Genomic DNA, 70,889 nt, shown 5'->3' with positions numbered 1-70,889 from the left:
ATTTCGTCCGCAACTTTTAATAGATCTCTTTTTACCTTTTTTCTCTCTAAATGCTCTCAAGCTCTAGGATAACAGTCAGCAAACACAAGTAAATGAAGTAAATAGAAAGAAAGATTCAAAGGCAAAACAAAACAAAAAGAGAAGATGAGAAAGGAAGAAACTTAAGATGAGAAATGAAGAAACTTACTCTAAGAGCGAGGTCGGTGATGCTTTTGGACATGGAGTTGCCATTCAGATTGTCGAGAGTCTTGTGCTTGGCGTCAGAGGAGAAGGAACCGAAAGCATGAATAACATCCTCGGTATCTTTGAGAAGATCATGGTTCACCGGGATCATAATGGTCCTCGATCCCCCTTCTACCCTAAATTCGACATCTGTAGCCTTGCTATCGATCATCTCAAGGTCTTCAGGGTAGAGGACATGTGTAGTCCCGCTATCCCATCATCATACTTACCGAACACCTTGCTTTTTCCCTTGTCGGCAGGAGAAGCCTCTTGAGCCGGTTCAGAAGACGAGGCTTCCCCGCTCCCAAGGAGCGCAAAACCGTCACCGAAGGCATCCATAACGGCCACCTCCTCTTCAGGTCGTGAAGGTGCGATAGCACACCTCTTCTAAACTAGGCATCTCAGGCTCCGCCCCAATGCCCTCCTTGATAGATATTGTCGCAATTTCTCACACCACGATCTCGTCCTTTGATAAGTCGACGGTCGCGGGTATACATTCTCCCGCGTCTATGGATTCCTCTTGCAAGGCCTCAAGTCCGCGTCATACAAAGAAACCTCCTTGTCCTCAACATGGGACGGAGCCGAAGAAGCGATGGGCGCAGCAATCGAGACGAAAACAAAAGGGTAAAGGAAGCTCCAACTCTTCTTCTTCTGAAGGAAGGTGTCGACGCCACGTTCCTTCTTGCAACCCCCTTGACATAACTTAGTGAAAGCGTAAAAAGATGAGCACGATAAAGTAGGTGAGTACACTGCAACTTATTCTAAAAGAAGATATTACCTTCCGAGCCGGGAACATACTCATAGGTAGGCGGATCCACCGGTGTCTTGTCTCCGGACGACTGTGAAGAAGAAGTTTTCTCCTTCTGAGGTACGATTTTTGAAGTTTTGGCCATTTATATAAGAGAAAGAAAGGCAAAGGAAGATGGAAAATTGATACAGATGGCTCTACAAGTGGCGGAACAAAGAGAAATGGTAAGGAAATTTGGAAAAATGAAAGATGTAAAAGTGATGAATATCAGATGGAGGGGTTATTTATAGACTTGCATCGTGATGGTTCAATATCAGAGGTGGCCGATCACCGACTGACACACATTAAATACCTTGAAAAAACTAAATCGATGGGACAACTATCACATGCGTCATGATCTAGCCCTGTAAAAACGTCAGCTCAACCCGATCGAACCGTCAAAGCTCATATAGATTCTCATCACATTCTTCCTGAGAAACGAGGGGACTTTCTGTATACGGTCGAAATAGATTTCGGCCTTCCTACGTTCGATCGAGTTCGAATGGTAATCAACCTGAGTGGGATTTTGGAATGAGTTCTGAAGGCAGTACAATCGAGCCTCGAGTCTGAAGGCTGATCGAGGACTCGGCTCGATACCTTTCTCGAGCCTGTGACCAAATCGATCCGCAAAGCATTGCTTCGAGGTCAGAAATGCGCTACGCCCACCCCAGAGGTCGAACTCGAGCCAGAACCGAGAGCTCGACCCAATAACGAGTCTGAGCCGGTGTCGAGCTCACAGACAAGAGTTGTTATAATCGCACTAAGAAAGGGAATCTTGGCGGAAATCAAGGAAGAGACAATTTATCATAGGTCCTCCGCTGTATGCTTTATTTTATTATAAATGAAGTAAGATCCCTCTATGATAAAAGCATGGGGGATCCTTGTAAGAAAGGGGCATAATACACTGTAACAAAAGATCACTTCATATATTCATTCCTTGGTTCACTATTTTCGTTCTCATAGCCAAGAACATCCATATCTCTATTTTTCTATACGATTTGTGTCGAATTATATCGAATATCCTTAGAACCATACACAAATTTAACGTTATCTGATTTTTCGGATAAACACATATAATTTTTAAAACAAGCAAGAGTAAGCATTAATTTTAAAGTTTCGAGTCATCTAGAGAGCAGAAATAGAGAGCTTTAGGGAAGGTGCAGCAATAGAAAAATTGTCACTGTACCTCGCGACTTTACCCTTGTGAGATTGGCACCGGTTAGGTGGTTAACACTTAAAACCATGTCTCTCGTACGCAACAATTCGTATCTTTAGTCATTAATTCTGATGCATACGCCTTTCGTCAATGGCGACGTACATGTGTGTCAAAGTTACTACTTAACATATCGACAAAACTGGTCCCAACACTCAAGTCGTCACCGCTTACGCTACTTTTGCTAGATCCTACTTAGCAAAAATGTATCAGTCTCACCTTTTTCTTCTTGGATTAGATGTTGAAGTAGATCGTTTTATTTGTTGTCAACGAAAGAGGTCGATTATTTTATTCCGCTTACTGGGAACTTTCAAATAATAATGTAAGATTAGAAAGATAAAAATAAGAATCTGACAAAAGAATATCAAATAAAAATTAAAATAATACGGATCTAATTATTTTCTCTCAATGGATTAATCTTAGTTTGAATTTTTGAAAGAATAGCGTGGCAAATAATGGGCAAAATGGGTTAATATTAGTTTGTATATTATAATGCTCCCAATTTTTTCTCTCAATGGATTATTATCAGTTTGTATACTAGTTTCTCTCATAATTTATTAGTAGCTTTTTATTCTCACTGAAAGGAATCAAGTTTTATTAATTAGAGAAACGTCTCTTGATTCTCACAGAAAAGTATCTACGACCTTTGACACTTTATTAGCTGCTCTCCTTTTTCAATTGGGATGCGAGATTCAAGACAAAGTATTTTCAGATCACGTGTGTAATTAGGACAATGATTCGCTTGTCGAACAGTGTGTAAGAACAAGGGCCGTGAACGTCGTTCTCATCACCAACCAGAATTATGGTAGATTGCTAAATTATTTTTTTATTAACGAAAAGTTTTGGTTGGAGTTTCGTATGTAATCGTCTGTTTTTTCGCCGTGTGATATTTTTCAAGGATAGTCAATTGAACAAAATTTATCTAAAAATTATATTATGTTATAAATAAAATATTATTTTATATACATATATATATATCAAAATCTTGAATACATTTAGATATCATTAACGAAATTCAATGATGTCACATAATAAATTTGGTTGTAAACAAAGGTTAATAGAATGGGAAAGGGAGTGACACATTAGTAAAAGTTTTAAGAACGATTGCTTCTTTAATTATTAAAAAGTTTGATATTCCCTAGTCTAACTCTAACCCTCTCTCCCTATAAACTGGGGTCCTGCCGTTTTCGCTAAGGGTTGTTTAGTCGGTACGGTATATTATTTAAATATTTTAGTTCGGTATTTTTGGTATTCATTTTTTTAAAATTCTATACAAATATTTTATCTAATTAAATTCGGTATGATTCGATTTTTCTCCTTTCGGTTTCAGTTTATTCGGTTCAGTAACTTCAGTTTATTCAGATTGAATACTAACTAGTGCATAGAGTCATAAACGGTAATTTTCTTAATTAAAGTACTCGAAAGTACAAAACTAAAAACGTTTGTTGACAATAATTTGTCCAAAACCAGCAAATACCAACCCAGAGAAAGAAAACTGTACATAAAAGAATAAATTTAATCATTAGAAATGTCTTGTTACTTGCTTAGAGTTAATTGATGAATTTAGAGAATAAATGAACGAAAAATTTTAGATTACTTATATTAATGTTATAACTAATAATATGTGTATTATGTAATATAATATATATATTTCGATACGATATCAGTATCTCGATATTTTATTTTAAAATACCAAATACTATATCTAATACCAATTTTTTCTAAAACTTAAACCAAATATCATAGTGAATATCAAAATATCGAATATCAAATACTAAAATTTTTGAGTTTCGATACGATAATTTGATATTTACCAAATCAAAATATACACGGCATTAGTTCTCCTTGTTAATTTCTGCAACAGTCGTAAAAGTTGTTGGCCGTATTAGACTGTCAAATGTGAAGATTGTGTGGATGGTGTCCACAATTTGCCTTCTCTTTGTGGGGTATAAAGTTGGACAAAGGTATACGAAACTTAATTGAAAATGACCGGTAAAGTGACGAACTCATCTTTCCCCCTTTTAATTTTCTTTATAAATTGGAAGACTAGGTAAACTATGAAGAAGACGTGAATAGTTTGGTGATGGTTGAATATTGACTTGTACGTAGGAGTATAATTCAACAACTCTATTAATGACCTAGCTTCTACTGATCTATTTTTCCACGTTCTCTTCATTCTTTGATCAAATTTATACAACACTAATAAATTAAAGGTGCCGGATCAATTGGTTTTTAAATTTTATGTCAAATCTCTTAAATGATTTTTATTTTTCACGTAAGGAGTTTTTTCTAAAAGAGAGATCTTTACAAGATCATTTTCTTCAAATTAAATTGTAAAGATTATATTGAACCATTCCCCGTAAGTAAAAATACTATGCTTGAGATTAAGTGGTCGTTTGGACATAAGAATTGTAAAATTTCAAAATAGGGGAAAGAAATTTCAAGTGAAAATGGTATTTAAAATTTATTGTTGTGTTTGAACATAAATATAATTTTGGGTTGTTTTTAAAGTTTTGTGAGTGATTTGAGTTAAAATTTTGAAAAATAACTTTTTGGAGTTTTTTAAATTTTCGAAAATTTTCAAAATACATCTTCAAGTGAAAATTAAAATTTTTATGAACAAACGCTGATTTCGAAAAAAGTATTTTTTTTTTTTGGAAAAAAAGAAAAAAAATTTGTTATGTCCAAACGGGCTCTAAAAGTGTACAATATAATGATTTGGATTAGCATGAACCAGGTGGGAATTAAAATGAAATAAGTAGGGAAATATTTGGCGTTTGTCCATGGAAATTTGTTTGGAAATTTTCCAAAAGGTATCTTCGACATACCAGTCAAGTAATTTTATAAAGCGCAATTCAGTATCTATTTTTAAAAATTATTAACTGCATATCTAGTCAGGAGCCATACCTGAAAATTAATTAACCTTTGTCGTACTACTAATTTGGTTCCCAATTGTTAGTCCACATACAATATCTTGGTATCCCAAAATATTGTCCAGATTTGACAATCCGAGCATTAAAGTATAAAACCTTTCCAACAACCCTGCATACGCAAATGATTGAGGATAGAATGAAAGAAAAAGCAGTAGCATAAAGCTTCAAATTTGTTTTAAAAAATTTAATTTTGTTATAAAAATAATTATATTATGGATGTTGATTTATTACTCCGCTATAGATAATTTTCCTGAAGAAGATTATCCATTTAATACTATGTTGAAGTTTATCTACAAGCATCTGATGCAGGCAGGTTGCAAGCAGCTCAATGAAATGATTTGCAGCAACTTCTTATTAAACACGCAGGTTGCAAGCAGCTCATGCAGACAACTTACAAGCAGCTAAAGAAAAGCCTTGCAGCTGCTTCCTTTCTTCTATAAATAGAGGAGTTTTCAGTTCATTATGTACATAAGTTTGAAGTTTGAATAATATATTAGTTTCTCTCTATACTTGTCTTTACTTTACAGTTTTTATTTTATAACACGTTATCAGCACGAGACTCTGCCATCTCGAGAAAATACTTTGAAAGTATCAGAGGTACGAACTTTATTTTTCTAAATAATGTCAAATCTTTCTAAACTTGAGTTTGTAGCCCTGGATATATCGGGCAAAAACTACATGTCTTGGGTGCTTGATGCCGAAATTCATCTTGATGCGATGGGTCTGGCAGACACCATCAACGATAAAAATCAGGCATCAAACCAAGACCGTGCCAAAGCAATGATATTCCTACGCCATCACCTTGATGAGGGCCTGAAAATGGAATATCTTACTGTTAAAGATCCAGTCATACTGTGGAATAATTTGAAAGATAGATATGACCACCTGAAGATGGTCGTTCTTCCACGGGCACGTTATGATTGGACTCATCTAAGGCTACAAGATTTTAAGTCTATCAGTGAGTATAATTCTGCTATGTTCAGAATTATTTCCCAATTGAAACTATGTGGTGATAATATTACTGATCATGATATGTTGGAGAAAACTTTCACCACTTTTCATGCCTCGAATATGCTCCTGCAGCAGCAATATCGAGAGATGGGATTTAAAAAGTATTCTTAACTTATTTCACATCTTCTTGTAGCCGAACAACATAATGGGCTATTAATGAAAAATCATGAAAGCCGACCTACTGGTTCTTGTCCATTCCCTGAAGTGAATGAGACGAACTTCCACCAAGCTAAACGTGGAAGAGGACATGGCCCCAGCCGTGGTTATGGCCGTGGTCGGGGAGGAAACTCTAATCGTGGTAATAACAATGCACCAAAGAACCCTCCTCACCACTAGCAATGGAAAAGGAAGGAACAAAAGCATGAAGCGGTGCAAGCAACAAGCCAGAAAATGCATGCTATAGATGTGGAGGAAAAGGGCACTGGTCACGTACATGTCGTATGCCAAAGCACCCGGTTGTGCTGTATCAAGCCTCCCTGAAGAAGACAGAGAAAAATGCTGAAGCAAATTTTATTTCTGAAGATAATTTAGACTTCATGCATTTGGATGTAGCTGATATTTTGCACTCCCAGAAGGAGAAACAAGTCATGCGATCGGTAGTGAATATGTAAAAATATAAATATTTTAATTTTTGTTGTTTGTAGTAGATAGTATGGTTATGTAATTATTGTACATAAATAAAAGTTATGCTTTGATAATAATGTTTACTATCATATTTATTTTGTTTATGTCATTTTGAAGAATATGGATAATCTTCAAAATATTTTTGGATCAAAGACCAATCATGAAGATATTTGTGTAATTGATAGTTGAACAACTCATGCCATATTCAAAGATCAGAAATACTTTTCTTATTTGCATAAGGAAAAAGCAAATGTTTCTACAATTTCTGGTAATATAAGTTTGATTGAAGGCTCCGGAAGAGCTATTGTATTTCTGTCTAAGGGAACAAAACTTATTATAGACAATGCATTATTCTCCTCCAGGTCCCGAAGAAACTTGTTGAGTTTTATAGATATCTGCCGAAATGGGTATCATGTTGAGACAATAAATGAAATGAACGTGGAATGTCTTTGTATTACAAAGAATATTTCTGGCCAGAAATGCATTGTTGAAAAGTTACCAACTTTATCTTATGGCTTATACTATTCAAAGATTAGTACAGTTGAAGCACACTCTATCGTAAACCAGAAGTTTACTGATTCAAATACTTTTGTGCTTTGGCATGGCCGTTTGGGCCATCCTGGATCAATAATGATGAGACGAATTACTGAAAATTCGAGTGGGCATCCATTAAAGAAGCTGAGATTCTTACAAATGATGAATTTTCTTGTGATGCTTGTTATCAAGGCAAAATGATCACTAGACCATCACCAATGAAGGTTGGTATTGAGTCCCCTACCTTTTTAGAACGTATACATGGGGATATATGTGGACCTATTGACCCACCAAGTGGGTTGTTTAGATATTTTATGGTCCTAATAGATGCATCTTCAAGATGGTCTCATGTTTGCCTACTATCATCTCGCAACCTGGCGTTTGCAAAGTTATTAGCCCAAATAATTTAATTAAGGGCACAATTTTCAGATTATCCTATAAAGGCTATTAGCTTTGATAATGCTGGAGAATTCTCATCTCAAACTTCTTATAATTACTGTCTATCAGTTGGAATAAAAGTTGAACATCCTGTAACTTATGTTCATACTCAAAATGGCCTTGCAGAGTCATTTATTAAAACGGCTGCAATTGATAGCAAGACTACTACTTATGAAAACAAAATTGCCCACTACTGTTTGGGACCATGCTATCTTGCACGCAACATCACTTATCTGTCTCAGACCAACACATTATAATAAATATTCTCCATCATAATTAGTTTTTGGTCATGAACCAAATATTGCCTATCTACGAATTTTTGGATGTGCTGTATATGTGCCAGTAGCACCATCACAACGCAGTAAGATGGGCCCCCAAAGAAGGTTAGGAATATATATTGGGTTTGAATCACCCTCTATTATTCGCTATCTTGAACCATTGACGGGAGATTTATTTACTGCTCGATTTGCAGATTATCGATTTGATGAAATAAATTTTCCACAATTAGGGGAAGAGAAAACGGAAATCAAAAGATAAATTGTGTGGAAAGTTTCATCATTATCTCATTTTGATCCACGTACCCCTATATGTAATCAGGAGGTCCAGAAGATCATCCATTTACAAAATATAGCAAATCAAATGCCAGACGCGTTTACTGATTTGAAAATGATAACTAAGCTACATATCCCTGCAGAGAATGTGCCTATACAAATTGATGTCCAGCAGGACCATCTACTAGCATAAGAACTAGTGAACGTAAAGCACGCCTGAAGTGTGGTAGGCCTTTGGGTTCTAAGGATCGAAATTCTAGAAAAAGAAAATGGACAAATGATCAAAATGATATTATGAAGGGATCTCCTGAAGAGACCCAAGATCTGATTAGTTCTGAGATTCCTGAAGAAATCAATGAACCTCAGACTGAAGTGAGTGAGGTACTTTTAATAAATTCTACTGGTGATGGATTAATTTAAATCGATCTGAAATAGTGGTAGATAATATTTTTGCATATAATGTTGCACTTAACATTATGCAAGATAGTGAGGACTGTGAACCACGATCTGTCGAAGAATGTCAACAAAGATCTGATTGGCCAAAATGGCAAGGGGCAATTCAATCAGAATTGAACGCACTTGCTAAAAGAGAGGTCTTTGGACTAGTAGTCCAAACACCTGCTGGTGTAAAACCAGTTGGTCATAAATAGGTTTTTGTGCGAAAAAAGAATGACCAAAATGAAGTTGAAAGATACAAGGCTCGCCTTGTCGTACAAGGATTCTCACAACGACCTGGAGTCGATTATGAAGAAACATATTCACCAGTTATGGATGCCATGACATTTCGATATCTCATCAGTTTAGCCTTACGTGAAAGACTTGAAATACATATGATGGATGTGGTTACAGCTTATATGTACGGGTCACTTGATAATGAGATTTACATGAAAATCCCTGAAGGATTTAAAATGCCTGAAGCATATTCGAAATCTCGGGAAATGTATTCAATCAGATTACAAAGATCTTTGTACGGTTTAAAGCAATCTGGACACATGTGGTATAATCGCCTTAGTGAATATTTACTGAAAGAGGGTTACATAAATGATGTTATTTGTCCATGTATTTTTATAAAGAAAATGACATCAGAATTTGTTATACTTGTTGTTTATGTTGATGACATAAATCTTGTTGGAACTCCAGAAGAGCTCCAAAAGGCAATTGAATATCTTAAGAAAGAATTTGAGATGAAAGATCTTGGAAAAACAAAACTGTGTCTTGGATTGCAAATTGAACATTTAGCAAACGGGATCATTATGCATCAATCTGCCTATACAGAAAGGGTCTTAAAACGTTTTTACATGGACAAAGCGCACCCATTGAGTACACCAATGGTTGTTCGATCACTTGAAGTGAATAAGGACCTGTTCCGACCTCCAAAAGAGGATGAGGAACTCCTTGGTCCTAAAACACCCTATCTACGTTCAATTGGTGCACTTATGTATCTTGCTAATGCTACAAGGTCTGACATAGCATTTTCTGTTAATTTATTAGCAAGATATATCTCTTCTCCTACTCGGATATATTGGAATGGGATTAAGCATATTTTGTGATATTTAAAGGGAACTCTTGATATGAGTTTGTTTTATGCTAACAAAGGTAGTGCAAATCTTGTTGGTTATGCAAATGCGGGTTATTTATCTGATCCCCATAAAGCTCGATCTCAAACCGGGTACGTGTTTACATGTGGAGGTACTGTCATATCATGAAGCTTCACAAAGCTGTTAATTGTTGCTACTTCTTCAAATCATGCTGAGATAATAGCTATTCATGAAGCAAGTAGGGAATGCGTATGGTTGAGATCAATGATTAATTTTATGTAAGAAAAATATGTTTTGGAGTGTGATAAAAGATCCATAATTTTATACGAAGACAATGCTGCATGCATAGCCCAATTGAAGGGAGGATTTATAAAAGGAGATAGAGCGAAGCACATTTCACCAAAATTATTCTACACACACGATCTTCAGAAAAATGGTGACATTGATGTGCAACAAATCCGTTCAAGTGACAATCCGGCAGATTTATTCACTAAATCTTTGCCAACTTCAACTTTTGAGAAGATGGTATACAAGATTGGAATGCGTAGACTCAAATATTTGAAACAAGATTTTCATTAGGATAGTAAAATACGCGATCCTTACTAAGATTTTTTCCCACAGGGTTTTCCTTATGAAGGTTTTTAATAAGGCAGCTAGAAATGTGTATTACTAAATATGTGTACTCTTTTTCCTTCACTAAGATTTTTCTCACTAGGTTTTTCCTAGTAAAGTTTTAACGAGGCACAATACCTTTTAATGAACATCTAAGGGGGAGTGTTATGAAAATAATTATATTGTGGATGTTCATTTATTACTCCGCTATAGATAATCTTCCTGAAAAAGATTATCCATTTAGTACCCTGTTGAAGTTTATCTACAAGCAGCTGATGCAGGCAAGTTGCAAGCAGCTCAATGAAATAATTTGCAGCAGCTTATTATTAAACAGGCGGGTTGCAAGCAGCTCATGCAGACAGCTTACAAGCAGCTAAAGAAAAGCCTTGCAGCTGCTTCCTTTCTTCTATAAATAGAGGAGTTTTCAGTTCATTATGTACATAAGTTTGAAGTTTGAACAATATATCAGTTTCTCTCTATACTTGTCTTTACTTTACAGTTTTTATTTTATAACAAATTTGAGTAAAGTTTGGTTTGAAAATGAAAATCTATTTGAATATAATTTTTCAAAACATATTTCACTTTAAAAAAAAAAAAAAACATGAAATGTGATTTATATTATCAAAAATACCTAACAATACCAAACAAACAAGGCAAAATACATAAGTTACCTCCTAAATTATAGACCAAATCCCTATTACACACGTTTTGCGGTCGAAAATTATATTACACACTCAACATTTTTAAAGTGTATCTAGTACACACTACTTTTTCTTTGACTAGTTTTTCAAAACATGTGTAATGTCACGCACCAATCAAACAGTGACATGTGTCATTTAAAAAATAAAATAACTAAAATTACAATTATACCTCTCATCTTCCCCATCTAAACTACCATGGTTGTCTTCCTCCTCTCTTCACCGTCAAACACCATAGCCTCTTCATCTACTTTTTACTTAATAACAAAGCCACCATTAACTAACAAAAATCACCAGAAAACACACCCAAAACTCCATCTTTTTCGCTGAAATTGAATCAAAAATTTTGAGCCCAGATCCAACTCATTTTCCATTTCACTTCTGTAAATATTCGACCGCCATTAACTGTCATCACCACAATTCAGCTATTTAAAAAATAATCCATTAATAAAATTAAATAATGTGCAAGAGCTTGAGCTAAGCTTTAATGGTTGGAAAAAATTTCGAAAAATTCTTGCTTCCGGAAAATTCGACTTCGCCATGGGTAAAGCTCAAGTTAAGCTTCTCTGCAAAAAAAAAAAAAACTTCTATGCAAAAGGTTGAGGCAAGCTTTTGGCGGGGCTACAAAAAACTTTAACTGTTGAATCTAATCTAAATTTCTCGCCAAAAGATATGGAAACAAAAAACTAAAAACTAATCAATGAGAAGAGATATGAGAAATTGTGGTATGTCTATTTGAGAAGAAGGAGATCGGGTGGTGGAGATCAAGAAGTAGCCATGGCAGAATTTTTTAAAAGGAAGAAGATGACTCAATTTAAAATTTTAAAAAACTAAAAAAATTTGACATCTGACACAAAATTCTTCTCTTCACGCGACTCATTCATTGGGAAAAACACGCACTGTCCACATGGGCAAAGTAGTGTGTATTAGATACACTTTGAAAATATTGAATGTGTAATGCGATTTTTGTCCGCATAAAGTGTATAATAAGGATTTGGTCTATAGTTTAGGGGGTAACTTATGTATTTTGCCAACAAACAAACTTGTTAATCATGTATATATAGAACCTTCATCGACGCCATTCATTATCATTATCACAAATCATAGTCCGAACATATATAAATTTGACATAAAATTATCATTTTTATAATGAACTACATAATGCACTATCCTAAAATAATAACATGATATTTTAATATCAACTGCTAATAACATAATTACTAGTCAGTAGCCACTATAATTCGTCAAATTGCAATAATATTACAAGATTCAGCAGTACAAAAGAAAATGATAGTAATTAGCCGGTGGTTAGTTGGGTCATAATAGATTGTGTTTTTTTTTTTAATAAAATACAAAAGTTTGAGGTAATTTTTAAAATTGTTAAAAGATCAAACGGTGATATTTTGGGCCAAAGACAGGTCTAGAACTAGTTTTGTGATTGAAAATTTTATTTACAAAATCTGCTAAAAACATGGATAAAATCTAGGCGTGATACATACGGAGACACCTAAAGTTGGCACTATTTTTCATTTAGACACTTAAACTAGGCCTCTTTCCATCTGAGCACATTTCGTAGGCATATAATATACCAATTAGACACGTTTTATGCAGGTTTATGAATTCACCAAGCGAGTGTCTGCAATCTCCGTCTACGTAGAATAAATAACCATTAAACTCGTGCCACATCATTTAATTGCCCACTTCATCTATATAGTCTGATTTCCAATCAAATACACAAATAAACAAAAGACCTAAACAAAATTATCTCTGTTCCTTTTCCATCGATGGAATCAAAGAAACCACATTTACTTAACAAACTTCTTCTACTTTCCGTCAATGGTGTTGGTATCTACTGTCCTCTACTGATCTCTTATGGTATTCAATGCTTAAAGGTCCAATCTCTCCTTTATTTATTTTCTATTGCTGCAGTTAGGGCTTCTTTTTTGAAGTTTTTGATAAATCTAGGGTATTTTTGGGGGTTTTATTTGTGATGGTCCTTTGGCATTTTATCTAAGGGAATATTATGTATGACTATATTTTAACTCGTTTTCACCATGGGGTACATTTATTGAATAACCAGTCCCAATATACAAAGGGGAATTAGATGCCTTTTTTGTTGCTATCGATAAAGACCATTTCAGTCTTGTTGAGTTGTCCACTTATGCTGAAGACCTTGGGTATACAGTTGTCGAAGGGTTTTTTCATCAAAAGAAAAAAATGGTGCATTTATCCAAGTCGTATATGATTTTCAATTATTTAAATTTGTGAAAGATTTACAACATGGTGATATTTTGGATGTTTATTTGCATCATGTGGTGAGTCAGTTTGAAGTACTCGAAAACTTAGTTGGTCTTTTATGTGGGACAGAAGTAGGCGTGGGTGGTAATGAACAATTTAAAGTTAGGGCAACACCTAAGAGTAATATAAATACTGAAGAACCTATTGAGCCACCCAAGGAAGAGTTAGAAAACATCTTAGATCTCAATGATGCTCAATCAAATTTGAATGGTGCTGAACCAACTCATAATGGTGATGAACCAGATCATAATATTGATGAAAATGGAGTGCAATCAGATGTTGACAGTAGTGACTCACAAGCAGATGTTCTTCCTAAAGAAGATGATTCAGAGGTTGTTGATGAATTGAGATTTTTAAGGGCTGAAAGAAGGAGCAAGAGGCAAGGTAGGTAGAGGAAAAAACCATTCGCAACAGAGGAAATACCACTAGGAGAAGCAGGTATTGATAGAGGAATTGAAGATATTGGAAGAAACAAGGCTTCCAGATATGTAGGTAATTTAGGTGGGGATGAGCATGTTTATTGTTAGTTCAGAGGCTGATAGTGAAGATAGCACAAAAGAGTTAGATCCTGAAGCTATTCCTGGTGTTGATATACCAGCAAGAAGGAGGAGTACAAACGTCAGGTATGATCCTAATTGTGAACTTGCTATATTTGAACTTGGGATAATTTTTGAGAATGCTATAGAGTTTCGGAAAGCATTAGCAAATTATGCAATTGAGTACAAGGTGCAGATTAAATTGAGATCAAATGAACCACATATGGTGAGGGCTAAGTGTAAATCAAAGAGATGCGAGTAGGTATGCTATGCTTGTATTGATAGAGATTCTAGTAATTTTAAAGTAAAGAACTACTACCCAGTACACAAATGTGATACTTCAAACAAGAATAAGTTGTGTACTTATCAGTATGTTGCAAAGAAATTCAAAGATAAAATAACTAAGCAGCCTCGCATAAGGATATGTGAAATACAGGAGTTGTGCAGGGACAAACTAGGATTGTATGTTGGCAAGACAATTTGTTATAGGGCTAAACTGCGTATTCTCCTAGAGTCCATGGGTGATTGGAATATGGAGTTTGCAAGGTTATGTGATAATGTTGATATGATAAAACAAACCAATCCTGGTAGCTCATGTTGGGTAAGGATGGACAATGAAACTAAGCCAGGAGAAAATCTCTTTGTTTACTTTTATGTGTACTTTGATGCATTGAAAAAAGGTTGGTTAGAAGGATGTAGGAGAATCATATGTTTTGATGGTTGTTTCTTAAAGGGTGCTTGTAAAGGTGAGTTTCTAGTTGTTGTTGGAAAGAATGGAAATCAACAAATATTTCATATAGCATTGGTAGTTGTGGACCAAGAGATAAAGCATAGCTGAAGTTTTTCATCAACTACTTGAAAGATGATTTGCACTTATGAACTGGAAAAAGATTGACTGTGATGGCAGATATGTAAAAGGCAATATTTCTCTGTCTTGTTTAGTATTTATTTTTTAAATTGCATTAGTTAATTAAATTAATTATTGTGTAGGGTTTTGCTGCAGCTTTAAAAGAAATTTTACCCAATGCTAAATTTAGAATGTGTGCCCGACATATATGGTCTAATTGGCATAAAATACGGAAAGGAGAGGAAAGGAGAAAATAGTTTTGGAGGTGCTCTAAAGCTAGTTATGAAGTTAAGTTTAAGGAGGAGCTTCACAAAATGGACAAACTTGGTTAGGATATTTGTAGGATTGGAGAATTTTTTGAAGTGAATTCCAAGTGTGATGTTGTTGAAAATAATATGTGTGAGACCTTTAATTCATGGATTTTAGCTTCTAGGCATAAATCAATTATAACTATGTTGGAGGATATTATGAGAAAAATAATGACTAGACAGGTGGATATGTTAAAATTTGCTGATACTTGAATATCTGATATATCACCTATGGCTAGACTTCTGTTAGAGGATAGCAAAGAGCTTGCTAGAAAATGTACTGTCCTTTGAAATGCTGATGTTGGCTTTGAGATTGGAGAAGGAATACATAAACATGTAGTTAATCTGACTGATAAGGTATGCACTTGTAGAGCTTGGCAGTTGAGAGGTATTCCATGCCAACATGTTGTTCTTGCATACTATCATATACATGAAGAACCTGAACATGCAGTGGAGCATTGGTATAAGAGGGGTACTTTCTTAAAAGCATACAAGTATTTCATCCAACCTATGACAAATATGAAGATGTAGCATGAAACCAACAATCCAAAAAATGATCCTCCCAAACCTAAACCCGTGCCTGTAGACCTCAGAGAAATAGAAGAAAAGGCAAAGATAAACCAAAAAGGAAATATGAAATGTTGTCCAAGTGTAGAGTGAAAATGACATGTTCTAAGTGTCATCAACAAGGACGTAACAAAAGATATTGTAAGGTAAAATATTTTGTATCATTTTAACTATTTATGAATGTAAATTGGTGCCGCATTTTTGTTAACAATTGCTACAGATTGGTGCCACCTTTTTGTTGTTTCAAACTAGAAATTATTTCTGTAATTTGCCACCTTTTTCCAATTACGTATATGTCATTTGCACCTTTGTCATTGTCAAAGTAAATGAATGACAAAAGATTGGACTTAAGATATTGTAAGGAAAGATGAATTTAACTCTGTTGCTCTTTATAACTGGTTCTCGTACAAAGTATTCCGGTAATTGTTATTATCCTCCATGCTCTTCATCCTTGAAGTTTTCTATGCTACTGTAAAACATATTTTGTTCAAGAATCAATATCATAGTGTAAACTCGTTGCTCATGATGATATACAGGCTGAAAATTGGATGCCTTCACAGCAAGGTAGCCAAATATCACAAGGAGGAAGCCAACCTGTTGTAGTAAGAAGCTCAAGCCAAACTGCAACCTCAAACTCTATTTGTGATGATACTGCAAGAGTTAGAAGGGTTCATGAAGCTAGAAGCTCAATTCAACCACCACCAATTTCTACAGATTCGTGCAAGCATGCTAGAAGAAGATTAGCTAGTCAACTTCCTCCAAAGGGTAAAGGAACTACTATCCAAAAGAGAGGAAGGGGTGCATGTAAAGGAGTTGCTGAAAAAGGAGGAGAAAAAAGGTCTAAAAATGTTAGATTTGGCATCTACACAACTGCAAGTGGAACTCAAATACTAAATGTATATATTCATACATATTTCATCTATAATATGACTTGGAATAACTTACTAATTGTACTTCATTATTTGACAAATTGCAGCCCGGAACATCAAGCCAAATAATTCTATCAGGTGGTTCAACTTATAAGAGTGCAGCTCCAACAGGAATAGAGCTTGGTTTTAAGGCTAGAGGCTTGAGGTGGAAGGGTCATGATGTTGTCACAACTTCCCAATTGAAGCAGATGAAGGCAAATATGAGCAAGAAGTAGTATTTTAGGAACTTATTTTTTGACTATATGATTATGTAGCAACAATCAATTATCTATAGTCAAGGTCTATTCTTGACTCTAAGGTAGCAGCAAACTATTATATTTTGGGATCTAGTTTTTGAAGAACTAAACTATTATGGTTCCATTATGTTGTGTAATCTTTATGTTCTTATTAAAAGAATGATCATTTCTTTGTGGAAATATTAGCAAGTATTTCTATCTAACTCCATAACAACTAAAATAACTTTAGTGCATCAACAACAACTAAAATAACTCTTTATTACTTTCAAAATACAACATTACATAGCAATACTAAGATTACAAAAGTGCAGCAGCAACAATACCTAAAACAACCAAACTAATCTGCAAACCACATCAAAATACAAGAATGCACCAACATCTAAAGACATCAACAACAACACCTAAAGATCACGGCCGGACATCAGCCCTACAGTTTCCATAAAACGAACAACAATACAACAACAACAGTCAAAGGGATCAGTCTTTTTTTTGCTCGAACCTTCTCCTCTTCAAAAGCTTTGATTCTCTTTAATAAACCCCAAATTATTTTCTTTGCTTGAGTAGGCATCTCATCATCATACCAACAGAAATAATCACATCCACCCTTTTTCTACAAAAATAACAAACACATTTGATCAATTATCATCAAAGAAAATAATTAATAAAACAGGGTACAATTAAGAACAAAAAATTTATCTTTTCGATTTTGCAAGTAAAAAACCTACGACATGGGTTTAGTTGGGTCCATGAAGTATTCAATTTTGGAGAAATACCACACTTACAAATTCGAGCAGCAGCGCAAGGTCACATTAACAAGTTCGTTGATTCCGATAAATTCGACATTAATGGATATTAACTAAGTTTCAACCTTCACTTAAATGAACCCGGCTACAACAGAAATGAGAGAAAAAAGAGAAGAAAAGAAGAGAATGAGAAGTGTTGGAGCAAAAAAATTAAATTTTTTACAATAGGGAAAGGAATTAGGGTTTAAATAGAGAGATATAAAGAATTATCGTTACTTCACAAATGTTACCATTACTAAACATATATCATCTGAAAAGTTTCTTCTTACGCGTTTAAATAGGATGTAATTCACGCTATATACCACCTGCGGTGCTGTCAAACCCAGTAACTTAAAACAATTTAAATTTCAAGCTCACAAAACTTAAAATCTTGGCTCCTTTTTTCGATGCTCCTTAATAAAGGATATCTCCGACGTTCTAACTAATCTATTGTACAATATAGAGGGTGCTTATTGATGTTGCAAACATTGATCTGCTCTTTAAAAAAAAGAAGCTAAATGCAAGAACACAAAGATTCGGGACCGTTAGTATTACTTATTGGGGGGTATATTGGAAAATCATGGCACTATAATTATCATGCGTCCCATTCAATGATTCAATATTATTCTCTTTAGTATCCTGACTTTTCAAACATGGAGCACAACTTTAGGACTGCGGAATACTTTTTTCTGTTCTACAAATGAAGGTCATAATTAAGGCAAACACACAAACAAAACATTAAAAAAAACATAGAAGTACAACCTTAGGACGGAATAATTGTTCTCTATTGAATAAAAGATACTAACATGGCCTACAAATCTTGAAAGTTAAAAAGGGAATATCAAGATTTCATCTTTGCGTGAAAGCAAAGATATCTACAGGAAAGAAAGAGAAGCCAAATGCAAATGATATTTAGAATTTCCAAGGGAAACATGTATGGAAATCTCTGTTTGTCAACATCTAAAGTCACTCAAAAATCTAACTGGAGAAAATACTTCTGTAATTTGAGCATTTAAAATATTCAAGGAGAAAAAGTGAATGTTTTCTGAGTAGCACTAAAATGCAATCTCACGAATCTGAGTAGAAAAATCGGTTGAATTAGTTATACATACATCTTAACTAAAAACTCACGAATTAGTGATATTGTGGTTCAACGTGTGTCCCAGGCCTTTTCTCTTTTCTTTCAATCTCTCATGCTATTTGATTAATTTTTTTCTTAATTCTATTTAATTGATTTTCTAACCAAATAAAGGAAACACAATTGTCAATAGGGAGAATTACGCGACACATCAAATATTTACACTGTATTTACCATTCATAGCTATTTCAGTAAATTTACCATTCGTTGCACGTTTGAATACAATTGACACATGTTGTATTCGTTGCGCATTTGAATACAAGTGATACAAGTTAGTAACAATTGAACAATAACTACAAATGGTAATTAGATAAATTATAGTTATTAAACTTTAAGTCGTAGTGGTTTATGAAAATTCCTTATTGTCAAATGTAACTTGCCCAACAAAATTTCAATGCGGCAAATTAGAACGGGCTACATGGGCTAAATGGCCACACTGTCAACTATCTTTTGGGCCATAATATAGAGGGAGAATGAGGCCCGTCATGGAAGAATTGCAGGCCTCATAACGAAGAATTGCGGGCCTCAACTATCGTGGTTTATTTTCGTTATTGATGGACTATTTTTTTTCTAAACTATTTTATTTTGCATAAATTCTCTTATTTTTACTTTTATTACTTGTGGTGTACTAATATTACTTGTAATGCTGAAATTGGAGAAATAAAAATATTGAGAAAGAAAATCTATTTTAGCAACATAAAAAACACGTGATAGTTCTATTAGTTAATGGTCCATTTAAATGTTTGGTCAGTTGAATTAAAAGTGCTATTTGAAAAAGTAACTAGAAGTGGTAAATTGATGAAAACTTAAATCAGAAAAATAAATTTTTGAAAAAACATATGCTCACAAGATAATAGAATATGAGAAAAATAAACCTACCCTAAAACTTGAGGAATCATTTGATATTAAAAGAAATCAAGATAATTGGAAAGACTTTGGGAAGTGAGCTCACGCCTTGAACTACCACTTAAGTAGTTAAGTGTGGTATTTGCAGCTGTGCCGCTTCACTTTGTTTTTAGGGTTTTTCAGAGTCTCTCTTTCTTTTTACCTTTCTCATCGCCTCAGCCGAGACACAGAATTCAAATATGAGGTAATTTATCTCTTCATTTTCCATTACGATTCCTACTGTATTCTACCATTTTTCTTTACTTTTTTAAGATCTCAGCTTATTACCTTATTTGTTTACGAGATTATTGATTCATATCTGTACTTTAATGTCTTCGGTTCTAGAATTTGGGGTTTTCTTCTTCTTTTTGCTGCTTTAACAATTATAATATCTTTTTTACTTTAATTTGTTGTTTGGACTGGGAACTCTTATATCTCGTGAATGTAATACTAGTAATCAGAGGCGGCTCCAGGAATTAAATTTTATGTGTTCAACTTTTAAAGTTTTCAGCATTGAACGAATTATATGTTTAAAGTTATTGGTTCATATCTACTATTTATATAATTTTAATAATTTTTTACACATAAATTTTTACTCCGCGTTTATAGTTATGGTTTCAATTGAATCCGTCAATTGGACACTACATCCGCCCCTGCTAGTAATGGCAGCTGCAGATATGGAAGTCTTCGTTTCTTGTGGTTTATGCTTAATTTTTTTCCTACATAAGCAGTATTATTTAATTTTAAAAAATGTTACTTATGATGAAAAAAAAGAAAAAGAAGTTAATCCTTCTTTCACCTGTATCCCAGAAGAAAAAGGAAGAAATAAATATTTTACTCTTAAAGAGCGCTGCGAAGTGGTATCAGTAATAAAATAATACCCTGCTGATTTAGAATTAGTCTGATTCACTCGGACGTGCTTGTGGCTTAGAAGAAGATTCACATTCTCACTTACAGTGTTTGAGCTAAAGCTACTATAGTTTGGATGAAACCATAACTCTAACACTACATCCGCCCCTAGTCATGACTCATGAGAAACTTATACACTACACTTACTGAGATAGACTATGTTAAATAGTTTTCAGTGATCAAGTTTCCTTTGCTTAGTAGCTAGTTAGAGTAATATATTTTCTTCTCTATCCAAACATTAAAATGATAGAACAGATTCCTATTTTAGTATGTAAGTGAGTTTGGTGATGCCAAAAAGTTTTGGCTGCTTAGATAATTTCTTTTGTTATCCCCTATATGTGAATATATTATGACTCTTCTAATATGCACAAAACCCTTCATTCATATTTTTTTTTTGGTTGGCAGCCTCCATCCCCAAGTCAAGTGGGCCCAGAGACCTGATGTGGTGTATCTCACAGTGCTATTACCAGATGCTAAAGATCCGAAAGTAAACCTGGATCCAGAAGGAATTTTTACCTTCAGTGCTACTGCTGGGGCAGGAGATCGTCACTATGAGCTGAAGCTTGAGCTCCAGGATAAAGTTAATGTTGAGGTAGGAGGCATTTGTTTGATTTGGTTACGTCATTAGATTGATTTGGATTTTCTAGTTACTCATATATGTGTCCAATAGGGACAGGTTAGATAGAGCTAGCGTGACAGAAATGCTGTAAATCATGCTTATAAAAGGCAAATCACTAGAGTAATTGAATCAATCAGAAAGGCTAATTTTATAATTTAGTTATGATAAGATATAACAAGGGGATGTCAGTTTATGTGATTTAGCAATCATAAAATAGTGACAAGATGGTGGCAGTTTGTGTGGTTTAGCTATCGTAATATAGTATCTAGTGGTGAAGAGGAACTGAGTTACTGAAGACACAAATTTTAACCTGCCTTTGATTTAATTGCTATACTTGTCTATCCCCGGTACTTAGAATTGCATTCTAATTTGCAATTTCATTCTGAAGGAGAGCAAAATTAGTATTGGCGTGAGAAGTATAGTCTGCGTTTTGCAAAAGGCAGAGCCAAAATGGTGGAACAAATTATTGCGTGGAGATGCGAAAGCACCACACTATGTGAAAGTAGATTGGGATAAGTGGGTGGATGAAGATGATGAAGCTGATGCTGGTATCATCTCTATCATGTTCTGACAATCTCTTACCATAGTTGTTATAACACATGCAGAAACTGACTTACTGCTTCATATGTTTTTTAGGTCCTGGCGATATGGATATGAACTCAATGGATTTCTCGGTAAAAATTTAATGTGTTACTCTATATATATGCTGCATGTTTAGTTTGGAGTATCTTCTGATCTTTCTCTTCACTGGTGTAATTTGCAGAAATTCGGTGATATGGGTGGAATGGGAGGTGATATGGCTGGAATGATGGGTGGAATGGGTGGCATGATGGGCGGGATGGGTGGCATGATGGGCGGAATGGGCGGAATGGGTGGCATGATGGGTGGAATGGGAGGTGATATGGCTGGAATGATGGGTGGAATGGGAGGTGATATGGGGGATGACCTTGATGACAGTGATGATGAAGGTAATTTGATAGCTCTGAAGCATGTATAGATTGCCTGATTTTTCGTTATGTTGATGTTTCGTTGGATTTGTATCCTCATTGAATCAGTGATAACATATTTTGCACAACTTTGTTTGGCCTTCTTTGTCTTTTCCTATCCTCTGGAATGCACAGGTGGAGAAGAATTGGAGCAAACCTATTCAAGCATGTTGCTTTTAAAGACATAACTACTAAAATTTTACAAATGATTGAGGAATTTATGCATTCTGTGTTATAACGTCATGCCTAGTATCGTACGTGATTCTTCAAAATTGATATGGTGGAAATGGCGGAACTTAGCAAAATCTTGTACTAACCGTTTCTGGTTTTTCTACAGCATTTGTCATAAATGAGATACTACAAGTTGTTAAATTTCTTTTAGAAGAATCTTGTAATGGCCATTCAGCAACCTTTTAATGTCAATGAATTCCAGTGGTCTCGAAGTGTTCTAATTTCTTAAAGTCATGTTCACTTGAGCTGCACATAAAGTGGTATACAAATAGTAACAATTGTATTGCTTTAGTTGACAATATTAAGGTACTTGATGAGATGTTAAAGGTTTCGTTGATCGGATGACACTTGAAAGACTTGTATGATGAGAAATCAAGAATTAGAAAGATTCTAAAACTTGAGAAGTAGATACTAGTGGATGTCTCCTTTGGTGTGTTTCAGGATAAAGCTTGACCCCCAGTGTTACCTCTTTCCTAAAGTTGATGGTTGCGGATAAATTTGGAATATATGTTGTAAATATGCTAATCAGGATATTTCCTAAAGAAATTATTTGCATACATTACCTTAGGCTATTTGTTATTTAAAGGAGTGTATATTGTTTAGATGCTTATGTTCTGAGATTTCCCTTCCTTCTACCTTGAGGTTTATTGTGGCCTTTTCTACTTGTCATAGGGTACTGTATATAAAAGCTCGATTTAATTCTCTTTTGCAGAGCAAGAAGTGACAAAGCCTTCAGCTAAAGCTGATGAGAAGGTAGATGAGGAGCCTAAGGGAGAAGGCAGCAAGGTAGCTGATGAGGCTAAATAGGGAAAAAGTGGGTGCTCCGCCAGGCTCTTGAGTGCATAAATAGAGGTTGTTGCAGAGATTGTTGGCTTTGCTTTCAGCAATGCACTAGAGTGGCATGGTTATTAGTAGTCCCTTTCAGTTCATGAAAGTAGAGAAGCTTGTTGAACTTGGGAGTTAGCTATGAGGGACATTATCATTTTCATCCACCTGAGCTGGAAAACATACCTCTATGCTCTATAATTTGGGTTTTTGTAATATTGTTTAAGTTCGACTGAAAATGGTGTTTTTGAATGACTTGGATCAAATCTCTGTATCTTTCTGAAGTGCCATCTCTCTTTTTCGTGCTACTGCTTTAATGTGTGGTAGTTAAGAATATAGTTTCGATTTGCTTGATACCAGGTTGAGGGGTTTTCATCCCTGTTGTTACTAGTAGTTTGGAAATGATTTTAACAAGAAAGAGGGTACGTGTACCTTTTGATGGATTTTTCCTGCTTAAATAATTAAATAATGTTTACAACCATTAATTAATTTATGCAAAAGAATAGTCTCAAGTTCACGTAGAGGAGGAGGAAGGTCACAAATGTAATTATGAGAAGAAGTTTTATCAACTGATTTGAATTTAAGGTACAATTGAATGAAATAATCAGCCGAGCGAGGAAGCCATCTACTCGGTCCTCTCTTCTCTGTTAGCAATTAACAACAAATTCGTTAGGCTTATCGTTCAGTGCTATTATTGGTTCTCTCTTTTTCTTTGGTACAACTATCCGAAACTTATGTGTGCACTATTCTGTGATCTCCATTTCCGTTGTTTTGATTGTGATAATTTTCTTTATCTATATGATATCTCACCACACTACTCGTGATTACATTATACTCTACAAGTTGGTCAATTTTGTTTTTTGTATAACCGTCAAACACTTGCTAATATTGGAGCTTATTCAGTCCAACCCTAAAATCTAAATCTAACTTAAGAAGAAAAAAAAAGTCCAACCCTAAACCCTTGTGTCCGAGCCGGAGCTTTGGTTCTTCGCTGTTACACAGAGAAAGAGAAGTAGAGTAGGAGCAACAAAGAAAATGGATGGCGCAGAAGAGATGGACATAGAACAACAATCGCTCTCTCTCCCTATTCCCAACACTTCTTCTAAGCGTTTTGGTATCAAAAACTCTATTCAGACTAACTTCGGCGACGATTACGTTTTCCAAATCGTTCCCAAGTATTATTTTCCTTGCACCTTCTCCCTTCTTATTATGTAGTAGTAGTATTAATTTTTGTTTCCCATCATAAAATAAAATTCTCACTGAACAGGAATGACTGGACATCAATGGCGGTATCACTCTCAACTAATGCAATTAAATTGTACTCAGCCGTAACAGGACAGTACATTGGGGAATGTAATGGTCATTCCTCGACCATTAATCAAATTGCCTTTTCAGGTCCTTCATCGCCACATGTACTACACTCTTGCTCTTCCGATGGTACTCTCAGAGCTTGGGATACTAGGTCTTTTCAGCAGGTTCCACTTTTTTTTTAAAACTATTTATATGCATTTGTAATGTGTACTTTCACACTTTTTTGTTATTTTATTTTTGATATCAAATAGATGGAATGCAGGTGTTTTCAGTAAGTGGTGGCTCTTCTCAAGAGATATTTAGTTTCTCCTTCGGTGGAGCCAATCACAATCTGCTTGCTGCTGGCTGTAATTCTCAGGTACTACGCCTTCTATCCGAAATTAGCAGTGGTTTATTTTAGTAGAATTTTAAGTTAGTGGGTGCAAAGAACCACTGCAAAATATTAGTGTTTGTGTATCTATGTAATTAAGAAAAAAACTATTTTAACTATATATGTGATTCAAATTATTTAGTTTGGTCCGTCATAAGCTATTGACTGCTTGCTTCAGCCTCCAAACGAGGAATTCAAATTGTTTGAAGCTACAAAAATAATTCTTCTTTGCCAGAAATAATTCCAAAGATCTTTTTATTATATGAGAGATGTGATTTGGCTTATTCTTTTGACTGAGGCACATGGATACTCAGCTCTATTCATTAGTATGAGATCTGTGGCAATTGACATTGGATTGTGGTTATTTTTGTACAGCTACACTTCTGGGAATGGAGAACCAAGCGCCAGGTTGCTTGCTTGGAGGATTCTCATACGGAAGATGTTACGCAGGTGTGTTACTATACTAGTTTATTGACTCATTTCCCGCTGCACATTTGGTCAGTAGGCAGTGGAGTATATTTTGATCTTCTTACAATTAATGTTCTATAAGTTAATGATAGTTTCTCATCAGAGCTAGAACAATTCACACCCATGTTAGTACAGCATTGCAAATTGTATTTCTTAGAGCTGAATAATCTGAAATTTCCTTTGTATTCTAATTGCATCACAAGAAAGATAAGATATAGCTATACTAGGTATTTGTCTTACTGTAAGTCATTAGCATGTTTTTGAAGTTAGTATGTTTGATAATATCATTGAAATGTTGACTGATTTGGAAGTTGCACTGCTCCACAATAGGCAGATATGATTGTGACATTCGTTGCATGTTCCCCTAACTATCTAAGACAGAGAGCAGAGAAAATTAATGACTGACCTAGCTGGGATGCAGAGTTATTTATGCTTCTGATTATACTAAATGCATGATCTTTTGGAGTCTTTTATCTTTTCTTTTTTTTGTATCTTGAAGTCTATTTTGTTGCTTGTGGTCACTTTTAGGTGCACTTCATTCCAGGCTATGATGATAGACTCATTTCGGCATCTGTTGATGGATTGATGTGTCTATTTGATACTGGTGGAGATATCAACGATGATGATCACTTGGTATCGGTATGTTAAAAATTAACTTTTTGCAGTCCTTTATATTTTCTCCTTGTTTATTTAATTTAATAATTATAAGTACCTCATCAAAAATTTAATAATTGTAACTACAACTACTTTGAGATGGTGCAGTCCCTGAAAACTTTAGGTGGAAAAGTCTACACTAGCTGTAAATCAATAGTATGTCTTATGTCTTGCCATATTATGAAGTTTTTTCTGAAATCCATGCTTTTGTCTCTATAGAGATATGCCAGATTGCTATTGAAAACTTTCATGAGCTTGGTTAACTAGTACTCAAAAGGAAAATAAGTAGTTACTGTATATTCTAGGTATAAAATTTTCAGGCATCTCTTGTTATGAGAACTCGACCTCCATCCACGCTCAGGATAATGACACATTGTCTTCTTCTCATGATGCTATTGATTTTATTTATTCTTCACTTTTGAAATTGCTAGTTTAATGTCAGTACAGTGTAGACATTTAGCTAACTTTGAAGCAAAACCTGGGATATTGTAGTTTTGTTGATTCATAAGCTCTGCCAGTGTTTTCATGTTTCTATCTTCTTTTAAGTAGATTTCAGTTCCTTTTTTATCACTGTCTGCTACTTATACACAAGATGCAATTACAGGTACTCAATGTGGGAACCTCTATTGGAAAAGTGGGATTTCTTGGGGAGAAGAATCAGAAGCTTTGGTGTTTAACACATATTGAAACTTTAAGGTATTATAGTTTCCATATTATCCTAATATGCTTCATTTGGCTCCTTGCCTGTTGTCTTTTATGCTAAACTTTTGGTCCCTTGACATAGTTGGTGTCTTTTGCATGTTATTGTGCATCTCTCCTGGTTGTAGATATCTCTGACGATGATCTAGCCGTTTTTACTCTTTGGAGGAAAAATCTGACATTCTCACCCTCATTGTTTTGTTTTTATTTCTTTTTCTGTGCAGTTTCTGGGACTGGAAAGATGAAAGAATTGAAGCCAGTTTTGAGGATGCTAGAGCTTTAGCCTCTAAGAGCTGGATCACAGACCATGTATGTGACTTGTACACTTATTCATTTCTCTATTCTTGTTAAAAATCTGATACATGTATGTTGTTCAAAAAGAAGACAAACTTATCCTAGTTTGCTGTTGGCAGTGATCTATCCTCGATACTTGGCAACTGCAATGTTCTGCACATGTTAGTTTTAGAAAAAAGAAATAAAAGGATATAAGATATCGGAGAAGTTGGAAAAATATATAAAGTGCTCTGGTATTGAAGGCAATAATTCCGAGTTTAAATGGAGCATAAATTGATTATTCTGGCTTAAATTCTGATGGCAGGTTGATTATTTTGTTGATTGCCACTATTCAGTGGAGGAAAACCGTTTCTGGGTGATTGGCGGGACGAATGGTGGTTCCTTGGGCTATTTCCCTGTAAGTTATAAAGAAACGCGAGCCATTGGTCCTCCAGAAGCAGTTTTGAGTGGTGGACATGAAGGCATTATTAGGAGCGTCTTGTCTGGCGTGCCAGGTGAGACCATGGATAACCACGGTATCTTTGGATGGACAGGTGGTGAAGATGGCCGCCTATGTTGCTGGTTGTCTGATGGTTCCGATAATAGCCAATCATGGATCTCTACTCTTGCTCTGAAATCAGAGAAGACCCGCAGAAAGAGCAGACATTCTCCGTATTAGCAATTTTTCCTTTGGATGGAAGATTATGTTGTACATTAGTTTTTCTATATTATGTCTCATAATTATATCAATGTAGGCTTGCTTCATTTTGCAAAATGCGGTCTTTCTTGGTTTGTTCCTTTTTTTAATTATTTTGGGAAGGTGCTTGAGCTCGAAAAGATTGTGAGGGCGCACCAGAGCAAGTGTAATACATCTTTGGATTATCCTGATGGAAACCAGTAATTGTCCCATTTCTGAATTTTTGATTGTTAACTCTGCCTATGAACCCATGTCAAGTATATTTGATCCTATTCTGAATCCGATCATTTATAGGTTGACAGTAAATGTGAAGATAATCGATCTATTATGAATCTTCTGAGTATGTATTAATAAAGTGAAAATTTTGCATAGCTGATTTTAATTAATTTAAGATCGAGGCTTTGGTTCATTGACTCTTCATCTGACTGTTGACACAATACACTCTTTCAGTATTTCAGCTTTCCATACTTGCGCATTTCAAGGACGCTCCACTCAAATCAGTGTGGAAATGGAGAAAATCGAACAAATAAAGAAAGAACAAGATAAAGTGTTTGCAAGAAAGGTAAGTAATGTAATAAAGATTCTTTAAACAAAAACGAAAAAGGAAGTAGTAGATGTTAAGCAAAAGACCTCTTTCTGCGTTCTCAATTAACATATGATAGTTGTAGGCAAAATGCAGTCTTAATAACTTACAGAAAGAAGTACCCACTTGAGGAGTTTATAAAGTGGTCTCATACTCATCCGCTTCTATTCTTCTATGTACAGTCCTCAGATCAACCAAGTGACGCATTGTTGGTCTACCATGTGGACAATTCCACGGAGACCTGAGTCGTGATAGATTGTCAAGTATCTGAAACAATGAATTTTATATCTCGGGTCATGAAGCAAACCAGAGGGAAGAAGAAGATTTTTTCGCCAAAAACTCAAGCAGCTTTTCAGAAATATGATATGTTGAGAAAAAATATACTCCTAGCTTTTTTGGGCATAAACTATCAAACAAACACTTCGAAACTAGAAAAAGTGTTTGGCCAAAATTCTTTTTACCCTTTTCCCCTTCTAAAAGATATTTGATAGAGGTTAAGCAATATAAGGGTGAAGGATGGAAGGAAATATTTTTGTGACATAGCTGATGACCATGTATTCTCAAAATTCACAAATTAACAGGCAAATAAATGGGAATACTTTTACTTGTTTCTGCAAAGCAGAGAGGATGATACCAAAGATACTATGAAATGATCATAAATTTCAAGAACACGGTAAAATGGACAAAAATACCTTTTGCATCTCATTTCTCCCAAGTGGATCTCCAATAACAATAGATGATTTGCAGGCACGTGATGCCAACATTGCACGAACTCTAGGAGGACATAGTGAATCGGCGGTATCATCCTTATAAGTACCCATCATGGAACATTCTTCCTGACTATCGGCAAGAATGGAAATGAGTTCTTTCACATCTGCAAGGACAATAAAGTATTTTTCAAAAAGATGAGCCAAAGTTTCTTAATGCAATAAAGCAGATGCAGGAGCTAACACGACTTGTCCCCCCTTACATTCTGTAGATTACATCAGGCCCAACTGTCAATAGAATGACCAAAAGGGAAATATGTCCAGTAATGCAAAGCGCATTCCAGATTATGAAGTTCTCTCTTTAGTTATCCTCTGCTTAAAGGATTGCCAACTTGTGTGGTCGTTTGTGAAGTTGCAACACAAAGATGAGACATTGACCAATGTCCTGCAGACCTTCAAGTTCATGGAAGGTATGGAATGCATCTGAGTGATTACCTGCGACTCCAAAAGTTATATTTTTGCTGAAGGGAACTGCTTTTAGCTTAAATCGATGCCCTGGAGGAGCATGCAGATCCTCTTCCAATAGAAAACCATTTTTCCTGCGAGCCCAAAGATAGAAATGATATTGTCATCACTCTAAGAGAGGACATATCGCACCAAATAGTTTTTAAGCTAATATGATTAGTAGTTTATCAAACAGAGAAGTGCCAGATGTCAAGATGATTCTGTGGACTGCATTTTGGCTGCTATATTACAAGATCTTTTTACTTCGTTGATCACTATTTGATTAAGTAGAAAAAGAACCTTCCAACTGTTAATTTTTGGCACTTCTATCTGACTAAACCTAAAAGACTTTCTTACTCTTATTCTCATTTGAAATGTTTTCATTTTCTTTCCTTTTTAGTTTCTTCACCAAATTAGATATATCTGAAAATAGGTAAAAAGGAAACAGTAATACTCTCTCTTTGTCGGCACGAATAGTCAGCTTCACGATGGAAACAAGGTAAACTTCGTAATAGAAAAATTAGGTGAAAGAGTGAAGACAATCGACATTTTTTTCCTTTTTTGATAAGGTAAAGTTTTATTGATAAAAGTACCAAGATGGTACAGAAAATTACATAACAGGACCAGACAACATCTACACAAACCTCCAATTACATCTTCCCTAGCCAATCCAAAAATTCCATATACTGATTCATGTTTTCTAATAGACACCTCTTACACCAAAAAAAACGTTATGCAGACGAGTTTTTGATTCTAGAAATCTGATTTTTTTTTTTCTTCAAAACAAACATAGTTCCTCTCACTCCAGATGGTCCAAAATTGCATAATGGATAGTTCTCCAATCTGCCTCATTTCCTTTCTTATCTTCTGTACTTGCCAGCTAGCCAATAGATTTCTAATGCTTGAAGGCATAACCCAAGTAACTCCACAAAGGTTCAAGAATAGCTCCCAGCATTGCTTTGCAATTTTACAATGAATAAACAGATGGTTGACTGATTCCAAACCTTCTTCACACAGATAGCACCTATTGCTTAAATTGAAACCTCTTTTCTGCAAATTGTCTTAGTTAAGCAGGCCTCTCTGATAACTAACCACCCAAAGCAGGCTACTTTAACATGTGCCTTTGTACTCCATAACATTTTCCATGGCCAATTAGATACGTAATGGTCTGCTTGTTTCTGGAGAAGTTTATAGCCACTATTGACAATACTTCATATTTGCGCTTGTTGTCCGAACCATGGTGTCCTTATTTTCCTCTATCACAACTGTGTCCATTAATTGAAAAAATTGACAAACTTCTTCCATCTCCCCATCATTAAAATCTCTTCTAGAATCAGCCATTGGAAGAATAATACACAGCCACACTTCCTTCTTTAGTGAGGGAGTAGTTGTATAAGGACGCAAATCTGTCTTTCAAGCTCACATCCCCCACCCACACTTCAGACCAGAATCTGATTTTTGCCCCATTCCCCAACTTCAATTTAGTATGTTGCTGAAATTCATTCCACAGTTTACTTATGCTGCTCCGGAGGAAATAATGACAACTGGAGGGCTCCATACTTCCTTCTTCTCATACTTGGTATTTATAAGATTCTTCCAGATGCTCTCTTTTCCATCATTATTTCTCCATAACCATTTACTCCCCCGTTTCAAGCTCACATCCCCCACCCACACTTCAGACCAGAATCTGATTTTTGCCCCATTCCCCAACTTCAATTTAGTATGTTGCTGAAATTCATTCCACAGTTTACTTATGCTGCTCCGGAGGAAATAATGACAACTGGAGGGCTCCATACTTCCTTCTTCTCATACTTGGCATTTATAAGATTCTTCCCGATGCTCTCTTTTCCATCATTATTTCTCCATAACCATTTACTCCCCCGTTTCAAGCTCACATCCCCCACCCACACTTCAGACCAGAATCTGATTTTTGCCCCATTCCCCAACTTCAATTTAGTATGTTGCTGAAATTCATTCCAGTTTACTTATGCTGCTCCGGAGGAAATAATGACAACTGGAGGGCTCCATACTTCCATCTTCTCATACTTGGCATTTATAAGATTCTTCCAGATGCTCTCTTTTCCATTATTATTTCTCCATAACCATTTACTCCCCCCGTTTCAAAAAAATTATTTTAGTTTGACTTGGCACAAACTTTAATAAAGAAGGGAAGACTTTTGAAATATGTGGTCTTAAATAAGCCACAGCATTTGTGCGGTTGTAAAACTTTTAAAACTTGTGGTCTTAAACCTGGCATAGTATTTGTGTGGCTATTAATGCTTCCTATTAAGGAAATATTGAAAGGTGCCAATCTTTTTGAAACAGGCTAATAAGAAAATAGTGCCAATCTTTTTGGAACAATGGGAGTATAGACAAAGCTTTTATTATGGAATCTCAAGTTTCTAACTCCCAGTCCACCTCCTTTCTTAACGGTCATCACCTTTTGCCATTTGACCAGATGTAACTTCCTTTTTTTCTGCATACCTTCCCAAATAAAATTGCTTCTCATAGTATTCACTTTCTTCTCCACATTCACAGGTATCTGACATAAAGACATCAAATAAGTTGGAATCCCATCCAATACACTACTAACCAAGGTAGACATCAAATAAGTTGGAATCCCATCCAATACACTACTAACCAAGGTGAGTCTGCCTCCAAGGAATAAGTATTGCTTTTTCCATGGAGTCAATTTTTTGCAACATCTATCAACTACTCCACGGCCAGATCCTCAGTTCATTTTTCCCAGCACCCAATGGAAGCCCTAAATAAGTTGTTGGTAACTGCTCCACTTCACAGCCCATTAACTCTGCAAGATCATCTATACAATGTTCTGCATTAATGCTAAACATACTACTCTTTGCCAAATTCACCTTTAAACCTGTTACTGCTTCAAAGACTAGTAGGACCCCTCTGAGATAAGAGACTTGTTCTTCCTTAGCTTTACAAATCAGTAAGGTATCACCTGCATATAAAATATGTGAGATGACACAACTTGCCTCACCCCTTCTTTCAATATTCAAGCATTTAATCTACCCCAATTGTTCAACTTTCTTTAAGCATCTTACTGAAAATCTCCATAACCAGAACAAATAAGTATGGGGACAAAGGGTCCCTCCGCCTTAGCCCTCTAGAAGAATTGAAGAAACCTTGAGGGCTTCCATTAATAAGTACTGAAAATATTACGGTAGAGATGCAATATTCAACACATTTTAATCATTTCTCATCAAAATTCATCTGCCTCATGATATTCAATAGACATGCCCAATTAATATGATCATATGTCTTTTCTAGGTCTAATTTACAGAGAACTCCTTGCTTTTTATTTCTGATCAAATGCTTCACACTCATTGGCAACCATAGAAGCATCAACTATTTGTCTCCCATTTATAAAAGCATTCTAATTGTCACAGATCAAATTTTTTATCACCACCTTGATCCTTTCTGCCAGCAATTTAGCAATAATCCTTTGGCCTTTTGTCTTTTATGTCCACATCATCTTCCTTTTTTGGTATTAAGGCAATAAATGTAGCATTAAAGCTCTTAGTGAAATTACATTCTTGAGAAAAAAATTATATTGTTCCATACATCATTTTTTACTGTAGTCCAACATTTCTGAAAGGAATGGGATCAAAACCATCTGGACCTGGAGCTTTGTCTCCCTTAAAATAAGCCGTTCCCACTTCTTCCATTGTAAGAGGTTTTTGTACCCAGTCTTTCTCCTCCTTTGTCAGCTTGCTTAGATCGCCTCCTAACCATTTTTGCCTTCATGCTTCAGGTTCTCTAAACAAAAACTTTTCTAAAATCCCAAAATATGTTCCTTTAATCTTTATAAATTTATCATCTTCAGTCATTCTATAACAATCTTGTCAATGCAGTTGTATCTTTTACGCGCATTTGTAACTGGAATTTCTATCTCCATGCTCAATTCATAAACATCTGGACTTTTGTCTCCAAGATATTTAATCTGCTTTGGTAGTATTTTCTGGCTCACTTAGGATAACACACCTTTCAGCCTCAACTTGATCAAAACTTTGAGTCAAAATTGCTCTTTGATCCAAGACTTCTATTTTCTTTTCTGTCGGATTGCCAAAGGCCTCGCTATTCCACTTTTTCAAGTCTTCTTTCAACAATTTCAGCTTTTTAGCCAGGACTTCATCAGCCCTGCCAAGTACATTGTATGAGTTCCACCAATTATCAACTAAATCACTGAAATCTTTATGTTCAATCCACATGTCCTCGAATTTAAAATAATCCTTTCCCTGAATTTAAAATAATCCTTTCCCTTACTCCGATCCCCACATTTTAGCAAAATGGGACAATGGTCTGAAGTAACCCTGGGCAAACTCTTTGTTTTAAGATTTTAAATTGCTCATCCCAGCTTTCAGTAAACAGGAACCTGTCTATTATATAGGCACATGTACTATTCCCCCCTCCCCAGACCAAGTGTATAAGCCACCATGAGGTTGGGGATACAATAAAGATAAATCATCAATGAATCTGAAAAATTCCCTCACAGCTCGAGTATTTCTTGCATTCTCTTTCTTTTCTGCTTCAAAACTGACCACATTAAAATCTCCACCAATAAATCATGGATGTGAAATCAAGCCACAGATTGTAGCCATATCTTTCCACAAACTCCTCCTTATCTTCCGATCACAAGGTGCATATACCCCTATGAATGTGCCTTGAAAGCCAGTATTTTCCTCTTCCATAAACGTAGTAACAGAATGTTGTCCCACATATTTCTCCTTGCATTTCCATTTCCTTTTGTCCAATACACGACAATTCCCCCACTATTTCCTTGAGCCTCCAATTCAACCCACTCACTCCACCTAGACCACCCAACTTGTTTAATATCTTCCTGAGTTAGACCACTTATCTTTGCTTCATAAAGACAAACAATGTCAACATTCCAATTCCTTAAAAGCAAATCTACCAAGCTTCTTTTCTTTTTATCATTCATGCCCCTAACATTCCCACATATAATTGTTAACTTCATTAAGAAACAACCAAAGCCCTCCTACCCTTGCCTCTACCAACATTTTCCGCACCTGAACTAGATTTTCCTTCTTTTTTTCTCTCATATTTTTTGCCAGGAGAAATATGCGTTAGGGTGCAAAGAATGGGAGAAAAATATAACATGCGTTAGGGTGCAAAGAATGGGAGCAAAAGATAATCAAAACATTAGACGAACCAAATGAAGAAAAGAGTTTGATGTGGCAAACTGTAGATTTTGAAAAGAAGAAAAAGCTTCTTGTATTTTTGTGTATCTCTTACATCCCTAAGCAAATGTATTTATACACTACGTCCAATCAGCATCTGAGTACCCAAGAATCTGCTCATGGCCTCGATCCTCAAATAATAACCCTTTGCCTGGAGCTGACTTTACATACTGAAGAATGCGGACGATTGCATCCCAATGACTATCACATGGAGAATCCATAAACTGATTTACAACACTCACAGGAAAGGAAATGTCAAAAGAAAACTGTAACTTGATGAAACGGGCGGAGGAACACTGTCAGAAAAGAAATCTGAATTGAGAGACATTATAGGATTGAAGTGAGTTCTAGCAAATTATCACCAAAATAACAGAATGAATTAATTGTAACTTACTGAAATGGGCGAAGGAACAATGTAGCTGCAAGAAAAATCGGTGTGGTCGCCGGAAAAAACTCAAAGTGATCGGAATAAAACGAAAATAGTATGGGTGGGGTCGGAATTAGCAGATGAAGCAATTGTTCCGAAGGAACTTTTACAAAAAATGGCCGGAAGGAGTCGTACACACCGGCGCGTGAACTCACGCGCTCGCCAGAACCCTAGCTTATGTCGGTGCGTGAGGGCACGTGAGACTGCTGCCGGAGATGTTGATTGGGGTTTAGTCGCCGGATGATGACGGATCTTGTGGTAGTGTTGAATTTTGCACAACACTGACGGAGAGAGAGTTGACGCAAGACAGCCGGGAAAAGTTGCCGGAAAATCAAGGCACAGTGACTTTTTGTTGTATTCTTGTTCCCGGATGTGTCTCACCACCACTGCTCTGATACATGTAAGAAACCCACACAAGAAAATAATTCTTTTGATATATTAACAATGATACAATGACCCCTATATATAATACATGTTCTACTCCTACTACATATAAGATTATTTACACATAACTATTTAACATTAGGTAAAAGAGATAACAACAAGTGACATTTATTTATTTATTCTGATTTAAGTTAAAAAAGCAAAGGACTGCTTATCCCTGACAACGGACTGATTGGCTTAAGCATCAGTGCAGTCATGCTTTTGACTTTTCAAACAGGTTGCTAAAGTTAAGGATAGCATGCAAAGGTTGAAATCATGTCATCTTAACCTCAGAAGTTGAACATAACCATACTGCAGATCGTTCGGGCAGAAACACAACCAAATGATAAAAAGAAATGCCAATAAGAATTCACAATAAACAAGAGCAATAAGGATCTCAATCACCTGAAAGTATCATTGTGGATGGAAATAACTATTTCTTCTTCAGGAGATAACTCCATCTTCAAGGGCCTAGATTCCAGAAAGAAAGAATCACATTTGAAGCCAGGAATGAAAAGTTCTCGAGGAGTGCAGAAAAGAAATAACAGAAAAGAAATATTACAACTTATAGCAGCTCCAATCCACAACAATTCTACTATGGAATATAGCATCACACCTTCATAGATAACTGATATTAATTACAACCCATAACTCATCCCTGCTGCCAGGACAAAACAGATGATATATGGGAGAACAATAAAGGTTCAGCAATCAGAGCAACTAGTCATCATGCATAAATAACTTATAAACATGTAATTTCACCTGCAATATTCCAAACAGATTGCATGACTCTCAATAGATCAACATGTCAATGGAGTAGCATGTCACATCAAGAACTTGCAGCAGTACAGTACTGTTACGTCCCACATTGGTTGAGGGAATGGGTTATGGTCTCCTTATATGGTCTTGGGCAATCCTTCTCTCATGAGTTAGCCCAAGGGCCATATTATCACATGGTATCAGAGCTAGACCCATCGGTCCATGTTGTTGTGTTTCTCAATGTTGGGCCCCGTAATTCACACTGTAGTGGAGTCCTGAGCGTGTGGGGGAGTGTTAAGTCTCACAATGGTTGAAGGAATGGGTTGTGGTCTCCTTATATAGTCTTCGGCAATCCTCTCCTCACGAGTTAGCTTTTGGGTTGAGTTAGTTCCAAGGGTCATACCTTCATAATATATACAGAGTCTTGGGACTCCCTTCTTTGGGGGAGGGGGGCATATTTGCGAGAAATATCCAAAATTTTCAGGCCGGAGAATGTAAATGTAATTGAGGGATATGTACTCAATTTTTGAGAGGCCAACATAAATGCTAATTTATCATTTTTAGCATGAAATATGGAAAAAGTTGAAATACAAGGAGTATAATTTGACCTAGCATCTGCATGAGCAAACTTACGACATACATCAACCAAACGGGCCTACTGATCTTACTTTGCAGATTGTCTAGCAGTTTGACACCAAGAAGAGAATATTTTGATAAATCTATTAGTTGTTCCGAGTTTTAACATCTGATGACTTCCCACATTACGGGTGAAAGATAAAAGCAGAGATAATCACAAAACCATTCACCAAATGCTGCAACAACTCAAACCAGATAACAAGTTACTACTTTAAGATTGAAGCATCAAGATATGATTTGACATGTAAACTTATTTAGTCGCTTCGAGTAAAAATAGCTCAAATCCATTCGAACCCATTAAAGAAACCAAACACAAGGCACAAAAATAAAGTCTTCTCCCAATCCCTGCTTTTAAAATTTATGCTGCTCTTTTTACTGTGCAAAATGACTTATTGAGAAGGAAAAAGAGAAGGTAATCCCTTTATTCTTTTGGTCGAGTAAAGTAACATCAGTATATATTTAGCTTAATAAAACACATTACTTTCCAGCTACTATTGTGTTGGAGGGATTGCATCTATCTTGATCCATTATGAACTTAAAAACAATCTTACACAAAACACATAGCTAGAGAATGAAGAATCTCACCGAAGCAAAGGTTGTTGATTCAAGATAGTTGACTGTGACAGACGCTCAAAATTATACTTCTCGTCTGCGGCATGCTGACCAATCAAAGAAAAATGAGAAGAGAGAGAGAGAGATCATCCAATTCAAATCACATAAGCAACCTTCAAAAACCAAAATCAAATGATAGACGAATTTACCTACAGAGAGGTCAGTATACAAAAGCAATGGAATAATACCTGATCAACAATAAAAAGGTCCTCATCCAACCTGCCTATAATGAATCCAAGATTGAATTGCCCAATCACCTGCATAACCAAAATTTGAAGTTGAGAATTTTCAAGTGCTGATACTAAAACTCTGCATTTCTGCTGAAACTACTAATGACAAAAGTAAACACGGAGATGGAATGATTGCCAATTGCATGTAAATAAACTAGTGATTGACCAAATTTAGCGTTGGAAGTATGACAACCAAATAGCATGCAATAAAACTCACATTTTACAGATATATACCACAAAAGCAGCTCCGCAAATACTCAGAAGTTCAAAAGAGTAGGTTTATATCAGCATAGACAGGACGACAAAAATCACTTATTATGGACTAACAAATCTGTTACAATAATTTAAGCCAGAACGCTGAAGGTTTCATAGTGTAAAGAGAGGAAAAAGAGATCAGACAAATTCTGCAGTTAAAAACAAAATGCAAATAGTGACTCCTGTCATGCCTTGGATTGGATTGATTTTCCAAAGAATAGCTGAATATGAGTATTATATAGCGTTAAGTGAGGGAACATGTTCAGACTGCACTTCAGAGTTGCATTACGGAGTGAAGAAGTGGGTTTATAAGGTACAATTAAACTGTACCTTATCCGAACAATGACAAAAAGAAAAAAATTTGAACTGACACCTTTAAAGAAGTAGGTGATATTATTTACGACACAGAAGAAAGAGGTGGACATATTCAATTTGGGACCAAGGAATGCTAAGAATTTCAATGGGCGTTTATAAGTGCTATTGACTGGAAAAAGATAATGCAGCGTGAGAACACCCCAGTACCACAATATCCTCAATCAAACCAACTACGGAATATTTAACTGAAACATTCAGATGAAACAAAAATCAGAAAACTGCAATTTTTTTTATTAGAGGTGGGGTCTAATAAGGTAGGGGTGTGGATGAAAGAAAAGAATGCTCACGGAGATCCTAAAACAATATTACCTTCCAGCCAGAACAGGAAACAAACTCATTGGCAGATTAAAATGATAATACATGTTTGCTTTTGAATACTAATAAATGGATGAGTCTTGGACCTTCATTTTAGTAAAATCTTCTTTCTTGAAAAGTCTCTCCAGCTCACTGGTAGCAGCGATCAAAGCCTTTTCCTTGGCCTCTTCATTTTCTGATTCAGTGAGCTCCAGGGTTGCTGCAGCATAATCCCTACTGAAGCCATTAAAGAACTTCTTTTAACTAATTGAAAGACCAAGAGCTCTTTTCCCAAGCCAAAGGAAATTACTATATAGTACCTTTTTGTTTTCATTCTTTGAGATGTACGATTAAGGAGTTGCATTCTTGACAGTCTCTGCTTCCTTCTTGATATGAGGTCGTTCACACTAAATTGCAATGTCGAACCAATCTTTAAATCAGATGAAGCCTTAGGAGCATCCAAAGTCAGACTAGCAGGCTGTTCAAAAGAAACAGCATCTACCATATTTTCTGACACATCGTGAATGTTGTTGCAAGTAGAATCAACAAGCACTGATTCAGTCACACATAATTCGTTCATTTGAACCTCATGCTCCTGAAAATGAAATGGTTCAAAACTAAAAGGACTAACAAAAATAGCATAGAGAATGAATTGAAATTGTCTCCTGTTGCATCTATCATTCTAATCCAACAAAGCAAGGATACTTAAAACCATTCAGAAAGGAAATATCTACTAGTTTTCTCTTACCTCCTCAAATTTTCCATTTTGTATACTATTTCCAGGTCGAGAAAAATTATTTGTTTGATCAAGGACTGTGTCCGTTCTTGACTGCTTCATTTGATGAAGAAATCTATCTATCTTTGTGAACTTGGAAGATCCAGACTTATCACAGGTTACTTCATCACAGTTATCAGCCTTAACTGGATTATCTGGAGATTTTAAGGATGTCGTATCCTTCAAAGAATTGTCTTCTCCTGAAGGACATACAGTCAATCTATTTCTCAGGAGAGGTACCTCAGATAACGCAGTACTCATACTCTCGTGCTTTCTCTTATTTACTGTAACAAATTTGGTGAGTGATGACTGGACAATGGTTGCACGATCCACATAATGTGCATTATCGATACAGCTTTTATCTTTTGATCCTGAGCTGAGTGCTTGTCTATCAGCAGTAATCAGACCTCCGACTTCCTTCCAGGGACTTCTGGAACTGCGATTATCTTTCTTCTTTCCATGGAATCGAAGACTGAAGTCTTTCTCTGTTGACCTGTTTCCATCATTTAACATCGCCGTGACAGAAGTATCTTTTAATTCCTTTAGAGGTTTTTTGAGATAGTGACCATCTTTACGTAGCTCCCCAATGCAGTCACCTTCCTGAGTATCATCGCTATCTGACAATAATTGCTTGGATTGAAACTGAAAGGCCTCAAGTTGGGAATGAGTGGATGTATGTTTTTCTTCAAAAACCTCTTGGAAACTATTAACAGCATAACTAGCATGATTAGATGAGTATATCTTCTCTAAAGCTTCTCTCAAAGAATGCAATATGGAGCCTTCATCGGACAGAAATATTTTTCTTTTATCAGGAGTTACGTTGACATCAAATGCTCTGGGTGGGATCGTGAAGTCCATGATTGCAATGGGATATTGTCGAGAGTTTGCACCTCTGTACAACTCATTGACAAGCTTGCCAACTTTTGGCATATCTACTGGCCGTCCATTCACAAAAAAGTATTGTCGATCCCCTATATTGCGTCCACTACCATAACCAGGCTTAGAAATGAATCCTTCAACTGTGCAACCATCAGAAGTACATACTTTAAGAGGCTCCAGACAAGTAAAGGTACTCATACCAAATACTGTTATGATGTTATCTTTCAGGGATCCACTTCCCTGAGTCTTCAGAACTACAGACTTTGTATTTCTTACAGCTGTGTTGGTGCAAACTATTCTGACTCCCTTAGAAATAAGAGCATAGGCCTAGGAGTGCAATAAAGACAAAAAAATTAGTAAATAACTTAAACAACTAAAGCATAAAATTACTTCTTCAACAGGATACCATGCCTATAATCTCTTATTAAGATTAAAAATATTGACAAGAAAAAATTATATAAGGCTAAAATGGATGATTTGGTCACCAAAGTTATAGCACAATGCGACTTAGAATTGCCAGAAGCAAAGGTTTTTTTGATGAAGCAAATCAATTTCATTAAAGTGGGAAAATCTCCCTTATACAAGACGTATACCAAAAAAGTAGAGAACTTACACAAAATATGGTTCTCTACAAATTGCACCCAATCTTCTATATAGACAGGAACCTCATTTTCCAAGGAAGATCTCTATTTTGCACAGTTGCATCCCTCTTAGAAATTGAGTTTATAAAGGGACTCAAATTCAGTCAGGTATTTCCAACTTACTATAAGCTTTTCCGATCGAAAAAAAGAAGAGGAATATAAAAAGAATTAGCAGACATATAAAGAATATCCAAAAAACACTACAACACAAACACAGCACAACTGCTAATATACAAACTCATCTACAATACAGTGTCAGTTAGATAATTATTCATTATCGAGATACCACAAATAAAATGATTAATAATATATTTTCGATATAGTGAAGAAATTCTCTTCTTTTAACTCTTTTTTTTTTTTCCTTTTTTGGTTGAAATAAGTATGTCCAACATATTACTAAGTTTAAAAATCAATGTCCTCCAAAAAGTCAAAGACAGGATTGCTACTGTAACACATAAAAGTTTCGAGCTTTAAGTCTGAACCAACTTGAACTGAATCGTTATACCACCACGAACTGTCCTACAGTTTTGAAGGCACCAGTTGAAATTTTGATCTTCAATTATTTAGTTGAATTACAATTAAATTCTTCCTAAGAAATTAGTAGCCAAAGGCAAGTAGATATTAGATAATGCAGATTAAAGGCATCATACATTCAGCAATGTAATAAGCTTTCCATATTCCTTTCGGATGTTGCGGTGAAACTCTTTACTTCGCACTGGTAAAGTGGAGAACAACTTCTTAACAGTGACAGTGGTACCAACTTGGCGAGCTGTGTTCCTTTCAGCAATCAGAAGGCCCGTACGATCAAAAGTCAAGTGTGTCGCCACTTGCTCATTCTTTGTTCTTGTTTCAACCGTCAAATCCCCTAAAGCACAAAGTGAACTCAATGCCTCCCCTCTAAATCCAAAAGTCGCTAATGACTGAAGATCAGGAAAATCTGATAGTTTTGAGGTATGATGTTTTAGCGCCAGTACCTTCAAAACCAAACACAAACCACTTTGTACCATTAGACCAATTCTCAATGAACACAACAAACAGTACACTTAATCAGCACAAACTAAGAAATATTAACAAACAGTGAAAACCAGCAGCAAGGGAGCTACAGCGGACAAGAGACAACCATGATTGAAAATAGAGATTAGCATAGAGAAAGTTTACAGGTGATACATAAAGAAACACCACACATATATATATACACACTTTGGCATACACATATACACGGGCGGATCTATAGCCCAGTGTATGGGACACGTCAAGCATTCAGGCACCAAAGACCTCTGACTACGCTCCTCAGCCTAGGAAAGATATCGAGCCTCCATTTATGGAGTGGTAGAGTAATCTCGCCATGCGTCAAGAATTGGATGGCAGACACAATTCTTACTAGTTCTCCGCACAACTTTTGTGCAGTTGAAGACTATTATGCCTGTTTAATGAAAAACACTTATAGCTTTGGAAATTTAGTTAGTCCTGCAACTCTCCTAGCTGCACATGAATGCACAGAGAAGGCCCTCGCTCAGGTTCTTTGACATCGACTCGGTTGCTAGGAAGAATGCGGGCTTAGAGACCCATGGTCTTTCCGTCAAACTAGGTATTTTATGTACATATTTTTTAGAATTGATCAGATATTACTTGCTGGCACCCATGCTCCAAAAAGGCTAAATGGTGCACTTGGTTGAATGCTAAGTTATTTACCTAGAGTAATAGGTATCAATTCCCACTTAATACTTTTATTTTTCCCTTTTTTTAGTGGTGCACCTATGTTATAAAAATCTTAGACCCGCCTCTGCATGTACATAGTGACACATAAAACACATACATGACACATACATAAAGACACACACACATTGACACAACCTTGATTGAAAATAGAGAGTAGTATGAAGAAAGCCTACACACAAACACGCATACACATATACAGGCATAAGTGTGTGTGTCTCTGTATACATAATACACACACTCTCTCTCTCTCACACACACACAGAGACACCGAAAACACAATTTTACTGGCTTATTCACAAATAACAAGCAAATGGAAGAGAGAGTGTGACAAAAACTTAGGACAAGAGCAGAAAATAGAACAGCAAAAAGAGACCTTGAAATTGTTAGGCGAGATGCCACAACCGTTGTCGATAACCTGGAAGGATTCAGCGCCATAGTCTTTGAGCGAAACCTCGATGCTGGTGGCACCGGCGTCCAAGCTGTTCTCAACCAACTCCTTGACGGCGGAGGAAAGGTCCAGAATAACTTGACCAGCACAAATTCTATGCACGACGCCCTTGTTTATGGGCTTTATAGTCAACGGTGAAGTTGCTGGTCCTCCGTCCATTTCAATGGCGCTCAATTACAGGGCAATGCCGGTACCTGTAAGGTATCAAATCTACTTCATGCTGAGAACTTACGGATGCATATCTGCAATTTTCTAAGCTTTAAACTGATTATTGAGTAGTGATCAGTGGAGCTTCAATCCAGAAATCAAACCAAACAACAAAACCCTACGGTTTCAATTTGATTACTGTTCAGAAAATCACTTATTTGCCGCCAAAAGAGAATCTTTGCGAGATATAAAATCATCGAAGTGAGATGACGCAGCGGTGTCGTGGTGTAGTTGGTTATCACGTCAGTCTAACACACTGAAGGTCTCCGGTTCGAGTCCGGGCGACGCCATAATATATTAGTTGAATTTTTAACTTGGAACTGAAAGTTGGAAAAAATAATCCTTTTTCTTTTTCATTGTTCATTCCTCTACTGAATCGGGATATCAACTGTTATTATCATCTTGGAAAAAATAATCCTTTTTCTTTTTCATTGTTCATTCCTCTACTGAATCGGGATATCAACTGTTATTATCATCTTTATATGAGAAGATTGTTGCACAAATAGTTGATTACTATTCATTACTCTATATTATTTCGACTTTGGAGTTTCCAAAAGAAATTGTACTGGTCTCAATCGGAAAAAAGTTTATTCACGAACATAGACGTGTTTTTTTGTATATTAAATACAGTAGTTAATTTTCTTGCGTTTCGCACGATCATAAAAGAATAAAAATCGTCAATATTTTAAAGTTTTGCTTCTCTAATTCAATATGCCAAGTTTATTTGTATTCATATATTTTGAGGCATGTGAAATTTCTGCCAAAGACACACACAAAGGTCAAAAATAAAAGATGAAAAACATGAAAAATAATATACATATTAAATACTATTAATAATACTAATATATTATTAGTGAATGTATTTTGAATTTAATGTTATTTTTAATTAGAGGTTTTTAGTTATATCAAGTCCATCAAGAACAACTTGTCACTCGGTTAAAATGCTTGATTTACGCACACACTTGGTGTCTTTTAACCTTTGTTATCTTTCCTTCTCATGTCGAAGACAGAGAGATATACTATATATATTATGGTGCATATAAACGCAAACACCTTAAAGAGAGACACGAGCGGGCACTCTACCTTTCGCGGAATCAGATTCGAATATGATTCTTCACCATTACATTTTCTAAAATGAAAACTTCTTCGTCGAAAATTACACTGTATATATAAGATAAAATCTGTTTTTCACTTCTATATATTATGCTTTGAATCCCTTTAACATATGTTGAAAGCATAGTTTAGTGGTCAAGGGAGTTTAGAACCTTAGTAAGGTCACTAGTTCAATTCTCATTGACTACAACCTCCTCTAATTTTACTGATTTGTGGGTGGCGGATAAGTAAACACCATTAGGAACAAATTTCAAAAGATCCCCTTCTACGACCAATTGGTGAGGCAAGTTTGTCGTAGCCATTCTGCAATTGAACGAGAGAACCCTTTCTCTCATTTATATTGCAATCTTCCGTATTTACCAACTGTAGACATGTTAGTCAGTTAGTGTATCACGCGAAATTAAAAGTATACTTCTCCATGTTTCATTATAATGGTAAAAGATTCGTGTATACAAATATTGAAGAACCGCTGGACCAAATGCGTTTAATGAATCAAAGCACATAAACAGAAGTTGATAATCAATGTTAACCCGCTATACTCATAAGACAAGAGGTCGATGCAACATATTAGTACCGGGTTCAACTAAACCCAGTACTTTCGACACGAAACATAAATTTATATGTAAAAACCTAATAAAATTGCAATAAACAGTAGCTCTGAACTCATAACTTTAAAATACAATGAATTCAATGATAAAAACCTTAAAGGTTGGACCTATAAAGTTTAAATTCTGGATTCACCACTCCATAAGACCCGTGTTGTTTTTTCCCCCAAGACTACTGCAAGCAGGCACTTGACGCCAAAGAAATCTGTTGTGTGCCCCCAAAAAAACAAAAAAAGAACCCCAACAATTCTCAAACTCTGTGAAACTTTTTTATCTGGAAAGAATTGAACAGAAAATGGAGGTCAACACCAACTATTCGTCCAGCAAAATTTAGCTCTTCCATTTGTATCATCTGCAAGCTGCATCCTTCATTCTTTTTTGATAGAAATCGTCCATAGGAGGTCAGATTCAGATTGCACTGTTACTATGTTCTCTTTCACGATATTAGATGTACTGACTAAACCACCAAATCTCATTTCTGTCTTGTCTGAATAGAAGTCAAGTGAATGTAAATCAGTCTAGTAGGAAAAGTAGATAACCACCAGTACGATGGCATCAACTAAAATGTTAGCATAGGCTATCTGGACAGAAATTTATCCTTCTTGTGTTGAACCAACAGCAAATAGAAATATGCAGCACATAAATCATCAGCCCATAACAAATTGAGGCAGGTTGAGTCTATTAAAAGTTAAAAAGGAAAAAGTAGATGGAGCTACTCACCCAAATTCCATTTGAGACCTGTGGTTGTGGTTCTTCCAGCAGCCGTTCCAATGGGTATGAGTCCGCAATGTGGGCCCTCAACAGAGGACTGGATATGAATCTTGTGATGATGTGTACTTGGAAGAAGTTGGATGAGGCAATCATCAGAGAGAAGAATAATCGGCATGGACGGGAAACGGCATATGACATTAATATTTCCCATCTCATGGTCAAACCTTCCACCAAGTGCTCCGGTGGCTAGAATACACAACTGTAATTACACAGAGATACAAGTCAATCCCACTGAAACTACATTAGGGCATTCTTTCCAGTAATGGGGTCCTATATTCTTCTAATTGCTCTGAGAGTATGCTAAATTCTATTTTGGTTCTCCCTGTGTGTGCTTGTAATTTTCATCTTACTATGTTAGAGTTGTAATATTGCATCAGATTTGTGATCTTTATAGTAGTGGCTTTTCTCTAATGTCAGTAGATCCACTCAAAATAATAATAATGGTAATAATAAAAAGACAATAACAAATATATTGTTCCTTCTAATACCACTTTATACTATATTTTTTAAGCAAAAGTAATAGAACTTGGACCGATCATGCTTACAAGTAGAAAACTTCCACTATATATGATAAGGCATATAACATTTTTTCCATAATAACCTTACAACATACCCTACTAGTGAGAACAGGGAAGAGGTTAAAAGGGTTATTGTATTTATTGATGATTACGTCACCTTGCCACTTTTTATCCTCACTTTCTTGAAGATAGTGCATGTAATGGTGTCCCCGGTAACTAGTTTCAATTTTATTTCTAAGGAATGAGTAAAAGAAGCAACAAATGACGCTTATATCACCTTAAATTGAATAATGACGAATAAGCAATACATCTGATCCACCATGTGAAAGATTTTCTAATGAATTGTTTATTTCAAATATCTATTCTAAATGAATAATATCCTATTATTAGCAATAATCATAACTAAGAAACAATTAGAGCACAAATATCCCACAACGAAAAGATGCAGATACAGTTTGAGCAACTATTTAGTGTACAGATGTTTTTAATGGATAGAAACTAGAACATAGCATATTGATAAACATGGGAAAAGGGTAAAAATATCCAGAGCTATGTTAAAAAGCTTAACTTACATTTGGATGTTCCGGGTTTAGTAATTCACGAATATATGCAACACATTTATGAAGATCTGTAGTATCTTGATCATGAGATTCATCAATTATCTTGGTCCCCTGCAAAGTCACCAAGTTATACATCCTCAAATATGGTTCTAAACATGCTTTGTAATGAACTGCAGAAACATATTGCACAAGAACAAGACGGCAAAGAACGATCTTGAGCCACATTGCTAATTATATCCAAAAGTGTAATAACTATCTAGTAACTGAAATGATATACACATGTAGTCAGGTAGCTTAAAATCCTCACTAACATGCTTGAAAATGAAAAAATGCACAAGTTTAATTACATACTACATTAGAAAGAATTTAAACAAGACCAGATATTATTCTCTTGATCTTTACACAAAAACTAGTAAGTAGAAGTGTGGTAACTGCTCGTATAAGTAGAAGTGTGGTAACTGCTCGTACACAGGGCAAAAACTTGAACTCAACAATATATTTGGAAACCACAAGGTTTTAACAAAGTGGGCCTCTCTTCTAGACTCAAGAATATATTTGAAAGACAGGGAAGCTCTTAACACATCATACACTAGTAAACTGTCACATGGAGCTCCACTCCATTGCATATCAAATAAGATCCACCACAAAGGTTCTGTAAGGCCAAGGGTTCAAACACCAGATTCTTTCGGTAAGGTCAAACACCAAATCCTTTTGAAGGTTGACGTCCCTGGAGGTCGGCATTTAACACGAAGTGATGATTCAATTCAAAGTAGGATAAATCATACTAATAAGGGAGACTTGTAAATATATATCAATCAGGACTGCCTCAATCCAAATTAATTGAGATCGCCTACATCAATACAATGTATCTATTCTGCCGCACCATTCAGGTTCCATTTCATTTCAACACTAAATATTCTGTCTTTTAAGGCAAATTAGTTATTCTCCAAAACTAGATGTTCTCTTACACTTATCCCTACACAAATATAAAAATGTGGATGCTTTTAAAATTTATTGGAAAACAGATTTGCTAAGAAACTAAAGAACCATCACAAGCAAACTCTAGCTTACCAGGCCTCTATAAAAGTCAAGAACATCGGTTCTGATTGAATCCATATCTCCTTTTATAGCATGTGGCTTGTACCTGCAAAAAAATTATGGTTCACTCAAATTCAATCTAAGAGGACAAAATAAAAATTTCCAAATATTAAGAAATCGTGTTTTAGCCCAAAAAAGAAAAAGAGAAATCCCGATGCTTTTACATATTGTCTGCATGTGTTTTTACTCACTTAAAGCTCAAACTCGAATCTCACTATTTGTCCTATGTTTGTACTACTAATATGGCATGAAAATTTTCAAAAAGTAACTTATAACTCATTCTTTCCTCAAGCAAAAATCCAAGTTTTAGTTTCCTTTTGCACATTCTGGTCCAAGAAAAAAAACACCAAGGCCCACGTGAGGGGCGTGTACAGTGTAGCAAACCTAAACAAGTTCACAGAGTTCAAAGTTACTAATATATACTATTTTTTTAAATAGTAGATTTTTCTTTTCTCGAAATGGTGGATAAAAGTAAATAATTCGACCTATAAAAATCCTTGTTTTATTCGGGGCGGAGCTACAGTGTCGGAAAAGGGTTAGGCCAAACCCATAGCTTTGGTTCGAACCCTGTATTTTTCATAAAAAATTTATTTAATATGTATAAATTATTAATTTAGAACCCAATAACTTAAAACTATTAGAATCGAGATTGAAATCCTGCCTCCTGTGGTTTTATTCCTTATTATTTTGCCAATTTGCAAACAAGTTTAGAGATTGAAGAATGAACCAGCAACAAGCTGCTACGTATAATCAGTAACAAGAGCAATTGGTAAATGAATTCAGAATCACCTCTTACGAATATCAGAAGGGTCGTCATGAGGAAAAAAGCGAGGCAATTCATCAAACACCCTATTCGCTCCACCGTCAGCGCAAACATGAACCTGTGCTGCTCTAAACAACAAACATATGCCACCATTTTCAGGGAAATTACAAGGCCATAGAGAGAACTTCAAAAAAGGTTGAAAAATGGAAGGCGCAGGGGCCATTACCGTGCTCCCAGAGCAAAGGAGTGAATCGAGGGAGGCGTTGGTTAAGGATAACAAGGGCGTACGTTAGATCAGGTCCGTTGTCGGTAGGAAGATTTGGGAGGAGGAAAGTAGATGAATGAGAAATCATCCCCATCTTTGCTAACTTGCGCCCCTCCAAATCACCCCCGCAGTTTCAGTTTTTTCAATGAAGAAAGAGAAAACATACGAACACCATTGTGAGCCCGGATTGGCTTATTTTAAGTGCTTTTAAGCCAAAATAACTTTTAAGCCATTTTGTAATGTTTAGATAAAGTAAAAAAAGTACTTTTAAACACTTGTTTTTAAGCTAAAATGGCAAAAATAAGCCAAAAGCCAAAAGCTAGAAATACTAACTTATGGCTTAAAAACTATTTTGGCTTAAAAGTTACTTAAAATAAGCCCATCCAAACGGGATCTATATACCAATCAATCATTTAATTAACTACGTCTTAATCCTAAAATTATTTAGTATTCCTAATAAAACTGTAGAACTTTGTGGAAATATTTCGATTGGTCAACCCCTTTATTACAGGCAGATTTTGTGGTTGTGTTTAACCAAATTTTCAAAAAGGTATTATTAAGAGTCACATTAGGAAGGAGATGTACCCATTTGCTTAATATTATCTTAGAAAATAATTTTTAGTTATTTATTGTTAGAGATTTTGATTAAGTTTTCCGATTTTATTTAATTAATATATTTCATCTTTTATTTTAGATTTGATATGACTAGCACAAAGAAAGAGTTGAAGAGATGATGAAAAAACCGCATACAATGAAAGAGGAAGAGACAAAGTTTTAATGGTTGATTTTCTTATTGAAATGAACAAGAGGTACTTTTGTAAATGAAAGTTATTGATAACAATATTTTTTATTTTAAAGAATAAATTTTTTACTTATGCTTCTAACGTTTTTTCAACGATAAAATAATTACGGTTCAAAAATACTTTTTTGTTGGCAAAAGAACCAAAAATTTAATTTTTCCAAAAAAGTATGTTCTTGTTTGTAATTCATCTAATGTCCAGTATTTGTATTGGCATCCAACTAAATGCAATTACGCACCGAAAAGTTTCATATTCCGATAAAGCGCAATCTAACAAAGACAATTTCATACTTAGGGCGATCCCGAAATTCTAGTAATGGATAAAAGATACTTATCATTCCACCGCAATTATTATTGATCACAAACAAGTATTTTTAGCTTGCCAAAAACTTGGTCAAACAACTCTAAAATTATGACCTACGGGAAGGAAGTAGACACAAACTCTGGTAATTTCTTTTTATCCCAAAAAGATTAACCGTCATGCCATTACTTCACAATAGAAATATAAAAAATTAACTGAAATAGTAGTCTACCTAATTTCTTAAACTAAAAATAACCGACAGATGTATAATATATATAAAATTTATATATAATTATGTATAATCAATATACAATCTATGTATAATGACTATAAAAAGTAAATAGTAAATATGCACGGTTATTTGTGCAATCCCAAGAGGTATTCTACTTCATAAGAAATATCAACCTAAAAGCCCTTGGGAGTTGGGAAAAGTCAGGTGGCTAAAATACAACTTTTCTCTTCCTCAATTTACCTTTTCAGCTTGGCATAAAGGCCAAATTTCAGACTCGACTTTAGTCTTCTTCATCGACCGCATTGAACCATTTTAGTTTGCGAGGTTTTGTTCTTTTCCTTTACTTTCCTCATTGTTTACTTAGTTTCCGATACAGTTTATAATTTCCGTTTTAACTCCGCCATGATCGTTGAGATCTTTGTTCATCTGTTTTGCGTTGACATATTTGATGCACCCAACAGGATTGCTGCTAGTTTTATTGAATAACATCTTATGTATAATTAGCGAACTTGGCATCAAAGAAACTATACACTTTAGAAAATGGAGAATACTTTCCCTTGAAGTTGATCATACAATTTAACAACTTAAAAATATTTCCTCGAGAAAAACCTTTTCTAGAAACATAATTCCTTCCTACTAAACACAGTATCTCAACGAACCCAAAAAAAAAAAAAAAAGACAATCGTGACTTTATACACAGTATTAGATACAAACTGATGATCTTGGAAATTTTAAGTAGAATTGCAATTGTCAACAGTGAAATTAAAGAAAGGAAGAGAGAAAGCTACACAAATATAACAAAAAAGTATAATAAAAACAGCATTAAAAAAGCGTAGCTTAAGGTCTAAGTGGTCAAAGCAGAGAGATAGCTGATACTGATACAGAAATATGAATCCACACAAATCCAGCTAGACAATGTCAGTTTGACTGTGACAGTCGGTATCAGTTATGAAATTTATGGTCATGGCAACCACCCTGAGGAGAAATAATGACCAACTGGGAATGAATGGGGAACCATAGCAAAATCCCACGTAACATTTAATAGGAGAGGGTTTCACACAGGCTCCTAAATAGTCGTCCCAGTAATACAAACACAAATTAACTTTAGCACAATCACTTTAGCACTAGCTTTAGTCCATGGATGTCGATGACCTTGTGCCAAGACTTGACCACAATTCACAGATGAAAGCATTTGCAGTTAACCGCGTGAGAGAGGCCAGTTATTGAGGTGGTGGAAGTGCTCAACAAAGCCAAAATATTATCCAAAGTAAATAAAAATATTTAACATAACAGACATATGGAGGCCAATAAAATAGTCTGTATTTACTCCTCCAGTTAACCCCCAACAAGTTTGCCCGCTTCATCATAAGAATTCAAACTATACAATAGTCAATACAGAAAAAGAATATTAGAATACGGTTATTAAATTAGTCAACTCGTATATACAAGAGGAGACCTACAACGGAGAAAATTGGATGAGACAAGATTTGAGACTCATTAAGACTAGCAATTGCTAAGATAAAATCCTATGAACTAATATGATACACAAGGGCCTGAGGGGAACCTGAAATGGACTATCCATGTAGGTCCCGCTGCCATCTCGGGTTGCAGAACAGGAAAATAAATAAACCAATGGTATATAGTTACATATTTCCTCTACATGAAGTAGCTGAGAGATGTTTTCTTCCTTGATCCACCTTCTCCATATAATTCATTCCACTGGAGAAGCTCATTCATGTTTGAAGATTCTGGGGATACACTAGCACATACCTGCATTCATTGACACATAAACAAGTCATGAATCAACTATGCATACACAGGTAACACACTATACCAAACTATTCTCCACAGTGATGATAAAGTTAGAAAACACACAAGGGCCCAAGAAAGTAGTAGTACTTGAACATTTTTTCCCACACTAACAAGAAACAATTTCATTTCCACAAATTGGTGCAAAACCATCAAAGATTCCTGGTTGGTCATCCAGGTAGGTCAAATACAAAAGCTCTCAATAAGACTATGATATCAACATCGCTTATGCGGCAAGGCATTCAAGAAGAACATGATATTTAGATTGAGGTTATTAATTTAGCTGCTATCTGTTCCATCTTAAAAAAATAGCTGCTATATATGGAGGCGACAATTGTGATGGTCATCCGATCGCATGAACTCAACTTTCCTTCTTCATTACAGATACAGGGTCTTCTGGAGTGTGCAACCTATAACAACAAGGATAAGAGACAGCATATATTTATGTAAGTGGACCCACTAGAATTTACCGAAATGAGGCACCAAACAAGATCAGCTGCCTAAAGACTGGAATTTGAGCTTACAAGACTAAGTACCCAAGTTCCTCGGACCCCCCAACAGTGGCTTTACCCAGTGGATATCCTCCTACCTAATCACGCTCTTATCCACATTAGTAGCAGGCATTGCACTGCCGTGGAGATGGAGTATTCTGTATAGGGGCCAAAGGAATTAGCTTATGAACTAAGACGCTCACCACATACAATTAGGCTCCGTAAAATTAAAAAAACCACTGTGTATATCAGTTTAAAAGAGAGGACTAGTGGAATTTGAGACTATTTTTTATCGTCAGATTGAAGTTTGGTGGCTTAAACGCAAAGGCCAGCCAGTGAAGGTACAAGTACCTATACTAATGGCTGACTAGGAGATGCTAGTGTAAATAGAGAATCATTTGACTTGCAATCCATGAAACAGTGAGGAAAGAAGCCGCTCTTTAAGAGAGGATTACATCAGTTTGAGGAGCTATTGATCTTTCAAGCTACATTTATAGACTAGCTGATCGAAACCAAAAGATGTGGTGGTGGTCTCTTGTGCAATCACATGAACAAAATTCCTTTTTGAACTACTTCACAGTAGCATGTAGAATACATGAGAGACCGACAACATTCAACGGTTCAACCAGTCAATGTGATTATGACGACGGCTCTCAAATCCCAAATCTGTATCTCACACCATCGAATATATAAATAATAAAAACTAATCACTTGAGTACATATATATCTGACGTTACGAGAGATGTTCAATTCCTTCCTCTACGATCCCCACATTCTCTTTCTTTGTTGTGAAGTAAATGTCGATCTCTCATGTCTTCTGCATGCTGCTGTGAAGTAGTTCAAAAACCAGTCAACACGATTTACCCATTATTTTACGACAACGGATCTCAAATCCCAAATCTGTATCTCGCACCATCGAATATATAAATAAATAAAAACTAATCACTTGAGTACAGATATATCTGACGTTATGAGAGCTGTTCCATTCCTTCCTCTCTATGATCCCCACATTCTCTTACTTTGTTGTGAAGTGGATGTGGATTTGGAGCCCCAGTCTCATTGAATGAACTAGATCAAAGAGCTACCTTCCTGGAACTGCCTCCTTACTTTAGATCGTTAGTTCAACAATTCAAACTCAGATCAGTTGGCAAGTGGATTCTGTGCCTGGGTACGAGCTATAAACTAGAAATTCGATCTAGAAAGAGTACCTAAGGCGGATTAGTTGTTTATTTTCGAAAGAGAATTTTAGTAGAAAATCTGCAACAGTGTGATATCGGAAAGAACCATGAGAAAGTCCCAAAGTTTTCTTGGCAGTAAATAAAGCCTACTAACATTTCTCCTGAACCCCAAATACTCTTGCAGAGAAAGTAGAATGCATGGCACAAAAATCAGATTAACAACCACAATACGTGCAATTGTGTACCTGTTCATGTGCATACTTAAAATCATCCATGTTAAGTGGACGGATGTCTGCACTACTATGCAATGCCGGACTTGGTTTGTTCTCTGCAACTGCCGATGCTTTCTCCTGAAAGCATGCCCCAAAAGTAAAGAATAATAAGTCAATTAATTTAGCAGATTAAAGTGTAACGACACCATAGGAGATGATGATGACCAATTAATTTAAGACATCACCAAAGGAAACACATCATGGAGCTAGAACAAAAAGACTTCTAAGCAAAACTAGTAATAGCGCTTTTGTATGTTGTGATCCAGGTCACCAATTCAACCAAATGTTGGAAGGTCACAGAATTATAAGGAACAACTAGAATGAACTCAAGCAACTAACCTTCTTCTCTTTCTCCAAAATTTCTCTAATCGGGCAATGCGCAGCTGTCACACATAAATTCTGGGATTTGGAAAGTTCAGACAGCAGTAAGTACGATATCCAATATAGATTAAAAAATAATGCAGTTATTTTGAAGGATGGATTGCAAAAACAGATGCATTAGGAAGTGCAAGTAATCTTGATCCAGACCTTTAAATCACTCCCTGAATACCCTTCCGTCATATTAGCAATAGCTTCTACATCCACATTTGGCACTAATTCTTCCTTCGCCAATATCACTCTCAAAATTTTCTTTCTGTTTGGAGCATCTGGCACGTTTACCATCAACCTGCATTGATCAATCATTGGAGCATCAGTATCCGTAAATCATTTTAAATCATCATTGATCAATCAGTTACACAAACGATAAGGAAATAATTTCATTAAATTTTACCGGCGGGGAAGCCTCCTAATAACTGCTTCATCAAGGTCAAAGGGTCTATTTGTTGCAGCAAGCACAAGCACCCGTTCCTTGTCTTTTGTACGCAAACCATCCCAATTTACCATGAATTCATTCTTCATTTTCCGCATAGCTTCATGCTCTCCTGGATTTTCTCGTCTTCCTAACATGCTGTCCACCTAGTAGACAAGAAGAAGTGGAGGCAAACGGACAATATAAACAAAGAACGATATAAAGAAGAAAACTTTATAACTTTGTAGGGTGTGAAAAAAGAAAATCTAGCTTTGTAATCTATATAGGAAAAAAGCTTAGCCCAGCAATGGCTGCAACCTGGAGAAAATGTCACCAACCTCGTCAACGAAAACAACACTAGGCGCTATTTTACTAGCTAAAGTGAAGACTGCTTTGACATACTTCTCCCCTTCACCGAACCACTGACAAGAAAAAGTTGTCAACCATTAAGAAAGGTCAGTCAGACATAAAACAGCAGAAAGCAGATATCAGCGATACCTTTGACGTAATGCTTGACATTGATATGTTTATAAAGTTTGCACCAGCCTCAGTAGCAACAGCTTTTGCAAGCATTGTTTTACCGGTACCTGGAGGTCCAAAGAGCAATATTCCCTTGCAAGGCTGTAGATAGCATCTTGTTCAGAAACATGAGTGCATACTTGACGACCAAGTTCTATCTGCCTCAACCCCCACCCCCCACCCCAAAGAAAAGAACCCGAGATAGAGGAAAAAAGATCCCAATAGACTTCAAGTCTTCAACATAAAGCAAATTTCTTTACCTTGGTCAGCTGTCCTTTACAAAACAATTCTGGTCTCTGAAGAGGCAACATCACCAATTCTTTTAGAGTATCCTTGACAGTTTCCAAGGCCCCAATGTCATTAAAAGTAACACCAATATCACTAGGTGGAATTACGTCCCCAAGTAGTCTCTTCTCGAACTCGTTTTCAGTAACCACATCCTGAAAGTCAAGTATCCATCTCAAATTTCAGGTAATTCAGAACAAGAAGCCCCTTTTTTAAGAAGTAAATTTGCACAGTCGAGAAGAAAAATCAGAGAGAGAGACCTTGAGGGATTTCTTTGAACTCTTGGTTTCACTCTGAATGCCTTGCAAGATATTGAGCCCATAAGCAATGCTGCGAATAAAAAGACATTTCAGTGAAATGTGAAGCAACCCAAAACAACTTTCGCCCCCTAGAGATGTGAAATAAGAGGACATTTTCTCTATATGTTATAACATTATGGACTAGAGAGTGAAAATTAAATTTGACCTTTCACCGGAGATAACTAGCTTGGCGTCCTTCACAGAAGACTCGGATTCGTGCATAAAGTGATGACTCAAAGCCCAGCCGACTATCTTTTCAACACCTTGACAGCCACATCAAGAAATATGAAAAGACTATTATAATCAAGTAAACGATTTCAAATCTAAAAGGCCTAAAACTACGAGAAAATACTTACTTTCATTTGTGAGGGCTTGATCTTTTATGCATAATGTTTCAAGGTCAGGGCAATCAATTCTGATTCGATTCAAAACCTGAAATCACACATATAGTTAGAATAGCTCAATAAATCAGTTCATTGAGGTTACAATCTAAGTTGCTCGGACTCGGGTTCGGGTCTAGAGGTCGGGTCCTTCATAATCTAAATTTTAAGATTCGGGGATACGGATACGGGTGCGGGGATTCAGCTAAAAATAATTCAAATATGTGAAAACATAGTTATAAAAATATGTCTAAATTATGAGCCATTATGTGAAACACTTGCAAGGTTTAGAGAAGGAAAAAATATTGATCAAGAAGGAGATAAAAAGGAATGACAGAGAAATTTATATATACAAGGTATTCCATTTTCTTCAATTTCACTCTAGCTTTTGTTTTGATTTCAGAAATCATAGTATATGTCTCAAATTTCTCTGTCGATTTTGGTCAAAGTACCCAAAATTGGTTGACCAAATCCGGTATGGATCCCACACCCACATCGTATCGACACAGGTGCAGCACCGAAAGTGAAGAGTCCGGATATTGGTGCTTATGATTTGTACCTCCATAAGCATAATACTCATTTATCTTTCTTACATAAATCATCATAAACTGTCAATTGTAAATATTATCTTATGCTTTAGCTCCACAAGTGGTGGAACAAAATTAACTTTTCTTCTGGCAAGGGATGCGCTGATGAGAAGGTGGTTTCAGCCTTACAGGTGAATCCAGGACAAGACAGTAAGAAAATGAAAATTGAAGTGCTAAAGAAATATTCATGGTGTAGCTTATGTGTCCTACATAATCCACAACCCGAAAACAATGAAGGAATCTAAGATAAAAGGGTTTTGCCCTTAGCTGGTCAGAATAGAGCACTCACATTGCGAATGCTTGCTATGTTTGCCTGAGATTTCATAGTTTCCATATCCCGATCTAACTGTTGCTTCCAGTCTGATAATAAGGTTTCATCCTGCCACAAGAAGAACCATATTAAATACTTAACTCAAAAATTATTACAGTTAGCAGTCTAACAATAAACTGAAAGTTACCTGAGGAATCTGTATGGTAACTTTATTGGGGAACAGGCGGATGAGCTGCTTCATTGTCTTGGGGGTTTCTTTGCTTCTATCATGCAACCTACCAAAATTATCCTGGAAAGAGATGCCATTCAATGCATATTAATCAACCATTTTACAGGGGCAAGTACTTCCAGAATGCAATTCGTAATAACTAGAAGTTCACCTAGAAGCTTAAAGGAGATGCCAATAATAATAATAACAAGAAACACAACTTTTTTTTTATAACAATAACAACTTATCAAAAAGAAATTTAATAATAATGATGACGACTCTTTACTACACAACTCTCGAGTAGAGCTAGCAAGTAAAACCCAAGTCCACAGGTCCGTCAATACCAGACCCATATGAACCCTATTAGTTCGTAAAAATCTGGTTTAGCACGCAATGGTTAAAACAGGTTTCAAACCCATTTTTAACGAGTTTGGTGTGGGTTTAAGAAATGTTTTTTTTTTTTTTTTTTGGGGGGGGGGGGGGGAGAATTAGGGGGTGGGTGGTAGGGCAGAAGTTTCAAGGATTTGAAGGCACATAACTATAGCAACATGGTCTAGTCAACTTGTTTGTACACCACACCTGCCACCCTCTTCCCCAGAACACCCCGCAAAAGGCACCATTTCCTTCATGCCTCTCCCTGTAGCCTTTTCTTTCGATAACTCCCTCCCTCATACATAATTACATATGCATCTACATATATATGCACGGGGTGAAAGAAAACTTTCTAGTGGCCATTGGTGGGTGGTAGTAGTTTTGGTGATTGAAACTTAAGAGATTTGATATCTGGTATAAGATGAATAGGATAGAGATATTTGGTCTAGAATAAGAAGAAAGAGTGAGAATAATGAAAAAAATGAGCGTGGGTAGGTTGGGTAAGGCCTGTGCAGATTACTTCCAACAAGCATACATTCAGATAAATATATGCCTATTTACTAATGTGTACACATCATATATATATATATGTATCCACATGCGTCTGAAAAATAACTTTCTGATGGCAATTGGTGTGTTTAGTACTTGAAAGATGAGACATGGATGGGTAAAAGTAGTTCGGGTAATTGAAAGATGAGAAAAATGGATAGGAATAGGACCCCAGGTGGTATGAGCACAGAGGCGCATGTTACAGGTTCAAACTTGCAGCAGACAAAAGCCTGGTATTTAAGTGGAGAAGGGCAGAGGGATACACCCATCATCCACCATGTTTCAAGCCACGCACTAGCTGGCCATTGGGGAAATAGTATAAGAACAATGGGTTTTGGTACATTGGGCAAGTTCGGCAGCCATTTTCTTAAAACCCAATTGACACCCAATCCTTTGAAACCCCTACACCACAGCATAATCATGAGGTAAAAAGTTTGTTTTATATTATATGCTCCCAAACTATACAATTCTTAAATGACCAAATGTGTCAGTCATAGGAACAATAAAACAAATAAAAATCCATATTAAAACATCTCCCCTCAGACGTGCACATTTACATTCCATCGAAATTCTTAGGTACAACACCGAGAACAAGAAATGGAAAAAACAAAAGGGAATGTGAAAGAAAGTTGTACATACTGGGAAGGCAAGGTCAAGCAATGCCGTTTGGTTACTTCCAAATTTTGTAAATAGCAGGCCACCAGGATGCGACTGTAAAGCATAAAATAAGGCAATCAGAATCACAAGCCAATTTCTTTATCCTGAAGGAACGCGAAAATAACTGCCATGCATACTTTCTCCTTTCGGTTGTCCGACTGGGTAAGGGATGCTATGGCAACAACATTCTCTGGCAAATGTTCGAGCTTAATCTTGAAAGCAGCATAAGCCTCAGGATTTCCCACCATAGACTTCTCAATGTCTTTGATGAACAAAACTAGAGGACTACTTTTACTTTCATTTGAAGCAACCTACATATATAAAACAAAGTAAATAAACCAAGGACACTCGACTCTGAAATGGAATAGTATCACGGAGAGGTATATTAGCAAATACCTCAAAGAGTTCATTGATAGCAAGTTTATCAATTTCATCAGTACTTGAGCTGTCAAGGCGGAGCAAGTCAGCTGTGGAAGAAAAAAAGATCAGGCCACCAAAAAGACATGCTCTGTTATTCGGCATAACTGAGCCAGGCAACAAAAGCGGACCATGAAAATTCTGATATAAACCAGGCAGTAGAGTATTACCAGCACAAAAGAACCCATGATCTTCATCGCACAGACCTCCAAGATCATTACCCTCCGGAATTGATTTATCAAATCTGACACCAATTTTAGAGGACCCATTTTCCTCAAATGCAAGAACCACTTTTCCCTTGTAACCATATGTTGGACCCCTGCAATCATGTGCGTTGATGACGTGATTTCAAAAATAAAGGAGTTACTGACAAATCCAATAGAGACATAGACAACAAATAACGAGAAAATTAACTAAGCAAGTCAATCCATTCTGTGCACAATGAATAACAAGAAAAAACCATTTTAATCCCCAAAGTAGCATTACCATACAAAGGCACAAAGGGGGTCATAATTAAGAATCCTTGGTGCAGAAAAAAACCTCATTATAGAAATACAGCATTAAATGCTCATATATACCGACATTATCGAAAACGTTTAAATCTTGTTTTCAATAAGGTACTTTCAAAACTATTTATAAGCCTTTCATGGCTAAAATGTTTATACCCATGTTCCTATTTTATTTTCACATTTAGAGAACGGATAAGGCTAAGGGAAGGAATCAAAAGATTTCAAACGATTCAACTTGTTCACAGCACTTTAAATTACATAAACCAAACAGAAATTATGTTTTTAAGTGTGTTGTAAGACAAATTCAAATTTTTATCTCTAATTGGACCTTTTGACAAAAATTTGGCCCATAATGGTTCCATGAAAGTTTTGAAGTTATTACAGATTATACAGAGTAGTAATTTCAGAAAGTGGACTATGGAAGATCTATCATACGCACATAAGATCACTTAATTCATATCAAATAAATAGAGTACTAGGGCTATTAAGCAACCACTAACTCAAAACTGATCCATAAAAATGATCCAAATCAGGAACTCAAGTAAACAGCCATCGATGAGGTACTAAGATCAACTCCTCCGGTAGCACATTATAGGCTGCCCAAATAAAGTCAGGCACCTGTACAGCCAACCATGCAAATTATGTGTCTTAACAGTAATAGTAGTACATAGTAAATATCAGAGAATACTCAGGTTAATTGTGGAAGTCCATAATTCTATTCATATGAAGACTTTAACAAGACATTACAATTAAACAATAAGTTTACAGATGGAAATGATTGAAAATGCATCCTCAAGCATAGCATAGATAAGAATCAATGAAAGAACTGAACTAACATCTCACAGTAAAAAGATTCTAACAGAACTTATTGCAGTTACCTTAAAGGTGTTTGCAGCGGAGAAAAGCCTGATGAAGATCCAACATACTTCACTCTGTCACCTATCAAAATGACAGGTCTAGCACTAAGCACAAAACTTCTAACCCAACATATATAAAATATGAATGGATGTTTTGTGTCATTGTTAGAGAGAGAGAGAGAGAGAGAGAGAAACCTTAAAAAGAATTCTCGCTATGAAAGCAACAATTACCTTTTTTGAAAGTGTAGTTTTTTGACGAGGCAGTAGATGCCTCCTGCTTGGGCTGAGCATGAGAACTTATCGTTGAACCACCAGTTATATCCGCCTCAACACTTGAAGCTGGCTTCTTATTAAGATGCAGTGCCGCTGCTTGTGCAGCACGTTTAGCAAATACACTAGCTCTCCCTGGCTTTGAGCTTTCTTTCACAGGGTCGACATCTTTGGCAATTGAACCCTACATAGTATTAAAGAAAAAAGCAAATAAATTACAGGATAAAGAAAGTTCAATTACATTGACCTCGTACATCAATAATAACAAATATGTTCTGAGTGCCCGTCCCTCCCATTTCACGTGACACTGCAAAATAACTCTCAGGTGATTATAGCAAGCAGGAAAGTTGATAGATTACTCTTTAAATATTCTGACCACCCTCCATATGATCGTTGAAAACTTTGCAAAAGTTTAGATTAGATCGCCCTGAGCGGCTGAGCCTGCCATCAAGCACCTCCCTGTTTACTTCTAACTTGGCTTGCGGTGGGCAGTGTGGATGTTCAGCGTTAATCTACACGAGCGAACTAACAAAATCCCTAAGAAACAAGGTAAAGGGTAGAGGGACATCCCAGCTACGATTGAAAATTTGCAGCCAAGTTTCTATCCCATTCTCTATTTCCCCGTCGAAATGATATCTCTGTTGTTCTTGAGGTCGAGGCTCAAACCAAAATGTTTTCCTTTCTTTCCCCCTCACTCCCTCCCCCTTACACAAGCTTTTTTCCCCTGATTTTCAAGCCATTTTGCATATGTTCTGTCAGCAAGTCAAGAGATGAAATGAACTGTCAAACATGTCCTAGTGAATTAAAATTGTTTGAATTGCACGAACGAATAATGACTGTAAATCATGTCTTTTCTACCATGATCTAGACCTCAAAATGAGTTATATCATTATACCTCTTACAAGTATATAGAAATGCAACACTAGTAAGCCTCCGTGTATATTTTAGGTAACTGCATTACCTTGTAAGCTAAAACAGCTTAAGACCGGAACGTATAAAACAATGATGGCATGGTTGTGTAAGGATGTGCAATTGAGCTTATGAATTGCAAATAAATGAACGGGCTTTGGCAAGAAAAATGAAATGTTCCCTCTAGTATCCGGCAAGGACATTTTTGACCTCGGGGACGTGTTTGAATTTCTTTTTCTTTCTTTTCTTTTAAGACCAGATTTCTTGGTTAAGAAATTGACCTTCCGCCTAACTCAACCCTAAAAGCTAGCTCATGAGGTGCGGATTACCCATAACCATATAAGGAGACAAAAAAACTCATCCTCAACCAATGTGGGATACTTAACACCTCCGCTCGCCCAGGCCTGCCAACTGAAGCGTGGACAACATAACATGTGGGCCCAACAATGACACACCATAACAGGAATAGACTTGGCTGTAATACCATGTTAAGAAATGAACCTTGCACCTAATTCAACCCAAACACTAGCTCATGAGGTGATGGTTGCCCAAAACTACTTAAGGAGACAAGCAACGATCCCTCAACCAATGTAGGACACTTATCATTCTATTCCTTATTCTCTATAGTTCGGCTGATTGAACTGGAACTCTTTTTCTTGCAATTTGCTAAATATTTCTTAATTCCACATTTTGCTTTCTTGGTTCCACCTCCCAAATTCTTAGATCACTTGTCTGGTTGATATTGGATATATATTTCCACCTGAGATCCAGTAGCGATCCACTTCAGAACCAGTTTCACCATAATTCACGTAAAAGCTTGACCATGAGGAAAGAAGTATTTCTAAGTGGGAGAAAATGACGAAGATGGTGTGGACTTAAAGGGCTTAGAATCCAACTTTTTGTCGTATGTCTGTGAGAGAGTGGGTGGGCGTACAGTTATCTTGCACACGAGAAATAGAGTAGGAAATGGGGTTTGCTATCAATGGAGAATAGATAAGAAAGTGAGCAATCTTATGTCCAAGAGATTCAACTACTGTATCTCATTTAAGCGCAGTAGCTTCAGCGTACTCTCTCTTAAATGGTTACATTTTTTTAAGAAAAGATGCCTCTCTGCAAAGGGGCTTGCAGTATTTTTAGAGAGAAACCCTTTTTAACCTCAATAAACACGCCTTCCTATTTCCATTTATTACTAAAAAAATGAATTGAAAAACTGGAAATGGACTGTGCTCCAAAAACAATCTTAGCTTGTTGCGCATTTCTCTTACAGCGTTCAACTACATTTCCACTATACATGAAATGAGGCGGGTAGGCATCTGGGGTGTTCAAGTGGGGAAAAATATGAGCCCTCAACTGAGGAGTATACATATATGAGCCAAGTAACAGAAGATACTTACACCAGGCAGCAAGAGAGAATCAACTATCAGTAGCTTAGCACCAAAGTGTTTAGCAAGTGCTTTGGCCAGCGTCTCCTGATAAATTTCTGAACCTGTGAGCAGTCATGAGTCAAAAAGGTGATATTGAGGGCTGGATAGAACTCAATAAAACTAGAAAGAGATTCCACATATATGGGCAATAACTACCTGCCGGACCTGATAGCAAAATCCTAGGGCACACTGTGGGGAGATCTGAAGTATATTTTGCAAACTTGTTACACTTCAAGTGTATATAAGTGGAAGCAATCAGAATATCCTTGGTGTTCTCACTGTCATAGGAAAAAAAACATTAATAAGTACATAAATCAATCAAACAAATTCCAGAAATACACGAGTACCAACTTTAACTTGAACAAACTAAATGTAGCAACGAGAAGTAATGAAAACAACACTAAAGCAATATCAACCAGCAAATTAAAAATTAAATATAAAAAAAAGAGACCAATATTCACCTTAAATAATATGGAAAATTTTCAAATGAGACCTCAATATTGTTGAAATCAAGTACTCCTTGCTCTAAGGCATTTTTAAATGCTTGGCGCCTAGTTAAAGCCGAAATTGGAGGATCAAAATCCTTGAATAGCTCTCGGAAATCCCTTTGCTCCTCGAGAATTTTGGAAATACCACTTAAACCAAACTCAGAAGCAGAAGATCCAGCAAGTACTCGCAGGAGAGGTCGCACCTTCCCAATCTCTGCATCAACTGAATCTAGTGCAATGTTATCAAGATTCAAGTTACCATTTCCAACATCGGGAGATGTCACGTCATTCTTCTCATCCACCAAAACACGAGGTACATCATTACAATCAGAAGCATCCTTCATATCAATATCTAAATCATCTTTATCTGCCACTCCACTGGCAGCGGGTAGTATTGGCACCTCTGAACTTTGTTTTACATCCTTACCATTTTGAGATGATGGTGGGAGAAGAGACAACTCTTTTGGAAGATTTGACAAAGATGCCAGGGTCGATGCAACTGCTACAGTGGAGGGATCCCTGGACCTTGCCTCAAGATGCAGTCCCTTGATTGATCCGCTATGAGCTCCCAATATGCTAACAGAATGAGCAAAACTTGCAGCAGATAAGTTGTCATCAAAGATCTAAAGTATAAGTCAAGGAAATGCTGGTAACTCCAGTTAATAGTAACCAAACTGGATTCCACACATGTATATGAACTCTCAAACACAATGATTTAAGGATACATAAGAATGTTGACCAGATGACCCAAAAACAACTTCATCACCTCCTTTGAGAGGGACAGTAGAATTTTTAGGGTAGACCTTGCCATTGACTTGCACGTCGCCTTTTTTCCCCATAACTTCAAGAAGAGTGATGGATACCCCTTTCTAGTCATAAAGAAACCATAAACAGAATGAATAATGTTGTTTCTCTACTACAAGTGGGAAACAAAGGAAAACATTGTTAAACGATGAAGAACTACTACTCTGAGCCAGGACAAAGTAGCATCTTAAGAAAATTGAGGTTTACCTCTGTCTCAGTATGCTTGAGATTACATAAAGTTTTACTAACAGATGAATCTCCTATCCACAAGTCACTGCCACGACCTTGACCTACAGTATAAGTTGCACGATGCATGACAACATGAGGATTCTGCAAAGGCAAATAGAAGTTAATTAGTAAATTAAGTGGTTTATTTCACTAGAAAACTCATGAAAAGTAAGCATCTGGGATGTTGTTGATACTTGATATGGTAAATATGTAAAGTGATCCGGCTTACTTTTAAAAGTGAAAAGAGCCCGATCTTATTAGGATTTAAAGAATTTAACAACGTATAAAGAAACACTTTTTAATTGTTAACTTCCATATGGCTAATGTTAAGACAGCCAATTGAGTTGACCAGGGCCAAGCCTCGTCTGCTCAACATGCTAAAAGTAGAATTCCACCCCAGATCCCCATATCATAAGAAGAATTATAACCAGACTTAAGTGAGTTAGTTGGAGTTAGTTGAGACCAAAGCAGTCTGGAGGCAAAATAAACTGCACTTTGAGTCTCAGGTCTAACTCAACTTTCAAAAGGTTTCCAACACCAACTTATCATGTATAGATCGTTTCTTTTTTTGTGTGTGTGTATTTCAGCACTCATCTAACCCACCTGAGGCACTCATATTGGTTTCATGGACAACAATGAGACACTACTTCACAATCTTATGCTTTTCTAGAAGTTCTTTTCCAGCACAAAAAACAAACTTTCTCGAAAAATGAAATGGAGCGCTCCGAATAATCTCAAATAACCCCTTCTTTGAACTAGCCTTGACTAATTTCATCAATAAAAACAAATCAAAAACAAAAAGAATACCTTTAATCAGCAACGAATATCCAGACTTTGCAACTACATTTAGAAATTTAATATCCCTAAACCAGACTACGGATCCGCATCTACACTTTTTTATACAATTTAGTGGAAAACAGAAACTAGTATGTGTGCTCTCGCATTCCCTACATGTAAACATTAAACAACAAAGATTTTCAGAAGAAAATTGTATAAAATCAGAATCAAGACATTCAATTAAAGTGGAGGGAGTAACTCAATATCAGAAGTGGAAAGGTAAAAGATGGTTTTTAAGTTGAAGGTACAAGCCCTATGCTAATCATTTCATTGAACATGAACCAAGACGATGCCAAATGTAACAAAGAGTTTAGCATTGAGCTTCAAAAAAACCAATTCGGCTATATACAAAAAAGGAAGTTTCTTTGTGCCAAATTATAAGTAAAATAAAAGAAAGCCCTGGATCTTCCATGTCGGATTTTCGACTCCTCCAAACGGCATTTATTCATCTCTCCATATCTTTTCAACTTCTTTAGACATCCTTTCTTCCACTCTTCCATATCATCCAAAAACGGCACAACTGTACTAGCTTCCACATTTTCCTCCTCTGTCCCTCATTCTCAAGCTCCAAATATTCCACGTCTCTCCTTATTCTCAACTCCAAGACACCAGGATCTCACCGGTTCCCATTGGCAGTGTGCTAGCTAACGGTTACTATTTTCGCGTCAACATTCGATCAAGATCACATATTTACCAAATTTCATAAAATTCTTCTGGAATCTTCACTACTTTACCCAATTACAAGAATCAAAGATAAACATATAGAAAGCTTAAGATAAGAAGCAAAACCTACCTGAGAGCACTGTGAAACAAGTTTACCCCATGCAGCAGCAGCAACATTAGATTTCAGCTGCCGCTTCTTTCCCCGATTCAATGCCGACTCTTTTGCCTTAGACTTCTCCACATCTATCACAGAATCACCTAAAACCCATCACACAAAAATTCAAGAAACCAACAAAAAAAAAAAAAAAAAAAATCAAAAGATCAATTTTTTTTTAAAACCCAAAGCACATGCAAGGAAAAACATTGTACCTAAAGTCATGGGTGATACCAAAGGCTCGTTTGCGGCTTCAGTTTCCAGCGATTTTTGTGGCACATCAGCAGCAGCGTCCAGATCAGCTGATCGAACCTCTTGTTCAGCAGATTCAGGTCCTGATTCATTCAACTCACCCTGGATTTTCTCCCCAAGCGTATCATTAGTCGACGATGACAATGCCTCCGCCGTCTACAAAGCGGATCAATTTATATAGAAAAATCAAAGGAAAAAGAAATCTTTTACGCAGAGTACATGCAGGCATGTAAAAAAAATCAAGATTTAGTGGTCTGGTCTATTAAATTATAGGAGTACAATTTTTAAAAATCTGTTCACATGAATTTAACCCTAAATCAGAATCTGTTAGGAGTTATCAGAAAAGAGAAACCCTAACCTTGGAGCGCTTGCCGTTAGAAATAGGAGAGGAGGGGGACGAGAGAGAACGCTTGGAGGACGAAGAGCTGCGTCTGGTCTCAACCATGTTTGATCTTTTCTCCTTCTTCTTCTACAGATCCAAAGAATTAGAGAAATGAAGCAAAAACCGATTTGGATGTTATTAGGAGTAGTAAATAGAGAATTCTAGTGTGTGTGTGTGTGGAAAATGGGGAGAGAGAGATAGATAGAGAGACAAGGGGAGAAGGTGAATGATTGCGTAAATATCAGTTATAGAGTTCTGTCTTTTTGCTGAATTTATATGCTGCTAAGTTTTAAAGTGGTAGCTAGTAGTAGGAATTAGGGAACAAGTCTCTCTTTTTTTCATTTGATTTTCGTTTCTGGAAATTAAATTAGTACACCGTTGTATTGTTTTGTAAGGACCGTATGTTAAACAAAAATAAGGATGTCAAATTAAGGTGGTATGTGGGCCGGGTACAGTCCTGAGTAGACTTCGTGGGCCGGTCTTAAGTAGACCCGGTCCCAACTTAAACGGTATTAAATGGGTCTGGGCTTTGCGGGCTTTTTGTTGGAACCGGCCCGGGACTGGGACCACGAACTAATGGTCCCGGGTTAAGTGGGCCCAACTGATATTTTCTATTTTGTTTTTAAATTTTATAGAAGTTAGAGAAAAAAATGGTAATAAAAATATCTAAGGCAATTCCTTGTAAATTATATTATAGAATTGTGACCTAAATTTTTTAATTCAAATTTAAAGACAAAACTATTGTAAAGAGATATTTAAAGCAATGTGTTATAATTTAATTATAACATTAAAAAAATATGGCAATATCTTTTTTAGTCTTCCTCTCCCCTATGTAATGAGTACAATAATGTGCTAATACCACCATTGAGAAGAAAAATAAACTAATCAAGATGTGCCAAAATACAAGTTACATATTAATTTTTGTTCATACAAGTTACATGGCATCTCTTACAGATTTCATAAATCCTTCAAGGTCCGAAGGAATTTTTGTTGGTGGTGGCGGAAAAGAAGCTTGGTCATCACCGCTTCCGGGCGAAGCAGCATCCTCCGCAAATTCAGCTAACATTTATTCGTAAGCTTCATCTACCTCTGGTTGTGATTCAGCAAGTCCAAAATTTCTTCTTTCCGAACGGATCCAATCTCTGAAAAGTACTCATTTTTCCAAGCTCTGCCTCATAGACGCTCTATAATCACCGAGTTGAAGTCTTGCTTGACTGAAAGTGCTCTCTGATGCCACTGTTGAAACTTGAATAGTTAAAATGTCTCGGGTCATCCTTGAAAGAATCGAAAAGTATTTTTCTTTGTCCTTCCACCATTCCAAAATATTAAAGTAGCCGTCGGGATTCACTTCCTCAATTCCCTGTGACATATAAACTCCAAGCTCATTTAGTTGTGAAAAATCACTAGTACTAGAACCTTGAGAACCTCTGAATCCCACCCAAGCACTAATGTCACGACCCCAAATTATCCCTCTGTAAGGTGCCGTGATGGAACCTAGTCTTTATGACTAGGTAAGCCTAATATTGCGAAAAATATAAAGAAACACAACATTTTAAAGATAAACAACATATTATAAATAGCCAAGAGTAGTATCACTCGGCATATACAAAATAATTTTTCAAGACCCGGAATATCGCTAAGTCACAAGCTGTTATAATCTATGTAGCTCTATACAAAAGTCTGAAGATAAAAAAAAAATCTCTAGACGAGGGAGTAGAAGGGGACTCCGAAGATCTGCGGACGCAAGCACAAATACCTTGAAGTCTCCTAGAATCAGCAGCACGCGCTAATCCCAAGGCTGATAGCTCGTACCTGGATCTGCACACGAAAAACATGTGCAGGAAAGGACATGGGTACACCGCAATGGTACCCAGTAAGTGCCAAGCCTAACCTCGGTCAAGTAGTGACGAGGTCAGGTTTAGGCCCTACCGGAGTAAATATAGTAATTTAACCAGTAAAAGATATAAGTAAAATTTACGATAACACAATTAAAAAGGGAGCCCTCGGCTAAGAACAAGGTAAACACAGTGAAAAATCTCTCGGGATGTCGTCCCGTAGTATCAAATGAATATGCAGTACATGGGGGATCTCCCGGAATATGTCTGTAGTCCCAAAACAAATATGCAGTACTGGGGGATCTCCCGGAATACGTCCATAGTCCCAATTTAAATATGCAGTACAGGGGGATCTCCCGGAATACATCCGTAGTCCCAATTTAAATACGCAGTACAGGGGGATCTCCCGAATCTATTCAAAATAGTACAATAACATCAATACACGCTAATGGAATGTATCCCACAAGAAAACTACAAAACTTAGGCCAAAAACTCGAAATTGGCTCAAACCCGGCCCCTGGGGCCCATGTCTCGAAACCCGACAAAATTTACGAAACTAAAAAGCTCATTCACTCACGAGTCTAACCATATCACATTTACTAAAATCCGACACCAAATGGTCCTCCAATCCACAATTCAAATTCCCAAATCCCTAGTCTCCAACTTCAAATTTTTACCTTAAATACACATTAACTAGGTGGGAAAATACATGGCAAGGCAAGATTATTGACCAAAAATAAGTATAAGGAACTTACCTCAAGAAATGCCTCGAAAATGCTCTCAAAAATCGCCCTAACACGAGTTTGCAAAGCCAAAAATGATAAAAATTGCGAAGCCCTTCGGTTTTAATCACTGCCTAGGTATTTCCGCACCTGCGGAACCTGGGCTCGCACCTGCGGGTGCGCTTATGCGGAAAAACGTGCGCATCTGCGCAACTCACTTACCCCCTCTGCCTTCGCATCTGCGATGAAAGGGCCACATCTGCGCACTCGCGCCTGCGGAGTCCTTTTCGCTTCTGCGCATCTTGCGCATTTGCGAACGTCCTTGCGCAATTACGGGTATCGCAGATGCGGAAACTTCCTCGCACATGCGACCCCAGGCCAACTCTCGATTTCTTGCATCTGCGATTCCATGTGTGGCTCGCGCACATGCGGTCTCTTTTATGTAGGTGCGAAAACACCAAAACCAGCAAAGTTCAGAAATTCTTCTAAGTCCAAGTTTTCACCCGTTAAGCATCTGAAATACACCCGAGGCCCCCGGGACCTCAACCAAACACACCAACTAATCCTAAAACACCTTAGAACTTAGTCGAGCTCTCAAATCCCATCAAACATCGCAAAAATCACGAATCATCCTCCAATTCAATTTTAAAGAACTTGAAACTTCAAAATTCTACAACCGATGTCGAAACCTATCAAATCATGTCCGATTGACCTCGAATTTTGCGCACAAGTCATAATCACCATTACGAACCTACAACCACTTTCGGAATTCCATTCCGAACTCGATATCAAAATTTTCACTATCGGCCGAAATCCCCAAAAAACTAGCTTCCGCCAATTCAAGCCTAAATCTGCTACATACTCCCAAAACACATCCCGGACGCGCTCCTAACCCCAAAATCACTCAACGGAGCTAACGGAGTTGACAAAATTCCATTCCGGATCCGTCTTTACACAGTTTCGACTACGGTCCAAATCCTAAGACTTAAGCTCTCATTTGAGGACTAAGTGTCCCAAA

General features: G+C 36.4%; 5 protein-coding genes and 1 non-coding gene across 19 annotated transcripts; 3 read left to right on the top strand and 3 right to left on the bottom strand.

The window, feature by feature from the left end:
* Positions 1-19,731: 19,731 nt before the first annotated feature.
* On the top strand, positions 19,732-23,541 carry LOC107787640 (uncharacterized protein OsI_027940). Its single transcript, XM_016609235.2, has 6 exons — positions 19,732-19,892; positions 21,002-21,188; positions 21,604-21,763; positions 21,852-21,889; positions 21,979-22,183; positions 23,145-23,541. The coding sequence occupies exons 1-6, from the start codon at positions 19,888-19,890 to the stop codon at positions 23,237-23,239; spliced, it is 690 nt and encodes a 229-aa protein (XP_016464721.1). The 5' UTR covers positions 19,732-19,887; the 3' UTR covers positions 23,240-23,541.
* Positions 23,542-24,147: 606 nt separating this feature from the next.
* On the top strand, positions 24,148-27,949 carry LOC107787639 (WD repeat-containing protein GTS1). Its single transcript, XM_016609234.2, has 8 exons — positions 24,148-24,432; positions 24,525-24,732; positions 24,831-24,926; positions 25,314-25,388; positions 25,935-26,045; positions 26,665-26,756; positions 26,984-27,068; positions 27,358-27,949. Exons 1-8 carry the CDS (start codon positions 24,293-24,295, stop codon positions 27,709-27,711), a joined length of 1,161 nt encoding a protein of 386 aa, XP_016464720.1. The 5' UTR covers positions 24,148-24,292; the 3' UTR covers positions 27,712-27,949.
* Positions 27,950-28,279: 330 nt separating this feature from the next.
* On the bottom strand, positions 28,280-43,693 carry LOC107787641 (DNA mismatch repair protein PMS1). Of its 5 annotated transcripts, none has more exons than XR_012702721.1 (11): positions 43,147-43,587; positions 41,705-42,028; positions 39,508-40,740; positions 39,080-39,354; positions 38,867-38,996; positions 37,794-37,862; positions 37,579-37,652; positions 36,004-36,069; positions 29,283-29,618; positions 29,005-29,186; positions 28,280-28,579 (listed from the first exon to the last, which is right to left on the bottom strand). XR_012702721.1 is itself a non-coding variant. In XM_016609238.2 (11 exons), exons 1-11 carry the CDS (start codon positions 43,378-43,380, stop codon positions 28,448-28,450), a joined length of 2,820 nt encoding a protein of 939 aa, XP_016464724.2. In that variant the 5' UTR covers positions 43,381-43,693; the 3' UTR covers positions 28,280-28,447. The 5 variants fall into 5 exon arrangements, 3 of the variants coding, with proteins under 3 accessions (XP_016464724.2, XP_016464723.2, XP_016464725.2); XR_012702722.1 differs by having other exon boundaries at positions 38,867-38,993; XM_016609238.2 differs by having other exon boundaries at positions 29,515-29,618; positions 38,867-38,993; positions 43,147-43,693.
* On the top strand, positions 43,645-43,718 carry TRNAV-AAC (transfer RNA valine (anticodon AAC)). Its single transcript has one exon. It is a non-coding gene; the product is annotated as a tRNA-Val (tRNA).
* Positions 43,719-45,180: 1,462 nt separating this feature from the next.
* Positions 45,181-49,341, bottom strand: LOC107787643 (thiamine pyrophosphokinase 1). 2 transcript variants are annotated; one of them, XM_016609241.2, is made up of 6 exons: positions 49,083-49,341; positions 48,883-48,979; positions 48,067-48,139; positions 47,008-47,106; positions 45,867-46,116; positions 45,181-45,633 (listed from the first exon to the last, which is right to left on the bottom strand). In XM_016609241.2, exons 1-6 carry the CDS (start codon positions 49,213-49,215, stop codon positions 45,515-45,517), a joined length of 771 nt encoding a protein of 256 aa, XP_016464727.1. In that variant the 5' UTR covers positions 49,216-49,341; the 3' UTR covers positions 45,181-45,514. The 2 variants fall into 2 exon arrangements, with proteins under 2 accessions (XP_016464727.1, XP_016464728.1); XM_016609242.2 differs by having other exon boundaries at positions 48,883-48,984; positions 49,083-49,121.
* Positions 49,342-51,751: 2,410 nt separating this feature from the next.
* LOC107787644 (uncharacterized) lies at positions 51,752-67,613 on the bottom strand. Of its 9 annotated transcripts, none has more exons than XR_012702724.1 (27): positions 67,291-67,571; positions 66,896-67,034; positions 66,657-66,784; positions 65,006-65,128; positions 64,720-64,863; positions 63,968-64,617; positions 63,663-63,784; positions 63,477-63,568; positions 61,135-61,357; positions 60,925-60,985; positions 59,708-59,856; positions 59,517-59,587; positions 59,258-59,431; positions 59,103-59,174; positions 57,522-57,623; positions 57,353-57,442; positions 56,453-56,528; positions 56,263-56,359; positions 56,058-56,127; positions 55,773-55,952; positions 55,492-55,614; positions 55,312-55,415; positions 54,976-55,160; positions 54,732-54,870; positions 54,543-54,602; positions 54,177-54,281; positions 51,752-52,223 (listed from the first exon to the last, which is right to left on the bottom strand). XR_012702724.1 is itself a non-coding variant. In XM_016609243.2 (27 exons), the coding sequence occupies exons 1-27, from the start codon at positions 67,375-67,377 to the stop codon at positions 52,110-52,112; spliced, it is 3,714 nt and encodes a 1,237-aa protein (XP_016464729.1). In that variant the 5' UTR covers positions 67,378-67,613; the 3' UTR covers positions 51,752-52,109. The 9 variants fall into 9 exon arrangements, 7 of the variants coding, with proteins under 7 accessions (XP_016464729.1, XP_016464731.1, XP_075093962.1 ...); XR_012702723.1 differs by having other exon boundaries at positions 66,896-67,088; positions 67,291-67,569; XM_016609243.2 differs by having other exon boundaries at positions 55,332-55,415; positions 66,896-67,088; positions 67,291-67,613.
* Between the last annotated feature and the right edge of the window lie 3,276 nt (positions 67,614-70,889).

Source organism: Nicotiana tabacum, chromosome 19 (genome assembly GCF_000715075.1).
Source record: "Nicotiana tabacum cultivar K326 chromosome 19, ASM71507v2, whole genome shotgun sequence".
In the NCBI taxonomy this organism is placed as follows: domain Eukaryota; kingdom Viridiplantae; phylum Streptophyta; class Magnoliopsida; order Solanales; family Solanaceae; genus Nicotiana; species Nicotiana tabacum.
This window is presented reverse-complemented; position numbering and strand designations above follow the sequence as displayed.

What these genes read in the sequence shown, in the direction of transcription:
- LOC107787640 (XM_016609235.2), top strand. An exon ending in AGGATAAAGTTAATGTTGAG is followed by an intron (nt 21,189 to 21,603) that starts GTAGGAGGCATT and finishes TTCATTCTGAAG; the next exon opens with GAGAGCAAAATTAGTATTGG. An exon ending in TGATGACAGTGATGATGAAG is followed by an intron (nt 22,184 to 23,144) that starts GTAATTTGATAG and finishes TCTCTTTTGCAG; the next exon opens with AGCAAGAAGTGACAAAGCCT.
- LOC107787639 (XM_016609234.2), top strand. Translation starts at nt 24,293, where the DNA reads ATGGATGGCGCAGAAGAGATGGACATAGAACAACAATCGCTCTCTCTC. An exon ending in ATGATGATCACTTGGTATCG is followed by an intron (nt 26,046 to 26,664) that starts GTATGTTAAAAA and finishes ATGCAATTACAG; the next exon opens with GTACTCAATGTGGGAACCTC. An exon ending in AGAGCTGGATCACAGACCAT is followed by an intron (nt 27,069 to 27,357) that starts GTATGTGACTTG and finishes TTCTGATGGCAG; the next exon opens with GTTGATTATTTTGTTGATTG.
- LOC107787641 (XM_016609237.2), bottom strand. Translation starts at nt 43,380, where the DNA reads ATGGACGGAGGACCAGCAACTTCACCGTTGACTATAAAGCCCATAAAC. An exon ending in CAAAGAATGAAAACAAAAAG is followed by an intron (nt 38,997 to 39,079) that starts GTACTATATAGT and finishes TAATGGCTTCAG; the next exon opens with TAGGGATTATGCTGCAGCAA. An exon ending in AAGATTTTACTAAAATGAAG is followed by an intron (nt 37,863 to 38,866) that starts GTCCAAGACTCA and finishes TTGGTTATGCAG; the next exon opens with GTGATTGGGCAATTCAATCT.
- LOC107787643 (XM_016609241.2), bottom strand. Translation starts at nt 49,215, where the DNA reads ATGGGGATGATTTCTCATTCATCTACTTTCCTCCTCCCAAATCTTCCT. An exon ending in TTGACTTTTATAGAGGCCTG is followed by an intron (nt 47,107 to 48,066) that starts GTAAGCTAGAGT and finishes GTGACTTTGCAG; the next exon opens with GGGACCAAGATAATTGATGA. An exon ending in AGGTCTCAAATGGAATTTGG is followed by an intron (nt 45,634 to 45,866) that starts GTGAGTAGCTCC and finishes ACTTCTATTCAG; the next exon opens with ACAAGACAGAAATGAGATTT.
- LOC107787644 (XM_016609243.2), bottom strand. Translation starts at nt 67,377, where the DNA reads ATGGTTGAGACCAGACGCAGCTCTTCGTCCTCCAAGCGTTCTCTCTCG. An exon ending in AATTTTCCATATTATTTAAG is followed by an intron (nt 63,785 to 63,967) that starts GTGAATATTGGT and finishes TTCCTATGACAG; the next exon opens with TGAGAACACCAAGGATATTC. An exon ending in AAACTACACTTTCAAAAAAG is followed by an intron (nt 60,986 to 61,134) that starts GTAATTGTTGCT and finishes TCATTTTGATAG; the next exon opens with GTGACAGAGTGAAGTATGTT.